Source organism: Erinaceus europaeus, chromosome 7 (assembly GCF_950295315.1).
Source record: "Erinaceus europaeus chromosome 7, mEriEur2.1, whole genome shotgun sequence".
Taxonomy (NCBI): domain Eukaryota; kingdom Metazoa; phylum Chordata; class Mammalia; order Eulipotyphla; family Erinaceidae; genus Erinaceus; species Erinaceus europaeus.
This window is the reverse complement of record NC_080168.1, coordinates 116315614-116387702: the sequence shown is the minus strand read 5'-3', so window position 1 is coordinate 116387702 and position 72089 is coordinate 116315614. Positions and strand designations below refer to the sequence as shown.

The 72089-nt window shown below is 42.6% G+C and overlaps 3 protein-coding genes across 3 annotated transcripts; all 3 read left to right on the top strand.

Moving 5' to 3' along the window:
• Nucleotides 1-10258: 10258 nt before the first annotated feature.
• C7H12orf54 (chromosome 7 C12orf54 homolog) lies at nt 10259-24027 on the top strand. Its single transcript, XM_060195472.1, has 10 exons — nt 10259-10363; nt 11157-11231; nt 11314-11396; nt 16007-16037; nt 16805-16843; nt 17524-17556; nt 18304-18328; nt 19000-19048; nt 21408-21574; nt 23830-24027. Exons 3-9 carry the CDS (start codon nt 11332-11334, stop codon nt 21535-21537), a joined length of 372 nt encoding a protein of 123 aa, XP_060051455.1. The 5' UTR covers nt 10259-10363; nt 11157-11231; nt 11314-11331; the 3' UTR covers nt 21538-21574; nt 23830-24027.
• Nucleotides 24028-45839: 21812 nt separating this feature from the next.
• On the top strand, nt 45840-46778 carry LOC103107471 (olfactory receptor 8S1-like). The gene has a single exon (XM_007516268.1). It carries the CDS (start codon nt 45840-45842, stop codon nt 46776-46778), a length of 939 nt encoding a protein of 312 aa, XP_007516330.1.
• Nucleotides 46779-55801: 9023 nt separating this feature from the next.
• On the top strand, nt 55802-56725 carry LOC103107437 (olfactory receptor 8S1-like). The gene has a single exon (XM_007516238.1). The coding sequence runs from the start codon at nt 55802-55804 to the stop codon at nt 56723-56725; it is 924 nt and encodes a 307-aa protein (XP_007516300.1).
• The last annotated feature ends 15364 nt before the right edge of the window (nt 56726-72089 follow it).

The following is a 72089-nucleotide window of genomic DNA, read 5'->3' as shown; positions in this document are numbered from 1 at the left end:
AATCTTTATTTCACCATCATTCCTAAAGGATATAGAATTTGGAATCATAATGGGGAGTTATTTTTTTATTCAGTATTTTAAAGATATATCATTGTCTTCTGTCTTCTTATTAAACTAATGCTTCTGTGAAGAAGTCCAGTTGCACTTCTTTGAAGTTAATTTGTTCCTTTTTTAAAAAAATTTTTATGAAGTTAATTTGTTTCTTACTATCATGCAGATTGTAGTAACCTTATGATGTGACACAGCTTGACTTTCTTTTTGCCATACTTGGAATTTATGGGACTCCTAACATTTGTAGTTGATGTTTTTTGTTTGTTTGTTTTTTTAGTTTGAAAAACTACCATCCTTTTTTTTTTTTTTTTTTGTGGTCCAGGAGGTGGCACAGTGATAGAGGTTTGGACTCTCAAGCATGGGGTCCTAAGTTCGATCCCCAGCAGCACATGTGTCTGAGTGATGTCTGGTTCTTTCTCTCTCCTCCTATCTTTCTCATTAATAAATAAATAAAATCTTTAAAAAAAAAAACCCTGCCATCCTTTTTTACTGGGAGGATTAATAGTTTGTAGTCAACAATAAATACAGTAGTTGGTACATGTGTAAAATTTTTCAGTTTTCTGTATAATATTCTAACTCACTTGCCTAAGTTCTCCTTCACTATCATGCTCCAGGACCTGAAGCCCCAACCCCAAAGCCCTTTACTTTGGTGCAATACACCAAACCCATTCCAAGTTCTGCTTTGTGTTTTCCCTTTATGTCTCAGCTTGTGTCCATGAGTGAGATCATCCCATATTCATCCTTCTCTTTCTGGCTTATCTCACTGAACATGATTTTTTCAAGCTCCATCCAAGATGAGGTGAATTCACCATTTTTAGTAGCTGAGAGTATTTCATTATAACACTGATATTCTAGTCCTTAATTGGTTTACTGTTACTCTTCTGTCTGCTTTTTTCTCCAGTCTCCATTTTTACCCTCTTTGTTCCCCATACCTTTTGAAGCAATGGGTGCAGTTGCTATATATCTCTATCAAAAGAATCATATGCAAATCATTTGAAAATTTTTGGCTTGTTTTACTTCCAGAATGTGGTACCTTCCTCCACCTTGGCATAGCGCATCAGTTAGGATGCATTTGAAGGAAAGCAAAAGAGTATCTGCGTAGTCATAGCTTAGTCCAGAAGATTGTTTATTTTTACTTAAGAAGTTGGGGGCTTGGGGCTATGGCATATGATTTGAGGATTGGTTTTGTGTTTCCCCAAGCCAGGTTATTGTTTTAATGTGACTATGATTTTTTGCCTTCTCTCTTGTCTTCCCATGATAGCTTCTGTAGCTTTTAGCGTCACATGTTCATACGTAACACACAAGTTAGAGAGAAAATAGTGCAAAGACTATTCCACCAGAGAAACAAAGACCAGACCGCTATCTGCCAATTTGCAAAGAAACAAAAACCTTGTAAGGAAGTATTACAGATTTCATCTTACTCTCTACATTTAAACTAGCAGCCAGTCCCTGGAACATAATGGCAGAGGATCTAGTGGGGGTTGTATTACTGGGAAATATTATGCAAACTATTGTATTTACTGTCGACTGTAAACCATTAATCCCCAATGATGAAATTTAAAAAAAAGAAAGAAATGCAAAAAAAAAATTTAGGCAGTAGCCTTTACCATGTGCACAGATGTGGATGTGAGCCTTTAGTTTCCACGTGGAAATACCATGCAAATGAGAAACTTCACAAATGGTGAAACAGTACTGTGCTGGCTCTCCTCCCCTCTCTGCCTCTCCTCTTCATCTGAACAAAATAAGGAGCCCACTAGCAACAGGGAACACTGGGAATGAGGTCCTAGCAAAACTTGGTAGGAAAAGAAAGAAAGAAGGAGAGAGAGAGAGAGAAAGAGAACTGGAAGGAAAGTGGAAAAGTATTAAGTTATTAATGAAGATAAAGTACTTACCTCATGGAAAATCCTGTAAACTCCACAGAAAGTCAAAACATATTTAGATTCATCACAAAGGCTTTTAGTCTTCTGAAAAAAAATTCATGTAGTATGGTATCGTTATACAATAACACTAGGTATTTGCCTAAAGCCTTGATGCTAGACATTTGAAGATAGCCAAGAAACAAGATTCAGCATCAAGCCACAAATAAAATATTTTTCATGTTGCTTGTTACACACACACATACACACACACACACACACACACACACACACACACACACACCATTTTTATTTCACTTATTCTGATTTCAGGCAAACAAAAAAGGTGCACAAGGACCAAGGTTCAAGCCCCAGTGCTCACCTACAGGGTGAAAGCTTCATGAACCATGAAGCAGTGCTATAGATGTCTTTCTCTCTCTCTCCCCCTCTCTCCCTCTCTTCTTCTCTTTCTTTCTCTCTTTCTCTCTACAAATCTACTGCTCCTGAATGCCATTTTTATTCCATTTTATTGGATAGGAAAGAGGAAAATTGAGAGAAGAGGGGAAAATGGAGAGGGAGAAAGATAGACACCTGCAGACCTGCTTCACTGCTTGTGAAGCATCCCTCCACAGGTGCGAAGTGGGAGCTCGAACCCAGATCCTTGAGCAAGTCCTTGCACTTCATACTATATGTGCCTAACTGGGTGTGCCATCTCCTGCCCCCTCCAATAAATCAAAATTAAAAAGCATTAAATATACAAACTACTTTTGCTCTTCCTACTTCATCTTTTAGTGTAACCAGAGATTAAAAGTGACTGGGTCTATTGGTGCCGGGTGGTGGCACACCTAGTTGAGCGCACATATTATAGTGCACAAGGACTCGGGTTCGAGCCCCTGGTCCCCACTTGCAGGAGGAAAGCTTCACAAGTGGTGAAGCAGGGCTGCAGGTGTCTCTCTGCCTCTCTTTCCCCTTCTCTCCTCTCTCAATTGCTGGCTGTCTCTATCCAATAAATAAAGATAATTTTAAAAAAGTGATTGAATAAGTTAAAAGTTAAAAGAAATACTTAAATTATATATTTGTAGTATTTCAATTATTGTTGGTACGCTTCTAATTCTGCTTCTAAAAACCCCTTCTGTTTCATTTGGTTCAATCCCCCCTGCTTAACACTATTCTGTTTACATAACTAAGCGCCAGCATGCCTGCAGGGCATTGGTTTAATCCCCACTGGTTCATGACGTCTTTTTGCTCCGCCCCCTCTTGTAGTACACCCTGATTTGCACCAGTCACTTTTCGCTCCACCCTCTCTGCGTCACTTCCTGTTTCCACCCTACTTGGCAAATATATATAGGATTGTGTTTTTAGCTTTTAGTTTAGCTTAGCTTAGCTTGGCTTAGATTGGGCTGCGTCCTGCATGAATAAAGACTGATCTGCTTACCACCCAGCCATGAGTCCCCCGGTCGTCTGTCTCCTGCCTGTGAAGCTAGTCCGGCAAATTATTGGTTTTTAATATATTCCAAATGTTACATTTCCAAAATACTGTTTGAGAGACTGGGCAGTGGCAGAACGTGTACATTGCCATGTGCAAGGAACCAGGTCTCTCCCTACTTCTCCTATCCCTCTCCATTTCTCTAGAATGAATAAATGAAATATTAAAAAATACTGTTTGAGACAGTGGCACACATGGGTAAGCACATAAACTACAGTGTGCAAGGACCCAGGTTTGAGCCCCTGGTCCCCACCTGCAGAGAGGAAGCTTCATAAGTGGTGAAGCAGGGCTGCAGGTGTCTCTCTGTCTCTCTCCCTCTCTATCTCCCCCTCCCCTCTCAATTCCTCTCTGTCTCTATCCAATAATAAATAAATAAAATTTCTAAAAAAATTAAAATTATATATTAAAAATTACTTTATAGAACAAAGGCTGGGGGCTGATATACGACACCAAACCCACTGGCATTAATAAAGTTTCTCCTTTTCTGAACTTTTGGTTCTCTGGTCTGTTTGCTGTATCAGTTTCAGGTTTAAGCATGTTTTCTAGAACTTAAGAGTATCTCATTTTTAGATAGTTGTTATTCTTGGGGGTGTGTGTGGCAACTATCAGAAATAGTTTATAGGTTGTTATCTTTGTGACTTAACTGCCACACAGTGACTTTAAATTTAAATCTTTCTTTAAAAATAAACTCAAGGTTATAACATTGGAGACATGAGAGTACACAGACCAATGGCCAGGACACAGTTACAACCTCATAGGACAACTCCAGAGAGACAAGACTTCAATATTGGAAGTTGAGTCTTCAAATTAGGGGTTTGTTTGTTTTGTTTGTTTTGTTTTATAGACAATGTCATGTAAGCTTGGCTTACAAAAGAATTTTAAATCTCAGCAAGAGGACAGAAGAATAAAAAAATTGGACAGAAACACAACCAGAGAGAATTATCCAGGCTTTGATTTCAAATGTCCCGTATTTGGGAACAGAAATTGAAGGAAAGACTTGAGCTGTAAAAACAAGCAAATGGGGCCGGGCAATGGTGCATCAGGTTAAGTGCACATAGTACGAAGCACAAGGACCCACTCAAGGATCCTGGTTCAAGCCCTGGCCTCTCCACCTGCAGAGGAGTTGCTTCACAAGTGGTGAAGCAGGTCTGCAAGTGTCTGTCTTTCTGTCTTTCCCATTCTCCCTCCATTTCTCTCTGTCCTATCCAACAACAACAATAGCAACAACAATAACAGCAACAACAATGGGAAAAAAGATGGCCACCAGGAGCACTGGATTCCTAGTGTCAGCACTGAGCCCCAGCGATAATCCTGGAGGCAAAACCCAAAAACAAAAACAAGCAAAACACAACCTGAAACTGAACTAGAACCATGTGCAGCCAGAGCATACTAGCACAGAAAACTGATGGTGCTTAAATGAAGTCTCAACCCTAAGTATCATTGTTTTATATGCATTATGTAAATTTATGGAAAAATATGCTAATGAGCGAGACAGTGTGCTACAGTTCCTAGCAACAGCTACGTCTTATTTAATCCTTACATCCTCTGATAGGGACAATGATCAGATTTATTTTCTAGGCAAGGAAATAAGAGGAAGAGGAGTAGCTTGCTCAAGAACACAAAGCAGGTGAGAATTAAAGCTATGATTTGAGCTCAACTGTGTTTGCAGAATCCATGCTCTTAACCTCAAATATTACATGTTTATGTCTCTTGCTCTCAACTCTACTGTTTCTGCTGCCTAGAAGAGTTTTCTTTTTTTTATTTTAATTTTTTTTTAAATGTATCTCCAGGGTTATCGTTGGGGCTTGGTGCCAGCACTAGGAATCCACTGCTCCTGGAGACCATTTTTCCATTTTATTGGATAGGACGGAGAGAAATTGAGAGAGGAGGGGGAGATAGAGAGCAGGAGAGAAAGATAGACACCTGCAGACCTGTTTAACCGACTGTAAAGTGACCTCCCCCTGCAGGTGGGGAGCTAGGGCCTCGAACCCAGGTCCTTGTGCAGGTCCTTATGCTTTGTACTATATGTGCTTAAACTGGTGCACCACTGCCCAGACCCTGATTTTTCCTTTTATTTTTAAATCTTATGTTTCTTTTGTTTTTTTGGTATGTATTATCAAAACCATACAAGTGATATATTTCCTTCTATGTACTCATTTAGTGAAAAAAACAATCTGTTATTTTTTTTGTCAAGCAGACCAAAATACACTAAAATGTCAATTAGGAGACGTCAATGAATTTTGGAAACACACTAGAATATTAAAAATGTGCATCTTAGAGCCAAAGAAGGCTTATTATCACTACTATGAGGACCAGTCTGCAAAGAATCTTTAATGTGATGAATATTTAGAATTGATCCTATTGTTAGATTTCTTCCCCTACCAGTTTTGACACTTTGTAGTTATTAAAAAAAATTTTTTGTAAACTTTATTTAATTTGATAAGAGAAAAATTGAGAGGGAAGGGGGATAGAGAAGGAGAGAGAGAGAAAGAGAGAGACCTGCAGCACTGCTTATGAAGCTTTCTCCTTGTGGGTGGGGACCAAGGGCTTGAACCCAGGTCCTTGCACATGATAACATGTGCACTTAATCAGGTGTGCAACTGTCTAGTCCCAATACTTTGTAGTACTTTTTTTACACAGTGACCTGTTAGGGTGTTTGTTGTTGGTACAGATGGTGTTTGTTTCATTTGATCCCTAGCAGGTCCAGCACATAGTAGACATTCCAAAGATTATGGAGTTAGATAAACTCTGACCCACTTGTGAGTGGTATAGGGTGAGAGGTAGTCATATGGTCTATATCCAGAGCTCAAAGAATGAGCCATAAATGGTCTCAAATTAATGCAAAAAAAAATAATCAGTTGTTGCAAGCTTCCCCTGTGAATGAGAGGGGCGGGGGCAGGCCAGCAGTGGCTTTAAACTCAGAACGGACCTGGATCACATATTAAAACACTTCCTGCTGGACTCAGAACTCCTGAATTTCTAATTCAGAGAGTACAAGGTGACGTGTGATTTCGAGCAATTTTCTAGGTGTCACCAGTGCTTCTGATCCGACAACCACAAGGAGAAGCACAGAAGTGGAGGAAGTCACATTCCAGAACCTCAGCCAGGGACAACTATTCCGCTGTACCTTTGGCTCATTGGACCTGCTCTCTAGTGGGATGAGTGAATCTCTCAGTACTCAGAATGCCCTGAGCCTCTCCAGTTCTCTTCACTACCTTCTCTTCCCTGCCTTTGGCTCTTCTTTCTGCTTGGGATTCCCTAAAGCTGAAAACTCTTCCTGGGGAGAAGCAAGTTGATTCCACTGAGTATTATTAGCCAGAGGGAGAGATGCCGGGGGGAGTGAGGTTCTGGCAGGTATCTTGGGGTCTTATTACTGCAAACCACACTGCTACCTCTATGGGCTCTAGCAGCTCCTGGCTGCTCTGACAGACTTGAAAGAAATGTAGTCGAGGGAAATCTGTGGAAGCAGCTAGCTCCCAGTGTCTGGACCTGTGAACTTGCTTAAGGAAAAGGACGTTAGTTTCTCTTATTCAGATCCTTCTAAAGAGGCTGGCCAGATGCCCACTTTGTCTTTGGCTTCCTCTCCACAAAAGCACCTGCACAAAAGTACCCGCAAGACAAGAGAGGATGCCCTTGAGGCCTGCTTAGTCAGCCCTTGAATAGCCATGCCCAATCACAGGAGCGGGAATTGCCCTCACCCTCACTCTCACTGCTTTTGTTCAGACACTCGATGGGAGAATAATCTGGGTTTAGAAAGAAATATATACCTGAAAGCAGAAGTACACTAGAGTTTGCAGTGAGTACCTCCCTAACACTTCCTCTCCACTATTCCAAGCTTTGGGTCCATGATTGCTCAACAATTTGTTTGGCTTCGTATGTTAACTCTCTTTTCAGTCACCAGGTTCCAGATGCCATCAGGATGCTGGCCAGGCTTCCCTGGACTGAAGACCCCACCAATGTGTCCTGGAGCTCAGCTTCCCCAGAGACACACCCTACTAGGGAAAGAGAGAGGCAGACTGGGAGTATGGATTGACCAGTCAACGCCCATGTTCAGCGGGGAAGCAATTACAGAAGCCAGACCTTCCACCTTCTGCACCCCACAATGACCCTGGGTCCATGCTCCCAGAGGGATAGAGAATGGGAAAGCTATCAGGGGAGGGGGTGGGATATGGAGATTGGGTGGTGGGAATTGTGTGGAGTTGTACCCCTCCTACCCTATGGTTTTGTTAATTAATCCTTTCTTAAATTAAAAAAAATTTAAAAAAGAAAATATTTCATGTTGAACAATATAGAAAAGTAAAGACCCAATATAGAAAGTCAAGACCCTGAACGGTAAGTACTTAAGACAGAACTCAAATAGTTAAAACTTACGTAGGCTTTTGAGAGAGTCTGCATATCAATTACACAGCCTATATATTGAAAAGATTCAGTTTGTGTCTTGAAAAACTTCGAGACATACAATCAATTTTCCCCCTCTTGTATTAATTAACTAGTGATTTATATGACTACATTTTACTAGGAGTGTACATAAACACCATTCCCACCACCAAAAGACTGTGACCCATCCCACCCACCCACTCCCACCCCCCCACCCCCCCCACCTCCCCCCACCCCCCCCACCCCCCGCGCTGGCCCAGGAAGCTGCATGTCCTACTCCTCACCACAGGGTTTTTACTTTGGTGCCCTACTTACAATTTGGTCAGGTCCTGCTTTTAGTTTCCCTTTCAGATCTTCTTCTTCAACTTCTGTTGATGAGTGGGATCATCCCATACTCATCTTTATCTTTCTGACTTAGCTCACTTAACGTAATTCCTTCTAGCTCTGTCCAAGATGGGTCAGAGAAAGTGGGTTCATTGTTTTTGATAGCTGCATAGTATTCCATTGTGTAAATATACCACAGCTTTCTCAGCCACTCATCTGTTGTTGGGCACCTGGGTTGCTTCCAGGTTTTAGCTATTATGAATTGTGCTGCTATGAACATAGGAGTACACACCTCTTTTTGGTTGGGTGTTATGGAGTCCTTGGGGTATAAGCCCAGGAGAGGAATCACTGGATCATATGGAAGGTCCATGTCTAGCCTTCTGAGAGTTTTCCAGACTGCTCTCCACAGAGGCTGTACCAATTGTACCCCTCCTACCCTATGGTTTTGTTAATTAATACTTTCTTAAATAAAAGAAAAAGAAAAAAAAACTTACGTAGATAGCATTTTATTATTGGAGTCTTTTGACAAAATTAACTCCCCTTTCCACAACGGTGCACTTATCCTTTGTGCTGACATTTTGTTCTAGCAGCTGCTGTACTGACTGGCCTTCACTTCTGATCAATGTCACTCACTGAGCAACTTGCCCAAACATCACTGCTTAGCTGCGTAGGACTGGAGCCATCCTCCCTCCATAGTACATGTGCCACGGGGTATTGAACCTAGAACCCAAGGCATGCAAATTTTGTGTTCCACCAGCTACAGTATCTCCCTGGCCACCTCTGGTTACTTTACTCCCTGTACCCACCCTAGTGATCAAAACACAGCAGGTTAAAACTATATCCATTGCAACCTAAATTAACTGATAAGAACACAACTTCCGGGAGTCGGATGGTAGCGCAGCAGGTTAAGCGCACGTGGTGCAAAATGCAAGGACTGCAGTAAGGATCCGGTTTCGAGCCCGGCTCCCCGCCTGCAGGGGCTTCACTTCACAGGCCATGAAGCAGGTGTTCAGGTGTCTATCTTTCTCTCCCCTTCTCTGTCTTCCCCTCCTCTCTCCATTTCTCTCTGTCCTATCTAACAAAGATGACATCAACAACAATAACTACAACAACAATTTAAAAAAACAAGGGTAACAAAAGGGAAAATAAATAAATATTTAAAAAAAATTTTTAAATCTGTTTTTATATTTAGACTCATGTCATGCCCATGCAGAGATGCCTGAGGCATGAGGTCCTGCTTGTCAAGTCATTCTACTGAACCCTTAAGCTCACATGGTGGTATGACAATTCTATCTCAAAAACACTGAATTCCCCCCCACCCCAACTAGCAACTTTGCTTCCAAATTTAAGATAGAAATCTGCAAACTTAAGACTGTCAGCAACAGGACCTTGAGATCCCATCTTAACATGTGCATTTACAAGTCTGCCTAGTTCACTTGGAGACTAGAACACTTAACTGTGCAACAGATAAGGATTTGATCTGCATATTGCCAGCACTGGGAAATGTGTGCATTCTTCACTGCCTGTTACTCTCCATGGAGAGGGAATACAGGACCATCCCTGGGTAAAACATGTAGTTATTTTACTCAGGCTTTAAACTGTTTTATGGAGCTTTTCAAATTCTTTCTATCTTTTGCTGTGCTCTGCCAAAGCATGTTCTGTTACACTGATAGTAAAATATAGTTGTCAGCTCTCTTTAGATTATTTTAATGATCTTTTCTCAGCTGCTATTTCTGCCTTTTTACACTTTTCAGAAATTGCACACACTCATCCTTTGTTTTCTTGACTTGCTTGGATACTTATGAAACTGCAATTTTCTAGTCTCCACATGATTCTCATAATTATTTTTCTCTGACTAATCAACTCTGCTGCCTCAGTGGTGGAAGTCTGGAACCAGGACTGGGAGAATTTACAGGTACTTTGGATATCTAAGGAAGTGAGCAGAAGACAGAGAGGCAGCAAGAATCTCTCCAAGCTGGAATTAAATTTTCACATCATCTTGTTATTTTACTGTTACCATTTGGATTCAGTGGATCCTGAGCTGAGGACAAGAGGGAGGCATTAGCGGCCTCAGATGTATGAGGGAGGCATTAGCGGCCTCAGATTTATGAGGGAGGCATTAGCGGTCTCAGATTTATGAGGTCACAGATGAGGTCACAGAAGCGTTGAAAAGGGCAAGGTTGGCAAAGGAGTGGGAGACTGCTGTGAGATGGGGCTCAGTGAGGAGAGGAAAGGGAACGGGGAAGTGTGATTTAGGGAGCCTCGTTGGGTAAGTCTCTGGGTAGAAATCAGGCTAGTTCTTGACCGGAATATGGAGGTGGGGAAAGACGATGGAGAGAAATGCAGAGACAGCTACTCAAAGGAGAACCTAACATTTCCATGGGCCTCTTCTTTGGCTCTTCAGCCTTACATGTTTCGACAGTGTCTCTCCTTCCCCACAGAACACCAGCCTGTTTTACCACCCTTATTCTACCACAATGAGTCTGACGGTGAGGGACAAGATGGGAAATGTACGGATCTTGAGTTCATTATCCACTACTCCTGTCCCTGCCCTTTGAGCCCATTTTTAGTTTTTGGCTAACACCTTAACCCCAATCTCTGCTTTATTTTTTTTCTTTTTCCTTTACTGACATTCTCTTTAGAATTTCTTTCTTTCATCCTTTCTTTCTCCTCCTCCTCCTCTTCCTTCTTGTTTGTTTTGTTGCGTCCAGGGTTATTGCTGGGGCTCAGAGCTGGCACTATGAATCTACTACTCCTGGAGGCCACTTTTTCTTCCACTTTATTGGCTAGGACAGAAATGGAGAGAGGAATGGGAAGATACAGAGGGGGCAAGAAAGAGAGACACCTGCAGACCTGCTTCACCGCCTGTGAAGTGTCCCCCCTGCAGGTGGGAGCCGGGGTCCCAAACCCGGACCCCCGTGCTTCGTACTATGTGCCCTTAACCAGGTGTGCTACTACCTGGTCCCCCTCTCTTTAGAATTTCTATTCCAAAAAGGACAGAAGCTTTACTGGAGCAAACGTCTTGTTTCACCCTTATCTTCTTTACATTCATACACATGCAGATACACACATACTGCCCCATTCAGGACATGGCTGCTTCCTGAACTGCTGACGCCGCCTGACCTGGCTCCCCCAAGGTAAGTGCAGCTCACTGGGTCCCTTCCCTTGCTCATTATTCACTTCTGCCTCCTGAATGCCTGCATCTATTTCTGTCGTCAGTTCCAGCCCAGGAGCACAATGGCCCAGCCTGCTTTCCAGGATCAAGATGAAGAGGCAGGAAGGATCTCCAGCCATCTGATGAGGTAAAGGAGGCTATTGACCGCCAAGACTCTTCTGCTTGGATATGTTCTGTGGGCGGACTCAGGTCACCTGCCCCCTTCCTCTTGTGGCACACCTGTCGTTGTCGGCTTGGGGAAGGTGGGGGCTGTCACGTGTCTATTCTCCCGTCTCCTCAGTAGAAGACAAGATAATGAATCTTTGTCATTTTATATCAGAAGATGGTCATCATTCTGAACTTCTTTTTCTATTAGTGTTTTAATGATGATTAACAAGACTGTAAGATAACAGGGGTTATGCCACACTGTTCCCACCATCAAAGCAGTGTGTCCCATCCTTTCCATTGGAAGCTTCTCTATTCTTTATCCCTCTCTTGGCATATGGACCAAAACCCTTTATGGGGTGCAGAAGGTGGAAGGTCTTGCTTCTCCATTGGACATGAATGTTGGACAGGTGGACCCATACCCCCAATTCTGTTTCTATCTTTCCCTAATGAGGTAGGACTCTGGGGAAGTGAGGTTCCAGGACACATTGGTGACACAGGTCATCTGCCCAGGGAGGTCAGGGTGACATCATGGTAATGTCTTCAACTGGTGACTGAAAGGCAGTATGATATAAAGCAAATTATTCAATAAACAGGAACCCAAAGGTAGGAATAGAGCACATGAAACTAGGGGTCTTTGTGTGGGAGGAAGCTGGAAGATCTTTTTTAGGTATGTCCCATGTAGGTGACCCATGATTTAGTAATTTTTGCCTGAGCCTGATAGCTAGCATGCAGGTGGACTAAAATAGTATCAGAGTTGAGAATAGGACTAGAAAGCTGGATATTAGGGCAGAGAATAGCTCCCAAATATGCGGAAAGTATAAATGCCACTAACTATTTACCCCATCGATGTAGCCTAGGGCCCAAGTCTATTCGTATTTAGCCTGTGTAACCTCTCTGTCCCTGTCAGTCTGAGCTCGCAGTCCATGGTCACAGCAGGGAACATTCTGCGCTTATTTCAGGATCCGTCTTCCTTGAGTGGCAGAGTAGGGTGCCCAAGCCTCCCTTTGGAGAGTGAAGCAGTCCCTACCATCGCTGCTCTACATTGAGGACAAGTCCTGGAGAGGCTCGCAGAAGGACTTATGATGATGTTCCTGATAGGATGTGACCAGTGATGGTGGAGAGAGGGCTCTATTAGTGGTCTAGGCCCATCATATCTATGTGGAGCCCAAGGATTCCTTGACTAGAACCCCAGATGATGGAGAGGCCTGGTAGTGACCAAGAAGGCCATCATTAAAATAAGCCAGTTTATCACCCTTATCCAGCTTTTGTAGTCATTAGTTGATCTGACGTGGTGAGACTCAAAGTGATTGAGGGCAGTGAAGTAGTGGTTAGGAGAGGAGGGTGTCTAGGCCTAAGGAGTAAATATTTGATCAGGTGCTTTATGGTGTCTTCTATAGGTCTCTCTACTTGCTAGCTGAACTTACAGAGTCTAAGTCTATAAGCCACTGAGCACTTTAACTTAGAGACAGAATTAGTAGAGCATACTATATTCATTGATCCTTTCCCAAAGATGTACTACATCCTCCATAGTATACATCAAGGCCTGGCAAGCAAAGCAATGCTTCCCCTGTATTAGGGCAGGAAGAAGAACAAGATTCTGCTGTTTGGATCAAATATGAACCCCAGGCTGTATTTTTTCATAAAGTCAGAACAAGGAAGATTTATTGTGAGCTAAGGAAGTTCGCTTAGCTGACAGACTGTATGTAGCACTTGCAGGCATGGGGTCCTGGGCTTATTCCCTGGCACAGCTCCAATCTCTCTCTCTCTCATGAAACAAATAATTTCTTTCTGTAGTACTAGGGCTTTGTGCATATGCAATTTCACAGTTTGAAGGGACTCAGGAAGAGAGTTAAAAGTATCCTTTAGATCTCTGGGCTGCTTCTCTTATTAAAGTGCCCAGACTAGTTAACTTAAGTCTGAAGCCTGAGAGCCAATGAATAACTGAGAAGCTTGAAAGCAGAAGAAAGAAGGTGGAAACCTGTCCAAGAATATGAATTTTCTTCCAGACAACTGCAGTGCTAAGAGGAAAAAATAGAGACTAGGGGCCAGACGGTGGCACACCTGGTTAAGCGCACACATTACAGTGCACAAGGACCCAGGTTCAAGACCCTGGTTCCCACCTGCAGAGGGAAAGTTTCGTGAGTGGTGATGTTGGGCTACCGTGTGTCTGTCTTGTCTCTTTCCCTCTCTACCTCTCCGCCCTTCTCAATTTCTTTCTGTCTCTATCAAGTAAATAAATAAATGAATTTAAAAAAAAAGCTTCAGGAGTGGTAAAGCAGGGCTGCAGGTGTCTCTCTTATCTCCTCCTTCTCTCTCAAGTTCTCTCTGTCTCTATCTAATAATAAATAAATAAAAATAAAAAAAATAGAGAAGAGATATTGGAGTCTCTTGTGGGCAAGCACCTTATAAGCTACACCAGAGACCTATCTTCTTGTGCTGAGGAGTATACATAAACAAGGCACTATGAGAACTCTACTGATGATCATATTACAAGTTTACAGTTATAAAAATTGTCACACAGCCCACCCTCCATGATGTTTGAAGTAAAGGTCACTTCTCTTGTTTCATAAGTGAAGAAACAGATTCCTATAAGCAGAGATTTGACGAGAGTCCTATAGCTAGCATAGAGGAGAAACTGGAATCCAAGAAATTCTCATTTCCAGATTCCAGTTTCCTCCTACTGCGATATCATTTGATAACTCGTCTATAAAGCAACGAAGACACATTCACTTATGCTTTTTAGTGAAATCATAACTAAGGTTGGAATCAAGCAGACATAGATTGGGATTTTAGCTTCTTCGTTATTATTTAGCACCGAGAGCTTCAGCTTCCTGCACAGGGAAGTAATCCACCTACACTTCTCTCACAGAAGTGTTTGAGGATGAGAGGTGTGGATCAAATCACCTGCCTCAGTGCCTGGTTCACGGAGGTTTAATCTTCTTCATGGTCATTTCCCTCTAACTGCTAAAATTCTACTGCGGACACCCGCATCTTTCCTCTCTCAATGAATAGACGCATATTTTATATGTGATATGTATGTGTAAGTCTCACTCTTCCTCATCCCTTGTTTAATGTTCTTTACCCAGTGTGCCAATTATTCACTACCTCTGTTTACAAAATAGGGTTAAAAGTTAGCTTAGGGAATAAAACTCCAGATGACCCAGTTCTGTTTTTTTTTTTTTTTTCTCACTCATTCCCTAATAGATTGATAGAATCCTTAGGGAGAAGTGAAGGAAGAAAAAAAACACAACAACTATGCTTTAAAGTAAGAGTATTTTCAGAATGAGAGGTTTAGCTTGGACTTGGAGTGCCACAAGAGCTAGGCTCAGGCTTCTTTCCTTCTTATTTTTATCTTTATTGGGTAGAGACAGCGAGCAATTAAGAGGGAAGGGGAAGGCAGAAAGGGAGAGAGAAAGAGAGACACCTGCAGACCTGCTTCACCACTCACAAAGCTTTCCCCCTACAGGTGGGAACTGAGAGCTTGAACCTGGGTCCTCAAGCATGATAACATGTGCATTCAACCAGGTGTGCCACCACCTCCAGTTTTGGGGACTGTCACTCCAGGTTCAGAATAGGCACACCAGGGAGATTCTTACTTCTCTCTTGGTTATCTTGATCCATAGTCAAATTTCTTCTTTGTAAAAAAAAAAATCTTTTTTTAGAGTGGTGTGTGTGTGTGTGTGTGTGTGTGTGTGTGAATAAATAAAAATGAGACCCCAGTCCTGACATATGAAGTGCCAGAGATCAAAACTGGGACCTCCTGCATGCAAGGTCCATACTCTGCCACCCAAGCATCCATTCTTATTTATTTATTTTTTTAAACCAGAGCACTGCTCAGCTCTGGCTTATGATGGTGTGGGGGACTGAACCTGGGACTTTGGAGTCTCAGGCATAACCATTATGCTATCTACCCCTGCCCAGCCCAAGCTTCCATTCTTAAATGGAGATGTTAGGTTTCATGTATTTGGATGCTCACTCCATCTCTCCTTCATACTGGAAAGTTTTCTGCTCATTTTCTTTCTCTGAACTTTCTGGAGGTCTCGACATGTTTATTTCTGGGTCTTTGATTATGTCTTATGAGTCATGTAGACTCTTAATTCTTTCACATCCTTTCCTTTTCTTTTATTGTCCCTCTGGATTTCAAATTATCGGTCTTCAAATTTGATAATTATTTTGCCTCTACTTGATCGAGTCTGCTCTGGAAGCTCTGTGCTGAAGTTTTCAGTGGCTTTTGGCAATCTCTCGTGCAACTGGGGGACCGGCCTGCTCTTACTCTCCCCACTGGGAGAAATCACAGGCTGAGGAGCTCTTGACACTGAGCAGGGATGCTCTTGGGGAGGGGTGGCTCAGGGGAACTGAGACTGTTTTTCTTGCTGTCTTCAATGAGTCTGTTCATAGATTGGTTTTCCTTCAAATGAAATTCTGTGGTTTCTCCAGTGGGCTCCCGCTCTCCCATGGAGTCATTGCATGAATGGTTGCCAGAACGGTTATTTCTGTGAGGAGCTGAAGGCTGAAGTCTTCTCTCCTGCCATCTTACTGAAGTCATCCAATAAGTGCCTCATCAGATTTATGTCAAATTTTTTTTTCTAGAGATTCCACTGAAGATGTGACAACACCAACGGTAGGGTCGACTTTTGAATTCACTGGTTCCTTTGGGGGATCCTGGTTTCTGGGACAAGCAGAGAACAAGCTCTGCCTATGAGACAGAACAGTTGTCTGACCAGGATGGCCCATTGGAGGACTTGAGAATTATAGTGTAGGCTGCTCCTGGTCAGTCTGAGAGACACTCAGAACAACTGCCATGCCGCTCACCACACTGGGTGACCCTAGAGGATATTGGTATTGATAAGTCAGGGGAACACATTAGTATTTTTTATGCCTGTCACCCATTAACTAGATTGAGAAAAAAAAAAATCAGCTGAAAATGATTCAGTAGGGTGCAAGACATGGGGCTGCCTGGAAAGTCAGGTGACTTAAAGTGTCTATCTCCATTATAAAAACATACCTTTTACTGCAGCCAGGAGATAACTTACCTGGTAGAGAGTCCACTGTCCATGTGTGAGGTCCTGGGTTTTATACATGAACCACATTGAAGCACCATAGACAGCAACAGCGGGGGAGGTGCTCCATGGACGGCAGAGCAATGTTGTGGTCTTTCCTCTCTCTGTCTCTGTCTCTGTATCTCTCTGTGTGTGTGTCCTTATAAAATAATGAAAACCATGGGCTAAGATGGCTGTTCACTCAGCAGTGGAATTACACTTATGCACAACCCTGGCTTCATTACCCTGTAGCACATAAAAAATACCTTGCATTCTATCAGTTTCGTGATGTTCAATTCAGACTCTGGAAAAGAAAGAGTAACCTTATCAAGATTTGTCTCTTTAACAGAAAACACAAGTAACGATCACTGAAACCCTTTGGGACCAGGTAAGTATGGAAAGGTTATCATTAAGGCCTGATGAGTGGTGGGAGAAAGGAGAGAAGTCTGAGCCAGTGAGGACATTTCATTCCTGTGGAGTAGTTTGCAGACTCGTGGTAAAGGATTGCCTCTTGTTCTCTCACTCCCCTAGCCCTAAATCCTCAAAAGCTTCTATTTGTGCTCCTTGTGCCCCAGGTGAGCCTCTACTTGTCTCAAAGTTGTCATGAGTCTTTGCTGGAGAACATATATCTTAGCATGCCAGGTTTTGTGCCTGCCTCAGACTGCACAATCCATGGCCTAATGAATTATACTACAGAGCTAACAACTTCTGTGACTTCCCAGATGCTTACAGGTGCTTACTTGGCCAGAACCTAGTGCCAAAGTGACTGCAACAAGCATGATAAGCACCTGAGGTGAATGAGGAGGGTCATGGCTTGTTGGCCTTTGGCAGCCATGTATCTGCTAAGACCCCCACCCCCACTAGGGATGCTAGTTAAAAGAAACCTTGAAATGCTGTCATTAAAAATGGAGATTGGTGGGACTTACTGCTAGGGGACAAAAGAAAAGGGTCATAGCCTCATGGCATTCATACCCTACAACCTGGATTTAGAAGTTAGACCACTCAATTCTATATTGAAGATGCCTCTGAAACGAAGCAATAGACTAACATTTTTTTGTCTTCTATTAGGTGCTAACAACTTTTAGGAATATGCAAAAGGAGGTGAGATTAAATGTTTCTTCCTTAAATTCTTTACTTATGCCACTTACTCTTATTTCTATTTTTCCTTACCTTATTGTGACACTGCCTCTTACTAAGATTGTAGTTTCCTTAAAAGTTCTAGCTGACCAACTGTGCTAAAGTGATATATATAAAAATATGTAGTTCCAAGATATATGTGTACTGAGCATATATATGAACTAGCACATAGCTTAAATTTCTTAGTAAGTGGTCCTTTCTTACCAAGCAACTAACCATCATAATTTATTTAATTTGCCCGGGACTGAGATGTTTACTAGGGTGTAAGGAAAATAAATGTTAAGGTCCTTCACCTTGTAGAACTACTGAAGTCTCAATGATGAGGGCTAAAGGAATCAGAAGGGATCAGAAGATGGAGAGTAAAAAAGTTAAGAGTCATAGAGAATACTTTACAGTAATTATGGCTGTAAATTATAAATTATAAAGAAAATGGCCCTCAAGAGGCCATAACTGCTTTTATTTGTCAGTCCACTATTGGGCGTTCATAGAGCAAGAGTTATGTTAAGTGGTTTGGCGCGAGAACTACAAACACAGTGAAAGTTCTGCTTTCAGTGAATTAAAGTCTCATCCATTCCCAAGAAGTCTCTGTTTCCCACACGGGTGCACCTCCATTTGGCCAAGTCTATAGCTGGGATATGGCAGCCTAGACATGACTAGCGATCCTCCCCCCTCACCCAAGTCTTTGACTCTTTCTGAACTCTCATTTTTCAGCTGCAAGAAGATGCTCGGACTCGAGGTAAAAGAGCAGTATTCTGAGGTTTGGATGAGCCGAGGGTGGTCGAAGGAGATAAAGAGAAATTCATTCCAAAGTCACATCTTGGGATCTTCCACTGGTTTAGAATCGGAGTCTGGGCTCTCTTTTCTTTTTACTCTTAAGCTCAGGGAGGCATTTCCTTGAGCTTCATGAGCACTACTAGCCTCACATCTATCCAGCCCAGTGATTTAAGAGCAGTAGGACTCCTCATTCCTTTGAGATCCTTGTTGAGAACCTAGAACACTCTCAGTGCTCAGTCAGACATGACTTTTTTAAGTAGAAAAAGACAAGCACAGAAGTGAGGAAATACCCAGCTCTTCTGTAAGCGCTTAGCAGAACTAGCTGGGATGGTGTTAGAGACAAGCTGTGACTAACCAGTGACTATCCCTGGTGGCAGTGCCCAGGGACTGAAGCTGGCTGACTCCTAAAGCCCAGAGCAGGTTATAGAGAGTTCTGGTGGCCATGATTCATTGTGCTTTGCTGGGAGCTGGTTGTCAGGTACCTATCTGACCACCCTGCAGGAGTTCGGTTTCCCTGTATGTTCTTACCTCTCTCTCTTTGGCTAAGCTCCAGATTAGGGGTATGACCAGGGCCCTCAGCATAGCATTTCCAGACCCTCTGCAATACAGTGACTCCTTTCTTGTCTACTTCAGGGATGAGCAACTGCTCCACAACACCCAAATTATCTGCATCTGGAAGTAGGTGAGTGGAATTTTTTTTGAGCGATTTAATAATGATTGAGAAGATTGTGGATAAGAGGAGTACAATTCCATACAATTCCCACCACCAGAGTTCCATATCCCATCCCCTCCATTGGAAGCTTTCATATTCTTTTTGTTTTTAATTTTTTATTTATAAAATTGAAACACCAACAAGACCATAGGATATGAGGGGCACAATTCTGCACAATTCCCACCACCAGAGCTCCGTATTCCATTCCCTCTCTTGATAACTTTCCTATTCTTTATCCCTCTGGGAGCATGGACCCAGGATCATTATGGGGTGCAGAAAGTGGAAGGTCTGGCTTCTGTAATTGCTTCTCTGGGCATGGACAGGTTGATCCATACTCCCAGCCTCTCTCTCTCTTTTCCCTAGTGTGTCGGGGCTCTGGGGAAGCAGGGCTTCAGAACACATTGGTAGGGTCTTCTGCCCAGGCAAATCGAGTTGGCATCATGGTGGCATATGGAACCTGGTGGCTGAAAAAAATAGTTAAGATAAAGCAAAACAAATTGTTGACTCATCATGAACCTAAAGGCTGGAATATTGCAGATGAAGATTTGGGGTCTCTGTTTTGGAAAAAGATAGTAGTTCTATTTTAGGTATATTCTAAAGGGTCCATGGCTTTACTAGTTTTGGCCTGAGCCTGACATCTAATATGCAGGTGGACCCAGGTTATTGTCTGGGGAGATGATGTCATGGCTGGAAAAGGGTCTAGAAAGCTGGATCAGGGAAGAGAGTATCTGTGATGGTGTTTTAAGAGAAGGAAGCTTTCCTATTCTTTATCCCTCTAGGATCATGGACCCAGGTCATTGTGGGTGCAGAAGGTGGAAGGTCTGGTTTCTGTAATTGCCTCTTTGCTGAACATGGGCGTTGGCAGATCAACCCATACTCCCATCTTGTCTCTCTCTTCCCCTAGTGGGGCAGGGCTCTGGAGAGGTGGGTTTCCAGGACACATTGGTGAGGTTGTCTGCCCAGGGAAGTCAGGTTGGTGTCATGGTAGCATCTGCAACTTGGTGACTGAAAAGCACTAAGATATAAAGCAGAACAAATTGTTTAATAACCAGAAACCTAAAGGTAAGGATATAGAAGATGAGATTCGAGGTCTTCACGTTGGAAGGAGCTAGGAAGTCTATTTTAGGTATATTCCAAGGGGCCCATGACTTTACTAATTTTTGCCTGGGCCAGAGAGCTAACATGCAGGTGGGCTAGGAGTATTGTCTGGAAAGCTGGTGTCAGAGTTGGGAATAGGACTAGAAAGCTTCTTTTATGCTAGTCTTCTTCTCATGATGATCAGCCCTGTGACTGGACTGATCACAGAAAACCATTTAGCAATGAGCACAGGGAAACTTTGAAAGAGACAAAGCTTATTGTTCCCAGGCACTGAAACCACTTGACTCACCCCAGGACACACAATAGGGTTCATAGGGAAGGGAGCGACAGAGGGAGAGTCTTAGTCTTCTGGGACTAGGGGTTCTTTTATTAGGGTCAAGAGCTGGAGCATGGTGATTTAGAGACCCCACCTGCAGGAGGTCGCTTCACAAGTGGTGAAGCAGGTCTGTAGGTGTCTATCTTTCTCTCCTTCTCTCTGTCTTCCCCTCCTCTCTCCATTTCTCTCTGTCCTTTCCAACAGTGACAGCTATGACAACAATAACAGTTGCAACAAGCACAACAATAAGGGCAACAAAATGGGAAAAAGAGCCTCCAGGAGCAGTGGCTTCGTAGTGCAGGCACCAAGCCCCAGCTAAAACCCTGGAGGCAAAAGAAAATCAGTTTGATGTATTTCAGGGATGACTCTGCCTACACTAAGAAATGTGTCCCTGTTTGAGCCAAATTTGATCCTCTCTGTGAGGACTGACCCAATGAGATGAAAAAATATATCTTAAATAGATGGGCCATTTTATTCTAAACTTATCAGTGCTGACATCGTGAAGGGAGTAATAGGTGATCTCACAGTCACATAAACTTCGAGCGTAATTATTATAAACCTTTACATGTCAGTACTTTTGATTGTTCAAAACCACAGCCTCTACTCTCTTACCTAGTCATCACACTCTTCTGAAGCAAACATGAGAAATGTTCTCCACCTTCCTGATGAAGACAAAGGCCCTGATAAATTGTGACACTTCTTCCCAGGGATCATCTGCCCCCCACCCCACCCCCTCCTGTGGATCACATGATAATCAGAGAATTGCACTTCCTAGGATTAGTAATCCCCCACCCATTCCTGGTGGTGTCTGATAACAAAATCCTTAACGAAAGGAGAGATCAGATAGGAAACCCCAGAGATGAGATATCTTTTCTTTTTATAAATATATTTCTCTTTGGGTGGGGGGCACAAAAGCCTCAAATCTTCAGAATCTGGAACAACTGTCAAGTCAAGGTTGCAAGCTGAGGAGCAGCCATCGGAGGGCCATGCCCATAATGCACGAAACCAGCTCTCAGACCCAGCATCTTGCTACCCAGCTCTTTGATTCACTCATCAAGGAAGATATCCTCTGCTTCTGCCAGGTGACACACTTAGATTACCCTTCCCCCAATCCACCTTCCAACCCTGCTGCAGTCAGGCACCCAGAATTCACGGGTCCCCACTCCTGACAGGGCCACATTAAGTAGGTGTGGTTTGATAGAAGGGAAAATGGAGAGGATGGAAGGGGAAAGCCAACCTAGGCTCTTTTTGAAAACATACTTAAGGAATGTGATGCCCATGAGTCCCCTCTGGAATGTACTCTGGAAACTGACATTACCTTTGGGTTTACATCAGAATGAAGACCCAAATATAGTAGGTTTGTAATGGGCTCCAGCATCAGGATTTTTACTAATAAAGTACTTTAGTGTGTTGCCCTCAAAAGCTCTGCTTAAGCGTCAGAGCCTTTTAAAACTCCTGTGCTTCTAGATTTCATCTGACTCCTAATCCCATGAGAATGGCTGAGAGATATTCCCTACATCATAGACTATAGTAGGTAGCTCAACTTCTGGATTTATTATTTCATTTTAAAGTCATCCCATACATCTCGTTTTCAGTATCTTTTAATCTCTCTTTAAAAGCTCTTACTTCTGTCTTAGTTTTCTCTAATTTGTCCTCGATCTTACTAATTCTGTTTTCAGCCTCATTTATTCTATTCTCTCTCCACTCTGCTGTTTTCTGTAGTTCAGTTATTTTGTTACCCTGTTCTGATATTGTTTTAGCTTTTTCAGCTAGTTGTGCTCTTAGTTCAGCTATTTCAGCTTTCAGCTCTCTAATTACTTTGAGATAATTAGTGTTTTCCTCCAGAGTCCCATTTGTTGTTTTCCCATTTCTGATGACTATACTTGGAAACTCTTTCCCCACTCCTGTGATTAATTCCTTAACTAGTGTTTGGATATTGACCTCATTGTTCTGTGCTTTAGCCTTTGGGGGGCTTTTAGCTGGACTTTTGTCCTAGTTCATTTCTCCAATATTTCTTCTTGGTTTAACCATTCTATATAGTATGTTATGAGGTCCCTCTTTCAGTACTTTTCAAATTACTGATCACTCTTGCCTGGATTGACTTGTGTCTAAGGTACTTAAAGAGTTCACAGTTGTGGAAATTAAGTTGTTTCAATATTATCTCAATCCCTGAGTTGAAGTACAGTGGCTGTTAAAGCCTCTTTTGTGCTTTTTCTTCCCTGTAGGCTATGATAGGCTGAGGGATTTTTACCTATAATTAGTTTTTTTTAGCTAATCACTTACTCCTGACCAAGAGATAAATCAGGGTGGGGGAAAGATAACACAGTGGTTATGCACAGAGATTCCCATGCCCTGAGGATCCAAAGCACCAGGCTCAATTCAGCTGCTCTTCCAGCAGCCAGAGCCAAGCTGAAAGTACTTGGCTCTGTGAGTTTCCAAACAAATCCCATTTATACTCTGTGGGTTCTGTGGCAGTTATTAACTATGTCTCCCCAATTCATCAAGAGAATAATGTGGAAAGGTTCTCACTATACAGCCCCACCTCTAGTCCACTGGGGTATAGATCTTCTCTTGTGTTTCTGGGTCAGTTCTCTGCCCCCTAATGTCAGCAGGGGGCCTCCCAGCTGCTGCTGCAGCCTCCAAGGGGCAGTAGTAATGGAGACTCACAGTTGTATTTGGTGAGTCTTAGGCGAGTCTTCTCCTCCCTTCAGCAGTCTTTTTGTTAGCAAAACAGACTGGAGGTGGCACCTTAACCGGTAAACTGCTGGACTTCTACCAGCTGCTGAGGAGTAGATATGGGCTTTAGCCTCAGGAATCTCCTTTTAGGCTCCCCTCTGTCCATGAGCCACATGTGTTTGCACTCACTGGTGATTTGGTGGGTTCCCAAAGTCGTTCTAGTCCTGCTTTGTTGCAGTCCCAGGTGGTCTCCTTTGATATTCCTAGTTAACCAGGGAGTGGTAGCTCAACTTCTGTTTGACCTTGTCTAGAGTTTAATGGTAATTCCCCCCTCTTCCTCCCTCTCTTTCTCTCTCTCACTCCCCCCACCCCACTCCTACCTTCTATTTGTCACCAAGGTTATTACTGGGGCTTGGTGTCTACATGAGGACTCTACTGCTCCCAGTGGCCATTTTTTCTCTTTATTCCTTTTTTTTTTCTTTAATAGAGTATGTGGGGGGGATAGAGACATCAGTAGAACTTCCCCATTGCAGCCAATGACTCTCCTCTCTATTTCATGCTGGTTGTCATGGGATGAAGCTGTGGGAGTAGAATCAGTGCCACAATGCTATTGTGCTTTCAGTGCTACCTGCCCAATAGACTACGTTTTATTCCCACCCAGGTGACTGCAACATCTTGGACATAACTTTGATTACCTGGAAGAGAGAAGACAGTACAGAGACATCACCACTGACCTGGAAGGAGGAATGATACTCATGAGCAGAGATGTCAGCATGCAACTGAGAACTGGGAAATAGAGCAAGACCCATACCACAGTAGTCAAGCAAAGGAAGCAGCAAATAAACAATAGTTAAGACAAGTTTTATGAAAAATGCATTTATTCTGTTGTTACTGTTATGGGTAACTTCTTGGTTGTTACCTTTGCCTCAAGACCTAAAGCATTAAATGTGTAACTCTATTTAGAAAAACTACATTTTCCAGAATTCCTAGCACCAGGGATGGTGTGTATATGTGTTGGGGGGGGGGAGGGGAGCAGCTCTTAGGAAAGCTGGTTTTAAGGGATTGGACTTAGTATTTTTAAACATGTGTGGTCTTAAAAATTTGCTTTTTAAGTATTGATTGATTTAAATGAGGGGGTGGAAATGAACCAGAGCATCATTCTGACTCCTGTGATACTGGTAATTAAACTTGGGACCTCCTGCATGTGAATCCATTGCTTCACCCACTGTGTCACCTCCTGGGCTACCGAAGACTGACTTTTGTATTTGTATGGAAGCAGAGATCAGATAACTGCTCAGCTCTTGCATGTATAGTCCTGGGCCTGGAACCTGGAGCCCTAGGCATACAAGTTCTGTGCTCTCCCTGTGAACTGTCTTCTGGCTAGACAGACACTTAGACTGTTGATTATAGGCAGGCAGGAAGGAGAAGCTATCACAAAGTCATAGAGATAGTTTGTTTGCTTCTATTTTTTTATTTCAAGTTCATGTGTATCAGATCATCTAGTAGCTGTTTTTATTCCACTAAAATAGTCACCTCCAGCTCCACCCCATTTTATCCTGAAAGACACAATATCATCTTTTTTATCCTGCATGTGTATAACACTTAACACACACATCACCAAGATTCTCTTTGATCAAGTAAGAGGCCCATAACCTCCACAAAATAGGGACCTAATCTGCTTTCCTGGGCCTGAAAATGTGTCCTGCTCTTATTTATATAACTGGTATTTATTGAATATCCAGTCTGGTTATAACTTTATGCTAGGGAGCTCGACTTCTATAAAGTGGATGACAGGGCTGGAGAGACATATGGTTCTGCAGAAGACTTTCATGCCTGAGGCCCTGAATCCCCAGTTTCAATCCTCATAACCACATAAGCCAGAGCTGAGCAGGCTCTCTGTCTCTTTCTCTCTGAACCTCATTGAGATAGACACATAAATATTTTATTTTTTAAAATATTTTTTGTTATTAATAGTTTATTACATAAATATTTTACAAATAAAGCAAGAGGGGCTGGGTAGTGGTGCACCTGGTTGAGCACACATGTTACAATGCATAAGGACCCAGGTTCAAACCCCCCGGCCCCCACCTGCAGTGAGAAAGCTTTGCAAGTGATGAAGCAGTGCTGCAGGTGTGTCTCTGTCTCTCTCCCTCCCTATCTCCTCCTTCCTTCTCAATTTCTGGTTGTCTCTATCCAATAAATAAAGATAATTTAAAAATAATCAAGCAGATGACAGACTGGACAGAACTGGGGGAGTTGTCCATTGGCTCCTGCATTCACCCAGGTGAAGGTTGTCCTTAGTGCCCAGGGCAAGAGAGCCAGTTGTCTAAGTGAAGAGTCAAGGACACTTGCAGGGCACATGGGGTGGTCAGCATTACTGATGTCTTGGAAGAGGGACCATGAACAGGGAGGAATGACGAGAAATTCTAGATGTTTGCCAAGGCAACAGGGCAGTGTGGTTTACTGGTGTAGAGACTGAGAGGTTATCAGGATTGGGTTCAGGAGAATGAGGGTTCCAACTAGACAGGAGCCTGGGTCCTGGGAAACTCCCATACACACACACACACACACACACACACACACACACACACACACACACACCCCAAATCTTAGAATTCATCAGATTGAAAGCACGGGTTTCAGGGTAAATATAAAGACTGGGGCTGTGCCAGCACAGAGGGACTTCCCAAGTCACTGGTGTGATGGGATGATTTAGTCAGGTGGATTTAACTTCCATTTTCCCTCTGATAAGAACAACTGTAGAATACAGTCATGGCTCTGTATAACTCTAAGAATTTATAGGAGAGGGTGTCAGAACTGATAACCTAAATTTGGCACTTAGGGGTTAGAAGTAGCTGACCAGATAGAGCACCTACCTACACACAGCCCAGGACCATCTCCCCTACCCTGATACCACATGGGAGGTACCAAGACGCTGGGGAAAGCTCCTATGCTGTGGTGTGTCTCCCTCTCTCTCTCTCAGTAAGGACTACAAAAGCTGGATAAGGGCAAGAGACCAGCATATGTTAATGATGGCCCTTTTGGTCACTCCCAGGTCACCCATAATCCAAGGCCCTAGTCAGGGAGTCCTGGGATTCTCACACAGACATGATAGGCCTAGACCTGTAACAGACCCCTCTCTCCACTGTCACTGGTCGTCTCTATCAGGAACAACATAGTGGACCCTCTTGTGGGCCTCCACAGGACCTTGCCCTCAATGTGGGGCAACAATGGTAAGGACTGTTTCATTCTCTGAAGGGTAGTTGAGTCGACATCTATGCACCCAAGGAGAGGTCATCTAAAACCATCAAACATCTACTGAGAGAGTGACAGCAATATGTTAACAGCAACACAGTAACAGTAGGGGATTGCAACACCTCTTGGATGTCAGACCAGAAACTATCAAATATTGGCAGAACTCTTCCCCATCTAAATTTTAAAGACATCTTCAATGAAATGAATCCAGTTACAAACATATATAAACAATAAACACAATGCAGAACTTGGACTGGGTCTGGTGTACTGCACTGAAGTAAAATGACTCCGGGGAGGGGGGGAGGGTTCAGGTCCTGGAACATGATGGCAGAGGAGGACCTAGAGGGGGGTTGAATTGTTATGTGGAAAACTGAGAAATGTGAACTGGGGTAGATGACATAATAGTTATGCGAAAAGACTTTTATTCCTGAGGCTCCAAAGTCCCAGGTTCACAATGAATTCACCTTTTTTAAAAAATTGTTAATCTTTATTAATTGGATATAGACACCCAGAAATCAAGAGGGAAGGGGGTGATAGAGAGGGAGAGAGACAGAGCGACATCTGCAGCACTGCTTCACCACTCACAAAGCTTTCCCCCTGCAGGTGGGAACCACGGGCTCGAACCCGGGTCCTTGTGTATTGTAATACTAGCGCTCAACCAGGTGCACCACCACTCGGCCCCTGAATTCACCTTCTTTACCCCATCTTGGATGGAGCTCAAAGATATCATGTTAAATAAGATAAGTCAGAAACAAAACGTTGAATATGGGATGATCTTACTCATAGACAGAAGTTGAAAAACAAGATCAGAAGGGAAAACTCTAAGCAGAACTTGGACTGGAGTTGGGGTATTGCACCAAAGTAAAAACCTCTGTGGTGGGGGGGATGGGAAAGTTCAGGTCCTGGAACAGGATGGAAAAGGACCTAGGGGGGTTGTATTATGTGGAAAACTGGAAAATGTTATGCGTGTACAAACTATTGCATTTTACTAATGACTTAAAACCATTAATCCCCCAATAAAGAAATTTTTTAAAACACAGGCTAGGGAGACAAAAAAGTACATATAGTCATCGAAATAATAGTCAACCCATATCTTATCTGTGACCTTGGGAGAACTACTGCAGTTTCCAATGGAGGGAATGGGGACACAGAACTCTGGTGGTGGGAGTAGTGTGTAATTATGCTCCTGTTAGCTCATAATTTATAAATCAGTATGAAGTCATTAATAAAAAATTTTAATAGTGAGAAAATAAAAGTCTATCCCAAGTAATAAAATTGTACATGTTTGAGACCAGGGCTTCAAAGAGAAAGGGAGAAAGAAAGAATGAAAGAAAGAAAGAAAGAAAGAGGAAGGGAGAAAGAAAGAAAGAAAGAAAGAAAGAAAGAAAGAAAGAAAGAAAGAAAGAAAAAAGAGAAAAAGAGAAAATTTCCCCAACCCTTTTCCTCTTGTCCTTTTGTTAATGAACACCAAATTACATAATTTGATAATAAAACAGTTTCTGACAGTAAACAGATATGATCTCATTGTAGATATGATTTGCATTAGGAATGTTATATTTTAAATATTGATTTATATAAATTTAGGATTAATTTAATTTCAATGATGTATTTATGGTATGAGGTGGTGCTGGGGATTGAACCTGGAGACTCTGATAAAAGCCATAGCTTCACTATTAACAGTAGTTTCATGCTACTAAGTAAATATTCTGGACATTGATTAAAAACAATCATACTTACAGGGACTTAGAGATTATAAAGGCTTCTGCACTAAATATATAAATATACATGGCCTTGGGTCAGACTGATGGGGTAACAGTTAATTGTATTTATATATTCTCTTCAAGTTTCAGAACTACTCTCCGCCCTAATCCGGCTTTCTAGTTCTATTCTCAACTCTGACCACACCTTCCCAGACAATATTTTCAGTCGACCCCCATGTTAGCTGTCAAGCTCAAGTAAAATAACTCAAGTCCTGGACCTTTAGGGACAAAACTAAAACAGACTTCCTAGCTTCTCACCACCCTAAAATCCCTATTCTCACCTGCTCTATTCCTACTTTCTGGCTCCTGATTAAAAACTAGTTTGTCCTGCTTTGTATCTTACCTACCTTTCAGCCTCCAAGCTGCAGTACTATGATTCCATCCTGAACTCCCTGGGTAGACCAGCTCACCAATGTGTACTGAGACCTCAACTCTCCAGAGCCCTACCCAACTAGGGAAAGTTGGAAACAGGCTGTGGTTATGGATCCACCTACCAATACCCATGTCCAGTGGAGATGCAGTTACAGAAGCCAGACCTTCCACCTTCTGAACCCCAAGAAAAAAAATTGGTCCATACTCCCAGAGGGGAATAAATGTTAGGGGAAGGTGATGAAAGGGCTCTGAAACCCAATTCCATCAGGACCCGAAGGGAAAAGAGGAAATAAGGAAGGACATTTGGAAATAGTAACAAGTGTGGGTGTGGCCTAAAATGGAAGAGAAGGCCGGACCATAAAAAAATGGACAAAAATATAGATATAGATACTGATATAAATATAGATAGAAAGATCATTATATAAATAATAGTTAACCTATATCTGTTACTTTGGGAGAACCACTGCAGTTTCTAATGGAGGGAATATGGACAAAGAACTCTGGTGGTGGGAATGGTATGGTGGGAATTGTACCCCTGTTATTTTGTAAATCACTAACAAATTTTTTTTTGGTAAAAAAGAGTGATCTGGGAGGTAACACAGTGGATAAAGCATTAGACTCTCAATTATGAGGTCCTGAGTTCAATCCCAAGCTGCACATATACCAGAGTGATATCTGGTTCTTTCTTTCTCTCCTTCTACTTTTCTAATAAATAGATAAAATCTTTTAAAAAGAAAGAGAGAGTTGAGGAAATAGTGCAGCAGTTGTACACTAGACCGTCATGCCTAAGGTCTGGAGGTACCAGATTCAGCCTTCAGCACCACTATAAGCTAGAGCTGAGCAGTGGTCTGGTCTCTCTCTCATTAAAATAAAATAAATTAATCTTAAAAAATAATAAGCAATTTTCCATTTGGGAGGAAAATAATGAATTTCATCTAAATATACCTGACATAGGCACCAAATGAATAAATAAAACAAGCTGAAGATGCTGAACAAAGTGAGTTTGTGTTGAGGCCAAACTCTTTAAATATAACACCAGCTTGGATATAACAAACAGCATTCAAGGCCTTAACAACTGGGGGGGGGGAGTTTAAACCTGTCAGACAAAGAAGGGACTAGAGAGACTGAGAAGGAACAAGGGACTGACTCATCTATGAATGACCATTTTGGCCCATACCAGACCACGTCATAACCTGGGGCCCGGGGACTCCCCCTAGGTACCATGGACCTAGACCTCTAATGGATCCCTCTCTTTGCCATCACTCATCACTTCCATCAGGAATGTCCTCACTAGTCCTTTTGTGGGACTCTCTAGGACCTTACCCTCACTAAAACCTAACAATAGTCAGGACTGCCCCATCCTTTGAAGGGAAGCTGGGTCACCCTACTCTGCCACAGGAGGACTGGTCCTGTAATGTGCACAGCCTGCAGTGTTCCCAGCTGTGACCAGGGACTGGGAGCTTAGACTGACAAGAAACCAGAGGTTCTTGTGCTAAATATAAATATACATTGACCCCCAGGTCAGGTTGATGTAGTAAACAGTTCATTGTATTTATATATATTTTTTTCAAGTTTGGGAGACACTCTTTTTGTCCTAACCCAGCTTTCTAGTTCTATTCTCCACTCTTAACACCATCCTCCCACCTTGCTGTTAGCTATCAAGCTCAAACAAAGATTACTAAAGTCATGGGTTCCTAGGAACAAGCCTAAAATAGACATTCCAGCATCTATCTACCCCAGGGTCAATATTCCCATTGGCTCTAATCCTACTCTTTGGTCCCTGTTTATTAAACATTTTGTCCTGTGTTGGGTAGTTGCCATCTCCCCCTGGCTTCTTCTTATCCATATGGCTATATAGGGATTTACTGATCCAAAGGTTTGGTCTATTTACATAAATCACTTTTACATAAAGCACTCCAGGGCATTGGTGGTTCAGTGATAGGATTCTCGCCTGTTCCACCCCCTCCTTGTCACACTCTGATTTTCACCAGTCACTTTTCTCTCCACCCTCTCTATATCACATCCTGTTTCCACCCTACTTGGAGAGTATAAAAACAGCTGCTCTTCTGATTAAAGACACTTGGAAATTGCTTTCCGGCTCCGAGAGTTCCAGAGTGTATCTCCTGTGGAAGTTGGTGCAGCACGAGTTCCTGATCCCTCTCCCACACAGCAGCCTAGATCAGCTCCAGTTGAGTTCTCTCCAACCCAGAGAGCACTAGCTCGGGAAGAAGTACCCTCAGGCTATCCCGGCATCTGGCGCCTGAACAGGGACCCATAAGCAGCAGATTTACAAGAAGACATCTTAGATAAGTACACACCTTTTGGGTATCTGCAATATTGTGTTAAGGCACTGTGATTTTTTTTCTTTTTTATTGTTTTCCGGAGATCTTTCCACCATGGAAAATCTTTTCCAAATCCTGCATTCTTTTTCCAGTATACAATTTTTATATATCTGGGACATTTTTCTCGGGGCTTCACCTTATATCCTGTTGATCATCATAGCAGCTTTTAAGGGATATATAGGGCAACCTCTCAAAAGGCTTAAGAAACTAGAGGCTGAGGTCCAAGAGATAAAGGAAGTAATCATAGAACTTAACCAGCACCTTAAAAACAAGAAGAAGCAAAGGCCTGTCGTGATCTTGACCCACCCTAATTCCTCTGCATCTTGCCCTGAGGCCCCTATTTTGGCATCTTGCCCTGAGGCCCCTATTTTGGCAGACACGTGTCCGAATTCTCCTTTGGACTCCACAGCCACTTCTTCGGCCACCCCCATTTTGGCAGAAACGTGTCCGGAACCTCCTGCTGCCTCCACGGCTGCTTCTTCACCCCACCCTGTTTTGATAGACACATGTCCGAATTCTCCTGTAGCCTCCAAAACCGCTTCTTCGGCCACTTGTCCAGAAGCTTCCACTTCAGTGACTCCTCCTACCACTACACACTTATCAGAGGAAGTCCACACATTTCCGGTCAATGTTGCCCCCAATAGACAAAAACCTCAGGCCTGGTATCCATATTCCGCCACAGACCTGAAGGAACTACGCCAGGCTATCAAAGATGACGGTGTTCATGCCCCATGGACCAGGTCCATTTTACAAGGCCTGCTTCAGAACCTTAATACCCCTCAAGATTGGAGAGATGTGACTCGTGCTACGCTCCCAGGCCCCCTCTTCCTGCAATGGGAGGCATTCTTTCGCGACGAATGTTTACAACAATCGCGGAAAAATATTCAAAATCAGCCAGAGGGTAATTTTGATGCATTGTTTGGAACAGGCCAATTAGAAACAGGGATTCAACAGGCGGAAGCCAAGTTTCCAGCGGGGTATTTTGATCAAGTACGCCTGTGTGCATTAAAAGCATGGGAGCGATTAACACCACCCATGGGAGCAGCCTCAGCCCCCATTCTCTCCCTGCAACAAGAACCTGATGAATCCCTTGCTAAATTCATTGCCAGGGTCCAGTCGAGTTTGGAAAGGAAGATTTATAATCCTGAGGCTCGTTTTCTCCTTCTGCGATCCATAGTCTGGGATGGAATGCTTCCGCATTTTCGACAGGCCTGTATCACTCTTAAAAATGAACACCCAGATACTTGGATTCTAGCTACACAGGATCTCAGATCAAGCTCTTTTCAAGGACCTATGTTACAGGCCTATGCAGCTACCTTACATAAGCAAAAAGGAGCTTGCTTTCAGTGCGGTCGCCAAGGGCATTGGCGTAACCAATGTCCAGAAAATAGACCGCGACCCCGCCTCCAGTCAGGGCGACCCCACCTCCAGTCAGGGCGACCCCACCTCCAATCAGGGCAACCCCGCCTCCAGACAGGGAATCAGAGACCACGAATGCCTTGTCCCAGATGCCAGAAAGGATTTCACTGGAGGAGAGATTGTTGGTCAAGGTTCCATAGGAACGGCACGCCTCTGCCAAATGTAAACAGGGATTTAAACTAAGTATGGGGCTTCCCTTAGCCCCGCCCCCAAGAGGGAAGGAAGCAGGTCGCCCGCTTGGTGCTGTGCCCTTCTTCCACAAACAGAAGCCCAGCTTGGGACCCAATCCGTCGCTATACCCACCACGCCAAGTAACAATAACAGAGGGTGAGCAGAAGGAGGAACCCGTGGTATGTGGGAACTTCCAGCATAGAAATAACCGGCTGGAGCAAGAGAACAGTTCGAATTCAGAGCCTGAGATTTTATGGACCACTCCTGTTTTAGAAAGGGGTCACCCAACTATGACAGTAAAGATTGGTAATATTCCTTTTAAGTGTTTGATTGACACGGGAGCAGATAAGACAATATTAAGACAAGCAGAGGTTCCCCAGAGTTGGGAACTCCTCCCAGGACCACGCTTACATGGTGTTGGAGGATTGACTCAGGCATTCCGCACACGAGATTCCCTTGTGTGGGAAGATCCAGAAGGGACTACCGGACGCTTTCAGCCTTTAATAGCTGATATAAGCACCAATTTATTGGGAAGAGACTTGCTGGAATCTTTAGATGTAGTGATATCCTCAGACACCTCTGCAGGACACCACACTCACTCCTGTGAGACTGCTAGACCCAACCAGCACCCCCAATACTAACTGCCACTGTTCGTAACAGAACTCCCCGCTTAGATTGGCTTTCTAATGAGCCTGTCTGGGTGGAACAGTGGCCTTTGCCTAGGGAGAAGCTAGAAATTTTAAAAAAACTCGTCCAAGAGCAGTTATCGTTGGGACACATTCGTCATTCTCGGAGCCCATGGAATACTCCAGTCTTTGTAATTAAAAAGCGCTCAGGAAAATGGCGCCTCCTCCAAGATCTTCGTGCAGTTAATAAAACCATGCAGGTTTGGGGCTCCCCCCAAAGGGGTTTGCCTCTTGCTTCCGCAATTCCCACAGGAATTCCAATCATAGCTATTGATATACAGGATTGTTTTTTCTCTATTCCCTTACACCCACAAGATTGTAAACGTTTTGCTTTCTCTGTTCCTTCTATTAATAATGCCAGCCCTGCCGATAGATTTGAATGGGTGGTACTGCCCCAGGGCATGGCTAATAGTCCTACTATTTGTCAAGAGGTTGTTAAATCTGCCCTTTTCCCATATATTCATAAGGGCCTTAAGGTTTTCCATTATATGGATGACGTGTTAATATGGGGAGAATTAGATACAGATCTCTCTGCCCTACGTGATTTTCTAATCCCTGCCTTAAAGAGAAGTGGACTTAATGTAGCTCCTGAGAAGATACAGCTAATCCCTCCAATATCTTTCTTAGGCTCAGAGATTTCCCTAACGCAGATTCGTCCTTTAAAACCTTGTGTTACTTTTCCTTCTAATCTCACTCTTGCTTCTTTACAAAGTTTTCTTGGAAATTTGAATTGGCTTAGGCAGTATCTTTATCTGCCTACGAGCTGCCTGCAACCACTGTTCGATCTGTTAAAAGGAAACAAACAGCCCTCCTCAAAGCGTATGTTAACCCCCGAAGCATCCTTGGCTCTGGAAAAAGTTAACCAGGCTCTCCAGGACATGCACCTCGTTCGATTCTCCCCCTCCTCTCCAGTAAATCTTCTAATCTTTAACTCCACCCCCACGGTAGTGGGGGCATTGTGGCAGAAACATGGCGTTCTCGAATGGCTTCATACGCCAGTAGGCGGAGCTCCAAGACTCCTTACCGAGATTGATGCCTTAGCATTTATGGTTCGCCAAGGAAGAAACAGATCGGTTCAGGTCTTAGGAAGGGAACCAGATTCAATCATTCTTCCCTTTTCTCTCACTGATACAGAATGGCTCATACGCCACCATTCTCGTTTTGCCATAAGTTTAATGGGTTTTCCAGGACAATTAGATAATCATTTTCCCTCTAATAATTTGATAGCTTCTTTACCTCTGTTGCCTCTACTAGTACCTAAACTTTTCTCTCGAGATCCCATCCCCTCTGCTCCTACAGTGTTCACTGATGGTGGAAAAAAGGGAGCTGCTGCCCTTATATATTATCCAGACCAGCAATACCCCAAACCTCTCTTTACTGAACTTCCTGATAATTCCCCTCAGTACAAAGAACTTTATGCTGTTTTCCTTGCATTAAAAGCTGTACCAGAATCCTTCAACCTTTTTTCTGACAGTGTGTATACTGTTAACTTACTTCCATGGCTTGCTCGATCTTATGTAAGAATTGATGACAACCCACTTTCTCCTCTTTTAATTCAAATTGCCTCTATGCTCTGTTCTCGAACCCATCCACTGTATGTTCAGCACCTACGTTCCCACAGCCCTCTTCCTGGTCCCCTGTCCGAAGGGAATGCTGCAGCTGACCGCCTTGCCTCCACAGGAATTCTCCTAGCCTCTGTCTCTAATCCTGCTGACTTTCATTCCCTAACCCATGTTAATCTTAAAGGTCTTCGAGCTCGATTTCCTGATATTCCTCTGCCACAGTTAAAACATATTCTTGCTACATGTTCCTCCTGTGCAGGTCTAATCAAAACACCTGCTATTCAGACTCTAGGGGTTAATCCTCGAGGTTTAAAAGCCAACGCTCTTTGGCAAATTGATGTTACCCACATACCTAACTTTGGCAAACAAAAATATGTGTTCGTCTCAATTGATACCTTCTCTAAGTTTATGTGGGCTACAGCTCAAACTGGAGAAAACTCAAAAAAGCTTATAAGCCATATGCTCTCCTGTTTTGCTGTAATGGGCTTACCTCTTCAACTTAAAACGGATAATGGACCTGCTTTTACCAGCAAACAATTTAAAGATTTTTGTTCCCTCTGGAACATTACTCATACTACAGGCATTCCGTATAATCCACAGGGACAAGGCATTGTTGAGAGGGCCCATCAAACTCTTAAGGCTCAATTAAATAAAGAAAAAGGGGAAATGTACCCCCCTAATATCCAGCTGGCAAAAGCCTTAACTACATTAAATCTCTTTAATATTTACAAAAACTCCGACCAACCTCCTATAATTCTTCATTGGCAAACACCACCCACCCTCCCAGCTATTAAAGTCAAATGGAAAGACCCACTTGATAAAATTTGGAAAGGACCTGACCCCCTGTTGACTATGGGGAGGGGTTTCGCATGTATTTTTCCACAAAATTACTCCAAGCCTGTTTGGGTTCCTGCCCGCCATGTCCGGCAATACCCACATGATGGTGCTGATATCCCTGAAGAACAAGAAACACTGCAAGAAGACTGGCTGCAAGAGGACTGGCTACAGGATGCACCCCAGGATCCATAATACAGCATGGCAGAATCAAAAAAAAAAAATCTGATTCACAGAACTCTCCCCCCCCACCCCCGAATGAATGTCTTATGCTATGACTGGCCAGTTGTGTTTTGTGAGTGAGTGAGTGAAAAAAAAAAAATTGAGTGAGTTGAGTGACCAAAATTTTTGTATGACCCATTGTGCTCAGAGTACTCTGAAAGTTAACTGACTTTATATCAAACGGCTGGACGCAGCCATGGTTTCTGGAGACGTCCAGAAACAGTCCAAAAATTGTTCATTCCCCCTTTTGATTTCTTTTTTAAGTCTTGATATCAATATGAAATGTTTAGTCTTAAACTGTGTGAGTAAAGATGGTTCAACTATGACAGTAGTTCTAAATTCACATTTGAAATGATATATCTTATTTACAAGTTTTTCTCCTCCTGTGTGTTATAAACTATATGTTTAATATGCGTGTTTCAAGTTTGGTAAACATTAACTTGACAGTTAAATCGTAACTTCGAAGTTACATTTTTACGAGAAGAGGTAAAATCAATTCATTTAAGTAACTGAGTGTTTAAGGTAAAACTCTAAATATTCAATGTGACAATTCATCATCTCCTAAGTTAAAATACAAATTCTCTATACAGGACATTTTTGGAGGGCCCCCAAAAATGTCCTGTAAGCTATCTTGTGGAAATTAATCCACAACAAATTTGGCATCAATCTGATATTGTAAATGTACCAAAAAAAAAAAAAATTTGTCACTAAAATGTGTTAACTCTAGTAACCTGAGTTTGCTTAAAAACCCAATGTAAAAATAGTCAAGAATCAATATATGTAAATTAAACTCGGTATGAAAACTTTGCTATATAAAGACTGCTACATGAGGTCACGTAAGATGACCTTTACACAAAATTATAAAGATACCTAAACCAGTTATAATCATTGAGTTATCAATTGTAGTAAACTTCTAATTTGTTACAAAGTTTTTTCATAAGTAATTGACTACAGCTATGACAAGCCTTCGCATAAAGAAGCATCTGCTCATATAGAATCCACAGAAATCCATCTTGGACCCCTGACCTCTGACATCACCCACAATTACAGCCATCCCCAGAAACCCATGATGTGACCTGACACGATCTGGAGAACCTGATTCACAGACTCCGAAGGACAAGACTTTCCTACTGCCTTTCTCTCAACCATCGGTGTCTGCTCTTCCTGCTTCTGTTTCGCCCATCATGTTTTGGCGGTTCCAGGTCACTCTCTACAGAGAAGAAAAGTTCCGGTGGCCGTCCTCCTCCATCAAGATAGACGTGTGGCATTTATTTCCTGGCCGTTGACATTGGACTGATGCTTCTATAGAACTTGCTGGACACTCCTTTTATACTCCTGGACTTCTTGAAGAATGACTGTAGCAGGCTGACTCGGGATTTTGCAATGCCAGATCACCCCTCTAGCCCCTCGGCTTATCAGGCCCCCACTCCTCCACCCATCAGGCTCACTCTGTCTCTTGCTACTCTTACTTATCTCTCCGTCTTGTGCTAGTTCTTTTTAAAGACACTTACACACTATCATTCTGCTTTCTTCCCAACAGGTTTCCGTTCACCCCTACACTGCTATTCCCCTGACAGAGATGAAGCCTTTTACAGACATTGACCCAGTTATATATGGCCATTAAGTAAGAGGAAGATGTTGGGGAATTGTGAGGATATGGTTGAGCTTGAAAGGGCTTGAGCCTGAGGGGTGTGTCAATCCTGTTAGTCTCTCTCTCCACGGAGAGGTTGAGCAAGGAGGGACAGTAGAACCCCAAAAAAGGTGTGCCTCTTATCAGTCTCCCTGCCTCACAAAGTGCCCCACACTCCTGATACCATGGCAAAAAGTTAAAAAGAAAGGGGGAGATGTTGGGTAGTTGCCATCTCCCCCTGGCTTCTTCTTATCCATATGGCTATATAGGGATTTACTGATCCAAAGGTTTGGTCTATTTACATAAATCACTTTTACATAAAGCACTCCAGGGCATTGGTGGTTCAGTGATAGGATTCTCGCCTGTTCCACCCCCTCCTTGTCACACTCTGATTTTCACCAGTCACTTTTCTCTCCACCCTCTCTATATCACATCCTGTTTCCACCCTACTTGGAGAGTATAAAAACAGCTGCTCTTCTGATTAAAGACACTTGGAAATTGCTTTCCGGCTCCGAGAGTTCCAGAGTGTATCTCCTGTGGAAGTTGGTGCAGCACGAGTTCCTGATCCCTCTCCCACACAGCAGCCTAGATCAGCTCCAGTTGAGTTCTCTCCAACCCAGAGAGCACTAGCTCGGGAAGAAGTACCCTCAGGCTATCCCGGCAGTCCTGCTTTGTATCTTACTACCTTTTAGGCACCAAGCTGTGGATACTATTATGATCCCATCCTGAACTCCCTAGGCAGATGACCTAGAACTTTACCTCTACAGAGCCCTACCCCACTAGGGAAAGACAAAAACATGCTAGGGGGTTGGATCAACCTGCCAACACCCATGTCCATTGTAGAAGCAATTACAGAAGCCAGACCTTCTACCTTCTGCATTCCATTAAAAAAATAAATAAATAAAAATAAAAATTGGGTCCATATTTCCAGAGGGGCAAATATTAGGAAAATATGACTAGAAGGCTATGAACTCCATCAAGACCCAGAGAGAAGAGGGAGAAAATGAAGAAAAAGAAGAAGAAGAAAAAAAGACACTTATAAATAGTAGATGTGACTTAGATAGGAAGAGAAAGTAGTACCATAGAAAAAAATGGGGGATGTGAGGGTGATCTGGCTGTGACATCTGTCACCCATTGATCACCAGGGTTGATTGGGCTGATCTGGCTGCCTGGGAGGTTGTTCCCTTCTTCCCTCACTGCTCCATGTGTCTCCCTCCCGAAGCTGCCAGCTCAGTCAAAGAGCATGGCCTTCCCCGAATAGAGATGGACCAGTCTTCAGTTGAGGGTATACAAGTAGCTGCATTCCCCTGCTAAAACCTCCAAACAAGCTTTCAAGGTCTATTTGTAGGAGAACATAGTCAAGCTTCCAAGACTGCAGACACATCCAAATGAGGCTCTGCATGTGACAGTCTGCCTTTTTTTTTAAAAAAAAAAGGGGGGGAAATATACATAAATATAGATAGTTATAGAAAGAGTAGGATAGACAGCATAATGGGTATGCAAAGAGATTCTCATGCCTGAGGGTCCAAAGTCCCAGGTTCAGTGTCCCACCATAAACCAGAGCTGAGGAGTGCTCTGGTAAAAAATAAAAGTTATAGAAACAACAGTCAACTCTTATCTATGATGAGAGAACCAATGTGCTGGGGCTCACGTGGAGTGACTCCAGCCAGGAAGGTAAGCTCACCAGTTCCCCCTCACTAGCTCAAGGGCTCAATGATATAGACAAGAGACACCTGGGAGAATTCTGATATGAACACTCGATTTATTCAGGGGTGGGCTTGGGTATATTTAGAAAATTAAACAAAGAACATTTTTCAAATATGTCAGAAATTACAGGTTTCTTAAAGGTCAGCTTGCTCCTATGGTAGGGGGCTGGTATGACAAGAATTGATGCAGACACATAAAGGTCAAGATAATTAGTCTCCTGATGTAGGCATTTAATTACTCAAAGGAATTTGAGAGAAGAATAGGGGTTAAACCAGTTAAGGTGAGAGAGAGAAGATAAACAAGGATTGATGTAAATTAAGGACATTAAAGGACACTGTTAGGAGTGTGTGATAAGGTATGTTCTCCTTTGTGATCAGAAGGTGAGGTGAACTTTGAGTAAATGAACCTTAAATCAGGCTGCCATGTGGCCTGCTGCTAGCAGGGAGAAACTGAGATTTCTATGAGGCTTGAGAGTCTAACAAGGCGAAACTGAGTCTTGGCTCATCTCTATATGAAGAGAGGCTAACAAGTGGAGAGTCTTTCCAGACCTCCATCCAAGGATGGGAGGAGTTTTCCCTAAGCTCTACCAAGCTTTCACATAGCCCCACACTAATGCAGTTTCCAAAGGAGGGAATGGGGACACAGAAGTCTGGTGGTGGGAAAGGTGTGGAATTATACCCCTGTTATCTTTCTGGGAATACTGTGAGAACCAGATTGAGCATGGTGAGCTTTTTCCCATTGAAAAATTGGAAACTGAGGAAAAGAATCTCCCTGTCAGACTTTCTCTTTCTGAGGTTGAGCTTGGGAGAAGAATGGACCTCAGTTTTCTGCCTCCCTGTTAGCTTACTCCCTGTCTCCAGAGACCCTGCATTTTTCTGCCTCCAGGGGCTCAGCATTCCTTAAAACATTAAGCCAGCTCCCCGGCCTCACCCTGTATCCCTTGATACAATGGCCGCTTTCTTATTATCTGCACATCAATGTTCTGCTGTGTCTAGCAAATGACTTAAGGTCTCCTCCCTATTTCCCCACCCATTCTGCTCATTTGATATATTAACCCTACCAGTTAAACCCCTCACAACAGTTGCTAAGGAAGTTCCTACATTTCCCAGCCCCTTTTAACCTTTCTCCACCCCTTTCCTAACCATGTATAGTATTGTCAAGCCACTTCTGTTTCTGACTTGCCACTTAATGTTTTCCAGTCTTTAAGATCTTGGGTGCAGGGATGAATAAAGAATCTGAACCACCTTGCCACCAGCAGCTTGGTTCCTGGGTCATCTCTCTTGTGTTGCTGAAGAGTATGTGCCCAAGAAGAGGCATCCCCACACTAGCCCAGCATTATCTTATAATTTTGTAAATCAGTATTAAATCTATAATTAAAAAAAGAAAAAAATGAAATAAAAATCTCTAATTCGAGTCTTATAAATACAAAAAAAAATGTCTTGGGACACAAACTCAATGGAGTAGTTCCTATAGTTTTAAAAAGACTACAAAATGTCCTTTGGGACTAAATGAACTGGTGATGATTATGCTTAGTGAAGTAAGGAAGTGGGATGACTTCATTCCTATATGGAATATAAAGAATTGAAGCATATGAGCTTGAAAGTATATGCTTGAAATATATATAGTCAACCCATATCTATGAATTTATGAGATCTATGGTGGTTATCATTGGGGGGGCACAGAGCTTTGGTGGTGGAAGTAGAGTGGAATTATATTCCTATTATCTTATAATCTTGTAAATTACTAGTAAATCACCAATAACGATATAAAAAAATGAGTTTGTGTATTCAGTCAGAGATCATACTTGCATAAACCTCTCTAGAGATACACTGTTTTATGTCAGGTAACTCTCACATAAGTACATTTATGGATGTTTAAATTTTAGATACATGAAGTGATAAATGTTTAATCATAAAAATAGTGAAAACAGTAACTTAGGGGCTGGGTGGTGGTGCACCTGGTGAGTACACATGTTATAATGCACAAAGACCAGGGTTCAAATCCCTGGTCCCCACCTGTAGGAGGAAAGCTTTGCGAGTGGTGAAGCAGTGCTTCAGGTGTCTCTGATTCTCTCCCTCTCTATCACCCACTTCCCTCTTGATTTTTGGCTGTTTCTTTCTAATAAAGATAATAAAAAAGAAAGAAGGAAATTTGACTAGCTATTTGAAGCAAATAGCAGTGCTAACTGTTTTCCCTTTACTTATTTGATCATCACACCACATTTACAAAGGAAATTCAACTAGAAATGACTGCCTGAGAAGTCCCAGTGAGAAGACACAGCCTACTAAGTTGCTGGAAATAGAATAGTTCCTGCTTGGGGAGTCAGTCAAACATCCCTTTGGCCCCTCTTTCTATGTTCAACTCCCACTAGATTCAAGAGTTTAAAAGTAATGATAATAGGTCATTACATCACCCAGATGTTACTAAAGTCACATCTGAGAGACCTCAACTAGCCCTTATAAAACTCAATGTTGAAAAAAGTTCTTGGCAAATAAGCCTGGCTTTATGTTGTCATTATATAATATAACAGCCATTGCCCTCACCACCCCTTGGGGTGCCAAGGGCAAGGAAATCAACCCAATCAGCTAACTAAATGTAGCTTCTATAAAGATTGGTTAGTCAAGACAATACTAAGTGTGGCTGAGACACGGAACTCTGAAGACTGAGGTTATTCAGAAAGGGAGGTCTCCTATTGTTACATAAATTTGTTGGTAAATAATTTTTTAAAAAACCATGTTGCCATCATAGAAGATAGACTTTTGCCAGATCTTCCTTCTCAGTGATGAATCTAAATAAAAGTCCTAAAGTCAAAAGTTGGAGGCCAGATTTCTTTACCGGACAGATGTGCAGGTAATCTGACTGGGTGGGAGTGGGGGTGGGGGCACTGGGGAGGATTTTGAGGCTGAGTTTATTATTTAAAGAGTTGATTTTAAAAGGCTGCTTGCATAAGTTCTACTTGATCAAGCTTCAGCTTTATTGTTAATTACCAGGACCAGAAAAATGAGTGATTCCAAATATCCTTGAATTGAATTTCTCTTTTCTTTCTTTCTTTTCTTTTCTTTCTTTCTTTCTTTCTTTCTTTCTTTCTTTCTTTCTTTTTTTTTTGCCACCAGGATTATGGATGGGGCTCAGTGCCTACACAATGAATCCACCACTCCCAGCAGCCATTTTTTTCTCTCCCTTCTTTTCTTCTTTCCTTCCTTCCTTCCTTCCTTCCTTTCTTTATTCCTTAGTTGATATAAAAGAGATAAATTTTAGGGGGGATAGAGAGGAAGAGACATCTGCAGTACTTGCTCCACCTCTCATGGCAGGTGGGGAGCAGGGCTCAAACCAGGGTAACGTGTATTTAACCAGATTCTGACCACCCCACACCCTGAACTGTGTTTCTTTTGTTAAGTATTTAATTGACAAGTAACAGTGGGGGGCGGAGCATTATGCCAGAATAGTCTACTTTTAATGAGAACCTTGTATCTCATTGTCAATTGTAAAATAGGAATTTTGATTTATTTAAATTGTCCAATGGGTGAACCAAGGGCAGGTTTTAGGCCAAAGCAGGAGACGGTAAGCAAGCATTCAGTGTTCAAGTAAACAGAAAATGGCTGTGATCCAGCCTTGGGGGATTTTGAGAAACAGGCCTTGAGCATCTCAGCCCACAGGCAAATTCAGTTAACAAAACTGAGTTGAGTACAACAGAAAGCTAAACTAAATATCTGTACAACAGAGGATAGAAAGGATTGAATGTGGTACTCTTAATCTCAGCACCTCTGTAATTGTAAGAACCTCCTTCCCATGGGGTAGGATTTAGTCAGCAGCAGTGAATGGTCCTAACAGAAGCTAGGAGCGCTGAGTCACACTCTCACTGCCCTACAGAAGATTCCCAGACTTGTTTCCTGTCCGGCCAGGAAGTAGTGCTGAGCAGTGTTCCCTACCCTATCCTGTCCTGCCCTGCCCTGCCCTACCCTACCCTACCCTACCCTACCCTACCCTACCCTACCCTATCCTAGCTACTGCTACAGGATACCCATTCAAGTATTCCCTGGTATGGAGACTTGCTGTGGCTTACTTCCCTAGAAATTCAAGCCTAGTAATGATCTTCAAGACACGCTCAGGGGTCATCTCCCCCTTGTCATCTCTGTGGTCTTGCAGCCAAGTCTGTTAGCAGCTATTACTTCTATCTTTTCTGAGTGAAGGCACCCACAGTAATTACAAAATGAAGACAAAGCTTCACTCCAAAAGAATTCTAAACACGCAGTGTTCTTTTCATCTGAGGTCATGAGAAAAGGACATCAACTACTGGTAGCAACTTCACTGTGAGTTCCGTGTACCTTTCTTGATAAAAGCATACAAACGAAGAGGGACAGGTGGTGGTGCACCTGGCTAAGTACACACATTACCATAAGCAGAAACCTGGGTTCAAGACCCCACTCCCCACCTACAGGGGGGAAGCATTATGAGTGGTGAAGTAAGTGCTGCAGGTATCTCTCTGTTTCTTTCCCTCATTATCTCCCTCTCCCCTCTCAATTTCTCTCTGTCCCATCAAAAACAAACAAACAAAAAGCTGTCAGGAGTGGTGGGTTTGTTGTGTAGGCACCAAGCTCCAAAGATAAGCGTGATGACAAATAAATAAATTAATTAATTAATTAAAATAAAGTAGTAACAACTTTGGCCTCACATGTTACGAGACAGGAATAATAATAATGCTAGTGATAATGATATGGATATTTAGGAGTAGGTGCTTCTGAAGTACTTTATATATAGTTTCTTGCTGTACTGTCATGAACTGTGGTTTATGTTTGGGTTTTTGCCACCAGGGGTTATCACCAGGGCTCAGTGCCTACACCATGGCTCCACTGTTCCCAGAAGCCATTTCTTCCTTTCCTCTTTTTTACACTTTTGATAGGCCCAAGAGAAATTAAGAGGAGGTGGAGAGGGAGAGGGAGAGGGAGAGGGAGAGGGAGAGGGAGAGGGAGAGGGAGAGGGAGAGGGAGAGGGGGAGGGGAGGGAGAGGGAGAGGGAGAGGGAGAAAGGGAAGTAGAGGGAGAGGGAGAGAGCTGCAGACCTGCTTTGCTGCTCCCGAAACTTCCCTCTAGCAGGTGGGGAGCAGGGCTTGAACCTGGGTCCTTGCTCATGGTAACATGTGTGCTCAACCAGGTAAGCCACTGCCCAGCCCCTCTAATTGTGTTTTATACACAAGAAAATTGAAACACAGAGCTGTACATTTTCTGTACAAACTTATAGAACTAATCTGTGAGAGAACAGATATTTGAGCTTAGTTAATACAGAAATCGCCACCTGTTTATACACTGATCTGACTTACCCACCCACCTACTCCTTTGTGCCGACTTTTCAGAATTACCCTCACTTACTAAATATGACTTGCTATTTTCCTAATTTTGAAGATATTCATGTATTTCCCTGCAGACTAAAATTTGGAAACAGTACTAAAATTACTATATCACTTTATTGGGGGAAATGTTGGTCTATAAGACTGTTATTGTCACAGGGTAGAGTTTCACATCCTTCCAAGATATGTGGGCTTTACAAAACCTGGAAGCAACCCAGGTGTCCAACAACAGATGAGTGGCTGAGCAAGTTGTGGTCTATATACCCAGTGGAATACTACTCAGCTATTAAAAATGGTGATGCCTTTAGTATCCCCCCTAAAATATAAAGAAAGATTTGTACTTCCCACAGTGGAGGGGCCATCTGACATAGCATAATTAATAAATGAAAGTTATGGTACCCGCCTAGATACAATGGGCCTTTTAATCTACCCACCACTATGCTCCCACTTCCTTATGCAGGAATAGCACACGAGAACCTAGGTCACACAGTGAGCATAAAAGAAAGGTGGACTCCAGCTAGAGAGCTTAACTTTATGGAGAGGCTGGCCAGGTCAACACCACCTTGGTGCCTTCTCAGTAAGGAACAAAACAAAACTCCCTGATCAAACAATGGAACAGATTTTATGAAAAATGGGCTGCTCAATTTGTTTAAGGCCCCTAGAAACATAACAAGCTTGAACTTTCTATGAACCATTGGCTTCTGATGCATAGGGGCAGAAGGATGACATAAACATACATACATAATAGGTAGAATTTAATCAACAGGACCTCTGCCTAGCACACAGGTCCAGGAATAACAAAAGACATAGAAACTGTGATGTGATCTCTAGGGAGAGAAATAGCCCCGGGATGTGAATGTTCCATATAGCAGGGAATGTTCCCTACCTGTGCTTTTCTTACTTGGTGATCTTTGTTTTAATAATCAAAGCCTTAGTGATTTTTGTTTTAAATCTATACCTTGGTGATTTTTTTAATGATCTAAGCCTTATGAGACTATAAAATAAAGTTCTGTCTGAGCATGGCAGAGGTGCCTCTCTCCTGCTCTTGAAGCAGTTGACATGTCTCTCATCTCACTCTCGCCAACACCTCTCATCTTTCAGGGACCCTAATAACCTGCTGGGGCTGGCCCCCGGCATGTACAAACTATTGTACTTACTGTCGATTGAAAAACATTAATCCCCAATAAATAAAAAAAATATATATGTGGGCTTTAAGTAACTAACACGAAGCCCAGATAATAACAGAAAGTAAAGTGTTCCCTGACTTAATAGTGATATGAAAAGAGAACTAACACGGTGAGAAATGTTCTTGGGTGCTAAGTGTCTTTCTGCTGTTTTATATTATTTCTAGAGAACAGCCTTTGTAAATGGCCTTGAGGAACCACAGCACCATCCAGGAGTTCACGCTCCTTGGACTGTCTGCCAGCCCCCGAATCCGGCCTCTGCTCTTTGTGCTCTTCCTGGGGATCTACCTCCTGACCCTGCTGGCGAACCTGACGATGCTGCTGGTGATCAGGACTGACTCCCACCTCCACACGCCCATGTACTTCTTCCTCAGTCACCTCTCATTGGTCGATATCTGCTTCTCTTCCGTCACTGTGCCCAAGATGCTAGAGAACCTACTGTCTCAAAGGAAAACGATATCTGTGGAGGCCTGCCTGACTCAAGTCTTCTTTGTTTTTGTCACAGCAGGGACCGAAGCCTGTCTGCTCTCCGTGATGGCTTATGACCGCTATGCCGCCATCTGCCACCCTCTGCTCTATGGTCAGATCATGAGTAAACAGTTGTATATGCTGCTTGTTTGGGGGTCCTGGGGACTGGGCTTTCTGGATGCACTCATCAACATCTTACTAGCTATGAGCATGGTCTTCTGTGAGGCCCAAATCATCCCCCACTACAGTTGTGAAATGCCCTCGCTCCTCGCCCTGTCCTGCTCAGACATTTCCAGAAACCTCATTGCTTTGCTCTGTTCCACTCTCTTGCATGGTTTGGGGACCTTTCTTTTGGTCTTCTTATCCTATGCCCGCATTCTTGCCACCATCCTAAATATCGGCTCTACGTCAGGCAGAAGCAAGGCCTTCTCCACCTGCTCCTCCCACCTCACGGCGGTGACACTTTATTACGGCTCAGGTCTGCTCCGCCACCTTATGCCAAATTCGGGTTCCGCCATGGAACTGATCTTCTCTGTACAATATACTGTAGTCACGCCCATGCTAAATCCCCTCATCTATAGCCTGAAAAATAAGGAGGTGAAGGCAGCTCTGAAAAGAACTTTAGAAAAATATTTTCAATATATCAAGTACTAAAATTAAAACAGGGGATGGTGCATAAATAGAATATAGCTGCATTTAAAAAGGCTATTATGTGGCTGCTTATAATGTCACATACTGCCACTGCATTAGATGTGGCACATTGGTGGTGCATCTGGTCAAGTGCACATAGTACTATGCACAAGGACCTGTGCAAGGTCCCAGGTTTGAGGACGCTTCATAAGCAGTGAAGCAGGTCTGCAGGTGTCTATCTTTCTCTCTACCTCTTTTTTCTTGTTTTGTTTTGTTTTGTTTTTGCCTCCAGGGTTATTGCCAGGGCTTAGTGCCTACACAACAGAATCCACTGCTCCTGGAGGCTATTTTCCCCCATTTTGTTGCCCTTGTTGTTGTTGTTGATATTATTGTTGCCATTGCTGTTGTTATTGGATAGGGCAGAGAGAAATGGAGAGAGGAGGGGAAGACAGAGAGGGGGAGAGAAAGACAGACACCTGCAGACCTGCTTCACTGCTTGTGAAGTGACTCCCCTGCAGCTGGGGATCTGGGGGCTTGAACCAGGAATCTTACACTGGTCTTTGTGCTTTGCGCCATGTGCACTTAACCTGCTGCGCTACGGCCTGGCCCCCATATGTCAACACTTTATCCACTGCACAGCCTCCAGAGCTGTAGCAATCCTGCACTTCTGCTACTAAGCACTTCCATTGCAGAAAGAGGAAATGCTCCAAGGATGAAAATTTTCATCTGGTGATCCAGGAGGTGACGCAGTGGATAAAGTGTTGGACTCTAAAGCATGATGTCCCAAGTTCAATCCCTGGCACCACTTGTGCCAGAGTGATGTCTGGTTCTTTCTCTCCTCCTATTCTTCTGATTAATAACTAGATAAAAAAAAAATTTAAAGAAAATTTTCATCTGATAAAATAAAGAGAGAGGGAGTCGGGCTGTAGTGCAGCGGGCTAAGTGCAGGTGGCGCAAAGCACAAGGACTGGCATAAGGATCCCGGTTCGAACCCCGACTCCCCACCTGCAGGGGAGTCGCTTCACAGGCGGTGAAGCAGGTCTGCAGGTGTCTATCTTTCTCTCCCCCTCTCTGTCTTCCCCTCCCTCTCTCCATTTCTCTCTGTCCTATCCAACAATGACAACAACAATAACTACAATAATAAAACAATAAGGGCAACAAAAGGGAATAAATAAAATAAATAGAGAATTTTATCTCCTCTACTTCTAGTGTATTTGAGACTTTCTATAAGAAAAAAATGTTGTGTGTCTCTGTGGAGCTTTTTAGAACTGGTTTTCTTTGATCTGGCATAAGATAGATGTGTTAGTTATTAGCAAAACACAGCAAAACACAGTCACTGAGTAAGTTAAATGTGAGGTGGGTTTTTTTCTTTTTTCTTCTTAAAATTTTCTTTTTCTGGGGCCAGGCAGTGACACACCTGGTTAAGTGTACATGTTACAACGCACAAAGACTTGGGTTTGAGCCCCTGGTCCTCACCTGCTAGAGAAAGCTTCATGAGCAGTGAAGCAGGGCTGCAGGTGTCACTCTGTCTCTCTCCCTTTCTATCTCCCCTTCCCCTCTCAATTCCTCTATCTGCCTCTATGCAATAGTAAATAAAGTATTTTTAAAAGGTTTTAAAAGTTTTTAAAAAGACACAAAAATTTTTTCTCTTTCCTTCCTCAATCTTTCCAATTAATTTTGTTTCTCTTTATTCTTCCTATTGTGTCTTCATCATTCATGTTATACATATCCTTTCATTTAGTCATTTTTCCTTCCAGTTTCTCTGCTCTACTGTCTTGACCCTGTGTGAAATCTTTTTTAAAAAATTTATTAGTGATTTAACAATTATTAACAAGATTGTAAGATAAGAAGGGTATAATTCCACATATTACCACCACCAGAGTCTCATTCTCTCCATTGGAAACTTCCTTATTCTTAATCCCTCTGGAATATGGACCAAAATTCTTTTTTTTTTTTCTGCCTCCAGGGTTATTGCTGGGGCTTGGTGCCTGCACTATGAATCCACTGCTCCTGGGGGCCATTTTTTCCCCTTTTGTTGCCCTTGTTGTTTTATCATTGTTGCGGTTACTATTATTGTTGTTATTGATGTCGTTGTTGTTGGATAGGACAGAGAGAATGGAGAGAGGAGGGGGAGAGAAAGATAGACACCTGCAGACCTACTTCACCGCTTGTGAAGAGACTCCCCTGCAGGTGGGGAGCCGGGGGCTCAAACTGGGATCCTTCCGCTGGTCTTTTCGCTTTGCGCCTTGTGCCATGTGCACTGGACCAAATTCTTTATGGGCTGCAGAAGGTGGAAGGTCTGGCTTCTGTAATGGTTAGAAGAATACTACTTTAAGAAATACTTTGGGGAATCAGGCGGTAGCGCAGCGGGTTAAAGCGCAGTTGGCGCAAAGCACAAGGACCGGTGTAAGGATCCAGGTTTGAGCCCCTGGCTCCCCACCTGCAGGGGAGTCGCTTCGCAGGCGGTGAAGCAGGTCTGCAGGTGTCTTTCTCTCCCCCTCTCTGTCTTCCCCTCCTCTCTCCATTTCTCTCTGTCCTATCCAACAATGATGACCTCACTAACAGCAATAATATCTACAACAATAAAACAACAAGGGCAACAAAAAAGAGTAAATAAATATTTTAAAAAAAAAGAAAGAAAGAAATACTTTGAGGGGATGGATGGTGGCACACCTGGTTGAGCATACATGTTACCATGTGCGAAGTTCAAGCCCTTAGTCCCCAGTTGCAAGAGGAAAGCTTTGCAAGTGGTAAAGCAATGCTACAGGTGTCTCTCTTTCTCTAACCCTCTCTATCTCCCCCTACACTCTCTATTTCTGGCTGTCTCTATCCAATAAATAAATATAATAAAAATTAAAAGAAGTACTTTGACAACATAACAGGCAGTGAAGATAAATAAAAGCAAAATTTGAACTCAAGCAAATGCCCAATGAAAGACAACTGGGTAAAGATACTACAGTACAGATATAGAATAGATACAGTCAGAGTAGAGACTAGAATTAGAAAGTTCGACTAACTAGGGCGGAGAGTAGCTCTCAAACTTGGGGAGAATATATAGACATAATTAACTGTTTACCCTATCAATCTCCCCTCAGGCCCATGTATATTCCTACTTAGCGGTCCCCTCCTATAGGGAGAAAGCTTCATAAGAGGTGAAGCAGTGATGCAGGTGTAAAAAAATCAACTTGCAGATGGTGTCAGGAAACAAGTACAGAAAAACTGAAGAATACAATAAAAGAAACTGATCTTGGCTTGACAAATAGCTTGCATGTACAGTGTGCTTTGCCAAGTGCACATCCCAGATTCAAGCTCATTGCAGGAAGCTTCAGTGTTGTGGTCTCTGTTACACACACACACATCCTCTCTCTCTCTCCTCTCTTCCCTCCCCCACCTATGTCTCTCTCTCTCAGACTCCCTATCTCTCTATATATCAACCTCAATCTATATCTATCTGAAAAAGTCATCCAGAAGTAGTCAGGCTCCAGAGATGATGACGATGAAGAGGAGGAGGAGGAAGATGAAGATGAAAGGCATTGATCTAGCTGATATTTAGAGAGGACTACCCCAACACCACAGAGAGAACACTCTCAAAAAGTTTACATGCATGGAGAAAGTTTAACAGATATGAAAGTTGACACCCTGCAAAGCACATCCTCTAACTAGATACACAACTTATATAAACTAAACATCAACAACAGAAAGGTCTCTAGCAAGATCCCCCAAATACGTTCAAATGGAATCAATCTTATAAGTAAGAAGTGAGTCATAAACACGTTATTAGGAGCTGGGTGGTGGCACACCTGGTGAATGCACACATTATAACGCACAAGGACCCAGGTTCAAGCCACGGTCCACGAGTGGTGAAAAAGTTCTCTCTCTCTCTCTCTCTCTCTCTCTCTCTCTCTCTCTTCTTCTGCTTCTTCTTCTTCTCCCATCTTCCTCTCAATTTCTCTCTGTCTCTATCCAAAATTAATTAAGAAAATAGTTAAAATATTAAATAAATGTATTACTAGGAAACTCAGTGTGTTTCTTTTTTTAAAAAATAATTTATTTCTTTATTGGGGAATTAATGCTTTACATTCAACAGTAAATACAATAGTTTGTACATGCATAACATTCCCCAGATTCCCATTTAACAATACAACCCCCACTATGTCATTCATCATCTTTCATGGACCTGTATTCTCCCCACCCACCCACTCACCCACCCCAGAGTCTTTTACTTTGGTGCGATACGCCAATTCCATTTCAGGTTCTACCAGTGTGTTTCATAGTATAGAGAGCCATGGTCTGGGAGGTGGCACCGTGGTTAAAGTATTGGACTCTCAAGCATGAGGTTCCAAGTTCAATCCCTGGCAGTACATGTGCCAGTGTATTAGAGAGCCAAAATAAGGGTACAAAAATATGAGTAAGAAGCTGAAAATGTAAAATGCTTATAGAGAAATATATGGCACTTATATGTACTACAGAACTAGAATGGTTTTCTAAGTTCTTGTGCTAAAAAGTAAGTGAGATCACCAAGATAGTCGGAGAGATATCCTTTGCTTTAATCCCAGGAGCAGCTAGCTACAACTAGGAAGGGGGAAAAAAACAGGCACTGAGAGTCCACGGATTTGGGTAAAACTAATGTGCTCCTAGTACCTCAAAAACAATAGAGTGGGCAAGAGACAGGGCCATACTACTCTAGAGGGAAGAAGGGAGGAAAGAAATACCTGGAGGCCACAGACTGGATGTGTGACACAGAGAACAGGACTGCCAGCCCAGCCAGGGGCCCTGGGGCAGGAAAATAAAACGTGGAGACTCATGTTCTTGAGTCACTGTGCAGACCAAATGGAGAGCCTAGGCTGCACCACACAGGCTGGGACCACGCCGGAGACAAGACTCTCAGTCCGTGGAGCTGAAATTGACCCGGAAAAATGCACTGAAGGCAGACAGACTCCCTACTTCAGATCTGAGATCCAAAAAAGGGAAGGATAGTAATGCTGCACTTTTTACTTGGCTATTCCTTACCAAGACAAAGCTGCCCCCTGAAAAGGAGTATTACCATGAGTATGGATGCCACAAAGTTTTACTTATGACATGACGCAAATGCTTGGGGCTTCACAGACTTCTCCCTAAGTTATCCATGGCAAAAATCTATTTCAGTGGCTACACACATTTGATCATCAACAGATCTGTGTTCAGAAATGCAGTTCATAAGGGCCGGGTGGTGGCACACTTGGTTGAGCGCATGTATTATAATGCGCAAGGACCCAGGTTCGAGCCCCTGGTCCCCACCTGAAGGGGGGAAAGCTTTGTGAGTGGTGAAGCAGTGCTGCACGTGTCTCTCTGTCTATCTCCCTCTCTATCATCCCCTTCCCTATTGATTTCTGGATGTCCCTATCCAATAAATAAATTTTTTTTAATTAAAAAAAAAAGAGACGCAGTTCATGTGACACAGGTAAGTAACAAGGAAAAGTGAAATCACATCTAAGGCGTCCATCCACTAAGCATCAAGCAGAGGGAACTCTCCCAGGTCTTCCCCTGTTTAAAGAGCAATTATCACCCATGCAGGAGCATTCACCAAAGAGACGGATGTATTTATAATTGTGCATATATAAATATATATATACACATATACAGTATTCCCATAAAATCTAATAGACACACATGTCAAAGACTTCCCTGGGGCTTAGACAGTTAACTATGACAATGAGTTGAAATCTGGCTTCAGACAATGACTTCAGGGAATAGGCTCATTGGGCATAAGTTACTAGGACTTCCGGGCTCCACTGGTCAGACACGCCATTCAAAAGAGAGAGAGTACTCTCCATGACTAGCACTGAAAATTACTCCCATTCACATAGTCGTCGTATGGCATCTACCTGTATGTAGAGTGAGAGATAGAAGAAGGGGGTGTTTAAGGGCCACTTACTGGGGTCAAACAAGGAGAATTCTGACTCCCACTGCTGCAGTGCTGAAAAAGGGACTTGTTCCAAGATGAAGATTTCTTCCCAGAATGTAAAGAACTTGTTCTCTATTTTCATGTTTATTTGTGACTTTTTGCAAGAAAATAACTACTACTGCCTTCAGACAAGTTCATCAGTGGTAGGAGAGAGAAGCAGATGTGTTCTCCACTAACAAAAGTCCAACATTCGGTAGGTTAACTAGGATTTCTCTGATTTTTTTTTCTCTCTTCCTAGTCTTTCCAGGTCTGGTTCCCTCCTGTTCCTATTGTCTACTCCTGGGGCTTCATGGTACAGCTGCCCTTTCACTAAGAGCCTTGATTCCCTTCTGCCATTCACTGCATCCTTGACCCAGTGCCTTTCCTCTGTGTGGAATCTCGTGTTTAGATGCCCATGTTTCTTTCTTTCCAAAATTACCGTGAGCTTTGGGAACAGAGATTTCACACTGGGAACAATGTCAGCCTGGCTCGGGATGCTGGAAGATTCAGAAAAGCTTATAAAGTAAATAATGAAAAGAAGTAACCAAAGCTATTCACATTTAAATAATGAGTGCTGAGTCTCTATATGTCAAGCACTTCCCTATGGAATACTTTTCAGTTTGCAAGTGCATCTGTGCTCACATAGGTTTAGAACACAGGATCATAGGCAACCATGACAGAAGAGCAATGTGCACGTTTAAACAAAAAATAAATAAATGAATGAATTAATTAATTAATTAATTAATAGCCTCTAAGCTCAGACATCTGTTTTGAGAACAGGTAACTCAGTGCTTTGGCTGTGCTTTGATTTTCTCCTGTACAGTCCCCAAAATAAGACCTTGATAAACTGTCTTTATGACGTCTACCACATGCTCCACACAGGTCCATGGTGAAGAAAAAGGGAAGAACATTAACAGCCACTCCAGATTGGGAGATCTGATATCTGTTACATTAAACTGCTCTTCACACATTTATTTATTTATTTATTTATGCCTTCAGGTTTATTGCTGAGGCTCGGTGCCTGCACTACAAATCCACTACTCCTGCGTCATTTTTTTCAAATTTTTTTTAATAGAACAGAGAGAAATGGAGAGAGGAGGGGAAGACAGAGAGGGGAAGAGAAAGATAGACACCTGCAGACCTGCTTCACCACCTGTGAAGCAACCCTTCTGCAGGTGGGGAGCTGGGGGCTCGAACCGGGATCCTTGCTTGGGTCCTGGCACTTCGTACTATGTGCTCTTAACCTGGTGTGCCACAACTGGTCCCCTCCCCCGACATACTTGTATTTATTTGCCACCAGGCTTGTTGCTGGGGCTTCATGCCTGCACGACAACCCCACCACCCCTTCAGCCATTTTTTTTCCTTTTATTTGATAGAACAGTGAGAAAATGAGAGGAAAGTGAGAGGTGGAGAGGGAGAGAGACAGAGCACTGCTTCATTGTCTATGAAGCATCTCCCCTTCAGCTAGGGACCCAAGGCTTGAACCTGGATCCTTGTGCACGGTGCAGGCATGCATTCTTTCACCATCTCCCTCAGGTGCCTCTTCTCTGGGAACATAAGGATGAACACAAGTGCCTACGCTGACTACTAGAAGCCTCCATTCTGGCCTATCTACATACACATTGCTTCCATCTGTGAGCAGAGGTGTGCTCAGTCCTCCTTGGTCTCCACAACTGTTTGTTTGTTTGTTTGTTTGTTTTCTGTTGTTGTTTTGTTTTGATTTTGCCTCCAGGGTTATTGCTGGGGCTCGGTGCCTGCACCATGAATCCACTGCTCCTGGAGGGTTTTTTTTTTTTCCTTTTGTTTCCCTTGTTGTTTTATCCTTGTTGTGGTTATTATTGTTGTTGTTGTTGTTGTTGTTGGATAAGGCAGAGAGAGATGGGGAGAAAGGGGGAGAGAAAGACAGACACCTGCAAAATCTACTTCACCACCTGTGAAGCGACTCCCCTCAGGTGGGGAGCTGGGGGCTCGAACTGGGATCCTTAGGCTTCACGCCACCTGCACTTAACCCACTAACTACCACCCGACTCCCTCCAAACCTGTTTTCAACTATCAGTTCATTCATCTAAGCACTCAATGAACACCAGCTGGGTCACTACAGAAGATATAAAGCACTTGTTAGTTTTTCACTTTGCAAGATAAATGAGAAACAAGCTAGTATGTGCAAGAAGGAGTCAGCGTTGAGCCACAGATCCTTGTGCTGTTCCTCACAGAGCTGTTTCCGTTTCCGTTATGGGCGCTCTGCTTTAATAGAGTGTAAGTGTAGTAACTGAATCAATGTAATTTTAGTAACTGAACTTCAGCCAATGTCAGGGTAAAATGAGGAGGAGTAGGACATATATTAGATGAATACACTGTGCTTGGTTAATACTAGATACGAATGAAAGATGTTGAACTGAAAAGCTGTTTTGAATATGAAAAGTAAAGAATGAAAGAGAAGTATAATGGAGGGAAAAAAGCATAGAGGACAAAATTTTAGAATCATGCTGGTTGGGGTCCGGCAGTAGCGCACGGGGTCAAGCGCACATTGTAAGAAGCACAAAGACCGGTGCAAGGAGCCGGTTCGAGCCCTCAGCTCCCGGTCTGCAAGGGGTTCGCTTCATAAGTGGTGAAGCAGGTCGTCAGGTGTCTTTCTCTCTCCCTACTTCCTTTCCTCTCTCAATTTCCCTCTGTCTTATCCAGTAAAAAATGGGGAAAATATGGCCTCCAAGAGTAGTAGATTCATAGTGCAAGCACCGAGCCCCAGCAATAACCCTGGAGGCAAAAAAAAATTATGCTGCCATGCTTCAGAGATTATGATTATGAACAGAAGCAGAGACTGCAAGGAAGAAGGTGAAATAACATTTCCAGCAATATTTATTTATTTATTTATTTGCCTCCAGAGTCGGTGCCTGCACTACATTATCTACTGCTCCTGGAGGCCATTTGCCCTATTTTTGTTGCCCTTGTTGTTATTGCTGTCGTTGTTGTTGGATAGGACAAAGAGAAATCAAGAGAGGAGGGAAGACAGAGAGGGGGAAAGACACCTGCAGACCTGCTTCACCGCTACTCATCTGTTGTTGGATATCTGGGCTGCTTCCAGGTTTGGGCCACGTCTTTGAAAGGAACAAAGATCTATTGACCAATGGCCTCTAGAAATCACAGCGTGATCACTGAGTTTACCCTGCTGGGACTGTCATCTGATCCCAATATCCAGCCTCTGCTCTTTGTCTTGTTCCTGATGATTTACCTCCAGACACTGCTGGGCAACCTGGTGCTGCTGCTGGTGATCTGCTCCGATGGCCGTCTGCACACACCCATGTACTTCTTCCTGAGTCACCTCTCTTTCCTGGATCTCTGTTTCTCTTCTGCCACAGTGCCCAAGATGCTACAGAATCTCCTGTCTCAGAGGAAAACCATCTCCGTCAAGGGCTGCCTGGCTCAGGTCTTCTTTGTGTTTGAAACTGGGGGCACCGAAGCCTCCCTTCTGTCAGCGATGGCCTATGACCGCTATGTCGCCATCTGTCACCCTCTGCTCTATGGCCAGAAGATGACCAGCACTCATTGTCAAGGGCTGGCATGGGGCTCCTGGGGGCTGGGGATTCTCGATGCACTTGTTAATATCCTACTAGCCTTGAGATTGGACTTCTGTAAGGATCAGTCTATCCCACACTACAGCTGTGAGCTGCCCTCTCTCTTCCTTCTGTCCTGCTCTGAGGTCACCATCAACTTGACAGTTCTGCTGTGTTCTGGCCTCCTGCACGGGTTTGTGACCTGTGTTCTCATAGTGTTTTCCTACACTCTCATCATCTCTGCCATCCTGGGTATCAGCTCCTCTTCGGGCAGAAGCAAGGCCTTCTCCACCTGCTCCTCCCACCTCACTGCGGTACTCCTCTTTTACGGCTCAGCTTTCCTTCGCTACTTCCTGCCAGCCTCTGGGTCCCCACTGGAGATGATCACCTCTGTACAGTACAGTGTGATCACTCCCCTAGTGAATCCCCTCATCTACAGCTTGAAGAACGATGAGGTGAAAGCAGCCGTCAGAAGGACCTTCAGAAAGTATCTCTGATATTTCGGGTAGCCATGTGCAGACAGAGTGATGGAGAATTCATGGCCACAGCAAGGTATCTGACGAGCTGAGAATAGAAGAGCTCTCTGATTGCTTCATGCACTCAAGGCAGAACTGCTTCTTACTAACTGCAGAGCTCGGGTCAGTGAGACATCTCTCCTGAAGGACGCACATTCACATTCATGAGACCTGGGTCCAAGCACCTGGCTCACCACATGGGAGCACTATGACACAGAATGAAGATTTGATGTTGTTGTGTATCTTTGTGTCTCCCTCTCTCTGTCTCATGTCTCAATTTATCAAAAAAGTCAGCCTGGAGCAGTGAAGCCCATAACCACAGCAACAAAGACTGTGAAAATCAACAACTGGAATTCACAGAGCTAGGTATTTGATCAAGAGGCCCATATGAAGAATAAGATGTAAGGTTGGGCAGTAGCACAGAGGGTTTAGCGCACATGGCACAAAGCACAAGGACCAGCGTAAGAATAAGATGTCTCCTTTGAGTTCTGATTGTTATTTTGCTCTGTGGCTGGTTTAGTGCTGGTTTAGGTATTACGACATCAAGAGTAACTGACTTCTTCCTGACTACGTCAATAAAACTGCTATGACCATCCATGTACAGGATTAAGTTTCCACTAGCTTTGGTATATGGTAAATGTTGGTAATTAAACAAAAATGTATCCAACCATTTTCACAAAGGGCATAACATTTTCAGTAACATACTTGCAATTCAGCTACTGCATGCCAGCCACAATGTAACTTACACTTAGTATTGCATATTTTTAAATGCTTGCCATTCTGATAAGTATGTAATATAATTTGAAACTAATCCCCTAAAAATGTGTGTGTGTGTGTGTGTGTGTGTGTGTGTGTGTGTGTGTGTGTGTGTGTGTGTGTGTGTGTGTGTGTGAAAAATGGTGAAATCAGAAATAGCTTAATTTGATTGTAGTTATGTCTTTTTCTGATTTGGGTAACTGCACTATGATCTATAAGGCAGTGTCGTGTAGACAAGTTAGATGAAGGTACGTAGAAACTACTATTTTTGCCAAGTCTATGTTAGTCTAAATTTTTCTGAACAAAAGCTTTTAAAATGTACAAAATAGTAAAAATATGCCTACAGGTTAATTGATAGCCAACTGGATAAAGGAAGCTATGGTATAAGTATTCAACATAGTGCTTCTCAGTGATTAGAACACTAGCTTTAGGGACAAAAGTATGGGGCTCTGTGCACTATGCTAAGTGAAACAGTAAAGAAAATGACTGATGGTTTCACTCACATGGCGGATATACATAGATATCACATAAAACTGTAGCAACAGCAGTGCCATTTAGAACTGTAAAAAAAAAATGATGTGAAATCTGGGGTAAGTAAAGAGAAGAGAGGTACATGGAGAGGAGTGTGCTTGGTGTGACATCACCGGAGTTTTGATGAGAGCTGTCTTGAGTCCTACATACATAGGTGCAGTAACACTACGTGACTGAAACACTGCACTATTGCCGACCTGTGGTGAATCAGAAGTTTAAAAATGTAACATAAAATAATAAATATGTGTTAAGAACATAAATCTTGTTACAAAACAACATTTTCTCAATAAAATACACAAATAAAAAAGAACCATTGTTTTGTGGTCAAGAAAATGAAGAGCACAACATTGGACCTGCAGGCATGAGCTCCAAGTCCAGTCACTACAGCTGAAGTGATGCTCAGCTCTCTTTCTGTTTCATTAAGAAAAAGAGTAGGGGGCCCAGGGGGGTGGCTCACCTGGTTGAGCACACATGTTACAATGTGCAAGGACCCAGGTTCAAGCCCCCAGTCCCCACCCGCAGGGGGAAAGCTTTACGAATGGTGAACCAGGGTTGCCTGTGTCTCACTGTCTCTCTCCCTCTCTCCCTCTTCCTCCCCTCTTGATTTCTGGTTGTCTCTATCCAATAAATAAATAAAGATGATAAAATGTTTAAAGAAAAAGAGTAGGAATTTTAGGTCACTATGATTTATCAGTGGAAGTTCATTAAATTCAACAGAAAGGTTATGCACGTTTTGAGGGAATTTTAAGAGAAATCTTTGGGTTTTATTTTATTGTGAACCTGAACTCTTAAAAAGTTGTCTTCACATTACAATATACTTTGCATAGAGTAAAAGGTTGAAAAAGGATAAGTAGTGTAAAATCCCAATAAAAGAATACTTGGTGAATTGTAGGCAAATTCAGAACAAGAAAAACTGTCATTAATAGATTTCATAACTGTACTGAGGCCAGTGTATCAAGAACACAACAAAAATAATAAAGCAAAAATTGAGAGTTGAAGTCAGCAAAGTCATGACATATTTTTTTATGCTTTGCTTGTTTGTTTTTTTTTGTTTTGTTTTGTTTTGTTTTTGCCTCCAGGGTTACTGCTGGGGCTCAGTGCCAGCACTAGGAATCCACTGCTCCTGGAAGCCATCTTTTTTTTTTTTTTTCACTTTATTGGATAGGACAGACAGAGAAATTGAGAGAGGAGGGGAGACAGAGAGGAAGAAAGAAAGAAAGCGACCTGCAGACCTGCTTTACTGCTTGTGAAGGGTCCCCTGCTGCAAGTGGGGAGGGGGAGAGGGCTCAAAGCCAGACACTTAAGTGGGTCCTTGTGCTTAGTACTGTGTGCGTTTAACTGGGTGCACCACCGCCCACCCCCTTTATCTATGTTTTGCTATGCAAAACTGCATAGTGAATTTTCTGACAACTCAGGGAGAGACAAATTCACAGTTGGTTAGAATTGTAATGACACCCCCCACCCCGCCGCCACCCCGAAAATAAGTCAAAACTATGAATAGAAAGCCAGCTTGCAAACTGCTATAAGGAAGTGACAGAATGGAACTGAAGAGCACCAGCACCACACAAGCAATTTCTCGCCAGCTGATTGGAGCTGGAGGGCTGGCATCTCAGCATGGTGTCTCTGGATACAGTCCAAAGTGAAACATGGCCTGGTGGCACTGGTTGCACTGGTTTAGTTGAGGTCAGCAGAAGCAGTGTCACAGGGTAGAGGATCAAGAGAAGCATGAAGAAATATAAGCAAAGGGAGTACAGTGGTAGCTCAGTGGGTTAAGTGTAGGTGGCGCGAAGCGCAAGGACAAGCATAGTATCCTGGTTCAAGCCCCTGTCTCCCCAACTGTAGGGGAGTCACTTCACAGGCGGTGAAGCAGGTCTGCAGGTGTCTTTCTTTCTCTCCCCCCTCTCTGTCTTCCCCTCCTCTTTCCATTTCTCTCTGTCATATCCAACAACGACAACAACAACAATAATAATTACAACAGCAATAAAAAAAGGGCAAAAAAGGGAAAATAAATTAATTAATTTAAAAAAAATACAAGCAAAGGTCCCAGGACTGGGAGAAATACTGATTTTTTAAAGTTAGTTTTTTATGTATTTATTTATTCCCTTTTGTTGCCCTTGTTGTTTTATTGTTGTAGTTACTGATTTCGTCACTGTTGGATACGACAGAGAGAAATGGAGAGAAGAGGGAAAGACAGAGAAGGGAAGAGAAAGACAGACACCTGCAGACCTGCTTCACCACCGGTGAAGCAACTCCCCTGCAGGTGGAGAGCCGGGGGCTCGAACTGGGATCCTAAACGCTGGTCCTTGCGCTTTGTGCCATGTGCACTTAACCCGCTGCACTACCACCTGACTCACAAGAAATACTGATTTTTAAAGAGATTGAGGAAGTTACTTTGCTGTTTTGGAGTTTAAGAAGGCAACAGATAGTAATAATAATAGCTATTATTATCATTATTATTATTATTTTATAACTAGGTTATTTGGGAGCTTTGTTTACTTTGGAAATCCCATGGTTATAAGGATTTACTGTACCATACATGACCTCCCATGATTTTGTCACAATGCTATTTACAAATAACTATATCTTAGACACTGACAGGACTGGTTGCTTCTGATCTACCTGGTCTAAGATTATAGGTGATTTGATATTTCAAAAAAAAGTTATTATTCAAAATGCTTTAACAATTTAAGCCCAGTGTCCGAATTCAAACACTTTGCAACTTGAAACATCAAGTGTTTAGACTAGAAGAATAGACACTTGGACCTGAAATCTATGCATTTAAAGAGTTTGAGAAATTCAATCTATTTCCCTGTGTCATACTGAATAAATAGTGATTTATAAGACAGTAAGTTAGTAGGAGTATAGATAACACCATTCCCACCACTAAAGACCTATGTCCCTCCTACAGTGGAGCTGAAAATCTACCCTTCACACCCCCAGTCCAAATTCTGCTCTGTGTTTCCCTTTCTGTTCTCTCTCAACTTCTATTAATGAGTGGGATCATCCCACACTTATATTTCTCTTTCTGTTTTATCTCACTTATCCCTTCAAGCTCCATCCAAGATGGGGTGGAGACAGTAGATTCAGCTCCAATAATCTGGTGAAAACTTTCTTAACACATGGAACTTCCTACTTCCGTTTCAAGTGGTGAATTCCCTAACACAGTTACAGAATCTCGATATAGACCAAGACCTAATGGATAGGGTATATGTGTACATGTATCAGAGTTAGGGGAAAATGTATTTCAAAGTAAAAGTGCCTGAAGTTTATAGACTTAGACTTAGACTCCATAAGTTCAGCTAGCAAGTAGAAAGACCTATAGAAGACACCATAAAGCACCTCATCAAATATTTACTCGTTAGGCTTAGACACCCTCCTCTCCTAACCACTACTTCACTGCCCTCAATCACTTTAAGTCTCACCACGTCAGATCAACTAAGGACTACAAAAGCTGGATAGGGACAAGATGCTGGCATGCTTTAATGATGACCTTTTTTGTTACTACCAGGGCACCCCATCATCTGGGGATCTAGTCAGGGAATCCTTGGGTTCCCACATAAATAGGGGCCTAGACCTCTAACAGATCCTTCTCTCCACTGTCACTGGTCATCTCCATCAGGATCATCCTTATAAGCCTTCTTATGGACCTCTCCAAAACTTTACCCTCACTATAGAGCAGCACTGATAGGGGCTGCCCCACTCTCGGAACAGAGCCTGGGTCACCCTACCCTGCCACTTGAGGAAGACTGGCCCTGAAATGAGTGCAGCCGGGGGCCAGAAGGTGGTGCACCTGGTTGAATGCACATAATACAATGCACAAGGATCTGGGTTCGAGCCCCTGGCTCTCCATCTTCAGGGGGGATCATGTCACATGCAGTGAAGCAGGTCTGCAGGTGTCTACCTTTCTCTCCCCATCTCTATATTCCCCTCCCTTCTCAATTTCTCTGTCCTATCCAATAAAATTGAAAAAAAAATGGCTGCCAGGAGCAGTGGATTTGTAATGACAACACTAAGCCCCAGCAATAGCCCTCAAGGTGAGAAAAAAAAAAAGGAAGGAAGAAAGAAAGGAAGGAAGGAAGGAAGGAAGGAAGGAAGGAAGGAAGGAAGGGAGGAAGAGAGGAAGAAAAAAATTATTGCAGCCTAGGATATTCCTAGATGTGACCACGGACTGTGAACTCAGACTAACGGGGACAGAGGTTACACAGGCTCCTGTGTTAAATATAAATAGATATTACAGATATGGGACCCCAAGTGCAGCCTGGAATGTTTCTAGACGTGACCACAGAATGTGAGCTCAGACCTACAGGGATACAAAGGTCACACAGACTCTTGTGCTGACTATGGGCCCCAGATCAAACCGGTGGGGTTAACAGTTAACAATATTTATATACTCTCCCAATATTTGGGAGCTACTCTCTTCCCTGATGCAGCTTTCTAGTCCTTTTTCCAACTATGACACCATCTCCCCAGACAATAACTTGGGTCCACCTGCATATTAGATGCCAGGCAAAAGCAAAAACTAGTAAAGTCATGAGCCCCTTGAAGTCTACATAACATAGACTTCCTAGCTTCTTCCCACATGGAGACCCCTAGTTTCATCTGCTCTAGTCTTACCTTTGGATTCCTGTCTATTGAAAAATTTGTGCCACTACATTACTTACTGCCTTTCAGCCACCAGGTTGCAGACGCTACCATGACGCCACCCTAACTTTCCTGGGCAGACAACCTCACCAATATGTTAACCTCACCTCTCCAGAGCCCTACCCAACTAGGGAAAAACAGAAACAGGCTAGGTTATGAATCGACATGCCAATGTCCATATCCAATGAAGAAGCAATTGCAGAAGCCAGACCTTCCACTTTCCGCACCCTATAAAGAGTTTTGGTCCATACTGTCAGATGAAAGAGTAGGGAAGCTTCCGATGGAGGGAATGTGACATGGAACTCTGGTGGTGGGAACTGTGTTGAATTTTACTCCTGTTATCTTACTATCTTGTTAATCACTATTATATCTCTAGTGAATTTTTTAAATTGTACTGCTACAATATAGATATATAGATATTTTATGGATGGGTGTGTTTGGTTCCTTAAGATATATTCTCAGGTGAAAAACTACTGAGTCATAGGGTAGGTACATTTCTAGCCTTCTAGGACTTCTCCAGATTGCTCTCCACAAGGGTTGAAAAATTGACATTCCCACCAGCAGTGCAGGATGGTTCCTTTGCCCCTCAGCCTCTTCAGCATTTGTTGCTGCTGTTGTTTTTGATGTGTGATAGTCTCACAGGGGTGACATGGTATCTCATTATTGTCTTTATTTACATTTCTCTGACAATGACTTGGAGCTTTTTGGATCTCTTCTTTGGTGAATATTCTGTTCATATCCTCTCCCCATTTTTGGTTGGGGGCATTTGTCTTCTGTTGCTGAGTTGGGTGAGCTTGTTATATATTTTGGCTATTAGTCTTTTGTCTGACGTATGGCATGTAAAGATCTCCGTTCTGCAGAGTCTCTTTGGGTGGTGGTTTCTTCCTCCCTTTCTTTCTTTCTTTCTTTCTTTCTTTCTTTCTTTCTTTCTCTCTTTTATGTTATTAATAGTTTGTTACACGATTCACCCACCACCCTTGTTTGGGTAATGGTTACTCTGGCTGTGCAGAAGCTTTTCAATTTGATGTAGTCCCATTGGTTTAGTCTCAGTTCTCCTTGCAATTGGGTTTGTATCCCTGAAGATGTCTATGAACTTTAGAAGGAAAAGAGTTCTGCCAATATTTTCCTCTAAGTATTAGATAGTTTTTGTTCTGGAGCTGATTTTTTTTTTTTTACCAGAACACTATTCAGTTCTGGCTTATGGTGGTGCGGGGGATTGAACCTGGGACGTTGGAGTCTCAGGCATGAGAGTTTGTTTGCATAACCATTATGCTATCTACCCTCCACGATAGTTTTTGTTCTAATATCCAAGTCTTTGATCCACTTGGAGTTTACTTTTGTGTGTGGTGAAATGAAGTCATTCAGTTTCATTCTTTGGAATGTTTCAGCCCAATTTTTCCCAGCACCATTTGTTGAAGAGATGCTTCTTTCTCCACTTAGTAATGTGGACCCCCTTGTCAAAACTTAGATGACCATGCATGTGGATCATTTTGCTCTTAACCACCCATTCAGTGTTTATCATTGCTGTGAAACCCTCCAACCACCAGAGGTCACCAGTACATATCTACATGACCTAGTTTTCACCACCTGAAGGTGTCCCTCCATTCTTCTGACCCATACTGCAGTCTTCTCTTTTCCTGGCTCTGTATTATTCCAATTCTGTCTTTTCTTCTCCTTGTCTTTGCTAACTTTTTTTTTCACATTCTTCCTCAGTCTGCCCATCTTTTCATAGACTTTCTTCTCACATATTCTTTATCTGTCTCCTCTCCATGAAGCATTTTCCTCATCCAATTGCCTTCTAAACAATTTCTGAGTCCTGAGTTACAACATCGGTGCTATTTTCCTATATGACTCTTTTAGCCCAAATGGCTCTGCAGAGGTTCATGTATTTTTTTCTAACTAGCTCATGGCTAATTGGCCCCATGTCCTCTAACTGGCCCTTGTTTTTGATGTTGTAAACAGCCTAGTAAATTTTGGTTCAGCACATCTGCCAAGAAGCAGTTGTAATCATTTCTGTTTTCCCTGGTCACCCAGGCTTTCACTTCCTTTGGCAAAGGTTCAGTGACACTTAATGATAGTAATGTTTTAATTCTTCATGTGTATTTGATACATTTAGTTATTTGACTGATGGGATAAATTTTCATTTAATCAGTCCTAACTATTGTTAGGACCATACTACATAATTTTCACACCTACTTGTATGTTTACAAGACTCACTACACCTAGCATCAAAGTTGAGTACCATTACACCAAAAGTCCCCCTTTATATTCACCCATCACTTCTTCCTGTTCCCCTGAAAGTCACCATGGTTTTCACACAAGTCGAAAAATTAGTTTTGTCATTATTTTCGTTATTACTATTATAAATATTATTGGAAGTTCATTTTAGTTATTTATATTCCACGTATGAGTAAAATTATTCAATGATTGAGTATATATATCCACTGAGTATATATCCCAGAGCCTCTTTGTCCCATCATCTTTTGATAGGCATTTAGGTTGATTCCTTGTTCTTTGCCATTTTGAAAAGCTGTAAACATAGGAAGATCTAGTTCCCACTGCATAGAGTAATTTTCAGTGCTGTGATCTCTTTCACTCTCTCTCTCTCCCTCTTTCCTCTCTCCTTTCCCCATTCTGCCCCTCCACCCGTCCCTCTTTAACTCTATGTAAAAAAAAAAAAAAAAAAAAGTCATCCTGGAGTGATGAAGCAATGTCAATGACAACAAAATACATATAAGAGATTAAATGTAATTTATGATCCAACGACTCATCCCCAAAGATGAGGGAACCTCTCAGGAGAAGGTGAACCTGAAAACTTGTGATTGCGATAGTCTGGACAGTGCCCTGTGCATCACTGTTGTGTAGAATGAAATTTCACAGATATAGTCACACAAAATTGGACAATTGCAATTATGTTTCTGACTTTTTCACAGATTTAATTATCTGAATGTTCATTGCAGATGTGTTAAAGATACCGTTCCTTGTGAATATGTGAAAGTAAGCTATAAGGTGAATTAGTTCTCAATAATAACTTCCTTAATAATATCCCAGTAAGGTACCCTTCCCATAAGTGACAAAAAAAAAAAAAGCATTCCCATCTTGCCTACTCTCAAAACCCACAGGATTTCAATAAAGTTTCAACCCTAAAGTCCCACTACATATCTGTATCTGGCTGGGTGAGAATCCCCTGGGACTTCCATAAACTTCACTCTTCAATTTAATGAATTCAACTTTAATTTCAGATTATGGCCTCAGGGAATACATCTTTCCTGATCTGGTAAGTTCCATGAGCTACACCACCTAGCTGACATCCTTTCTGAGAGGCTATATCTGAGAAATATTTGCTCAGTGATATTCTTCATACTGTCAAGAAACTCACAGAGGTATCTGAACAAAGAGATGTGTCTGTGATCGTGTCTGGTGGACATAAGAGAAATTTCTTTGTCTCCTTTCAGAATTAGAATGTTGGGGGAGGTATAACTCAGGGGTAAAACATTGACTGCACAACTTGAGTGCTACCCATTTTATTTAGTAAGTGGGAGAGACACAACCAATGTAGACTACAAACAGTAAGTGTTCTTAAGCTTCACTTGAGCAGAATAGTTTTTCTTCAATCTTAGAGACTTGTAAATAGCAGAACACGTTCTTAAACTGGACCATAGAAGTATTAGTTGCCCTGTGATTAGTGATCACCTGAACAAAAATGCCTTAAAACTAGAGTTAAAAGATGAGTTTTGTACCAGAAAAAAAAAAAAAAGCCATTTCGGATATCTATAATTTCTCCAAAGGGTACCCTTATCCTGTCTGGTGACTTACAATGTTTATTGTTTTATTTCCTAATCAGTCCTTCTATGTCTAGCTATCTCAGACAATGGTTTTTATCTCAAGCTTTCTTGGCATGTCTTCCCGATGTTACAGGCTAATTTCCAAACACTAAAACCACCATGGATGTTTCTCTCCTTAGGTGCTTGGCCACAGCTGTTCTTAACCATTTACTAAGCAACTCTTTTTTTATGCTCGTTGATACTGAGAGAGCATACCAGCCGTGAAAGCTACATTTATGTGAGGAGCTAAGAGGTTCCCACTACAGAGAGAAATGAGGAGGGTCCATCAGAGTAGATAGACCGGTGGTCCTCCTGCTTCTCCAAGTCTTTAAATACATGTGCTGAAAAATTACTTTGCTGCTAGCTACCCATCAGCTCTGACCATCTACACCACTGATGGACAGAGGAGGAAGAGGAGAAGCACAATATCCAGAGAAGAGCAGAAGAGAAGACGGAGGTGAGTGAGATCGGCCGTCCATGCACACAAACCCCAAGTGTGTGACCATTCTCTCCACTGCAGGAGCCCTCGGCATACCTGAGGCCTTTTGATGCTCCTGAGTTGTTTATGACCCCAGTAGTACTAACCCAGATTATCTCCGCCTTCCAGAAGCAGACTCACCTCTCATCCTATCTGTATTAGTCTACCAGTATGGTTACTGATGTGATTAACTTGGGTGGAACCCGTCTTACAGAGAGAGCGCAAGAGCCATTAGCACAGAGTAGAGATTTTTTTTTTGATTCTTTATTGTGAGATTAATGTTTTACATTCGACAGTAAATACAACAGTTTGTTCATGCATAACATTTCCCAGTTTCCCATATAACAACACAACCCCCACTAGGTCCTCTGTCATCCTTTTAGGACCTGTACTCTCCCCTCCAACCACCCCAGAGTCTTTTACTTTGGTGCAATATGCCGATTCCAGTTCAGGTTCTACTACACAGAGTAGAGATTTTAAAATACTAAACTCTATAACAAATTCTTCATATTCCTCTAGATAGGATGGGATTTGCTTTAATTTTCTTTTCTTTTTTTGTTCTTAATACCTTTCATTTTATTTTATTTTATTTTATTTTGCCTCCAGGGTTATTGCTGGGGCTGGGTGCCTGCACTACGAAACCACTGTTCCTGGAGGCCATTTTTCCACCACTTTGTTGCCCTTGTTGTCATCATTATTATTGTTATCATTGCTGTTGTTGTTGCTGGATAGGACAGAGAGAAATTGAGAGAGGAGGGAGACTGAGAGGGGGGAGAGAAAGATAAACACCTACAGACCTGCTTCACCGCCTGTGAAGCGACCCTCCTGCAAGTGGGGAGCCGGGGGCTTGAACCGGGATCCTCCTGCAGGTCCTTGCGCTTTGCGCCATGTGCACTTAACCCGCTGCGCTACCTCCCAACCCCCTATTCCTTTCATTTTATTAGGGAAATCATGATTTACAGGACAGTTGTCACAGTCATCGTCTCTTATCTTCCTGTAGTGGGTGTCCTTACACCATTGTCACACCAGCTCAAGTCCTCACCATTGTGCACTGTTATTTTGACCGGAGTTCCATCTTATGGAACTGCTGCAGGGACTGAGCCTGGAGTCTCTGAGCCTTGGTCATGAAAGTCTACTATACAAACTGCTATATTATCACCCAGCCCAAGGTGGAACTTTCTCGGCTGAATGTTAGAAATAAAAAGTAGGATTCTAACTAGGCCTACTCTAAGACTAAATATGAAAAACTAAACCAAATATCCAGCCTAAATCAATTTGGAACCATCTACTGGCCCTTTAAAATGAGCCCTTTATTCCCACATAAAATTTCTTTTCTCGGGGGTCGGGCGGTGGTGCAGTGGGTTAAGCGCATGTGGCGCAAAGCGCAGGGACTGGTGTAAGGATCCCGGTTCGAGCCCCCGGCTCCCCACCTTCAGGGGAGTCGCTTCACAGGCGGTAAAGCAGGTCTGCAGGTGTCTATCTTTCTCTCCCCTTCTCTGTCTTCCCCTCCTCTCTCCATTTCTCTCTGTCCTATCTAACAACGAATTGCGTCAACAAGGGCAATAATAATAACCACAACGAAGCTACAACAAGGGCAACAAAAGGGGGGAAAAATGGCCTCCAGGAGCGGTGGATTCATGGTGCAGGCACCGAGCCCAGGAATAACCCTGGAGGAGGAAAAATAAAAAAAAATAAAATAAAAAATTAAAAAAAAAATGTCTTTTCTCTGCATCTTCTCAGTCATCCTCAACTTATGCTTGTTTCTAAAGGTAGAACTGAGGGGTCACCTGGTTGAGTGCACATGTTACAGTGTGCAGGGACCCAGGTTCAAGCCTGTGGTCCTCACGTGCAGAGTGAAAGTTTAACAAACAGTGAAGCAATGCTGCAAGTGTCTGTCTCTTTCTCTCCCTCTATATCTCTCCCTCTACATTTCCCCTTCCATCTTAATTTCTCTGTCTCCATCCAAAATAAATAAATGAACAGGTGTCAGGCAGAATCTGATTAAACTTAGACATTATAGTGCACAAGGTCAAAGGTTCAAGCCCCAGGTCATCACTTGCAGGGGGAAAGCTTCACAAATGGTGAAGCAAGACTGCAGATGTCTCTTTATCTCTTTCCCTATCTTCCCCTCCCCTCTCAATTTCTTTCTGTTGTCTATCCAACTATTAATAAACAAATATTTTAATAAATAAGTAAAGCATTCTAAAGGTAGAATAGAAACCTAGAATATTCCTCAAAGAAAACATGCATAATATATCCTATTTGATTAAGTACTTCATTCATTTTACATTCAGTAAATAATGATAGTATATCATAATAATATACTCCACATTCAGCTGTAGGCACAGAGTTTAAGATAATATAGATGACTAAATGTCAAATCTACTCTTCATAAATAGACGGGAGAAAAGGGGATACTATTATACATTCTACTCAAAAACAGATTAAATAGATATCCAAGTGAAGACCCAAAATTGTTTAGAGTAAAGGGCAGGGTGCCTGGTCGTGGCACACCCAGTAGGGTACCAAGTTATCATGTGTGATGACCCAGGTTCCAGCCCCCATCTCCACTGAGAGGCAAGGGAGAAGCATCACGTGTTGTGGAGCAGTGCTGCAGATGTCTCTACTTCTCTCTCTCTGTGTCTCTCTGTCTCTCTCTCTCACACACAGACACACAGACACACACACACACACACCACCTCTGTATATCTCTGTCTCACTTTCTATTCAAAAGAGTAGGGAAATGACCATAAGGAATGGTGAAATAATGTAGACACTAAGCCACAGCGACCACCTTGGTGGTAAATAATAATAATAAGGAGGAGGAGAAAGAAGAAAGAAAGAAAGAAAGAAAGAAGAAAGGAAGGAAGAAAAGGCTTAAAAAATAAACCCAGAGTGGAAAGAGTTGACTTGCTTAAGAAAAGGGAAGTCATTTGGTCAGAGCATAAATCACAGCTTGTACCTTCCTGGTCCTGTGATGAATATTTCACCCATATTATCTCAGTGCCAGCAAGTTTCTGCAACATCTTCAGTTCAGTTTTCTCACTGTAAACTTTGAGATAAAGCACACACACCGTCGTTTTGTTGTGGTCTTCAAATAGAGAAAACAGATAAATATTTTATAATAGCTAGAGGCCAAAGAAATACTACAACACCAGTGTCTATGTGAACAGAGAAGAAAATAGAAATTGCAGCAAAGACTGAGGAATAACTAGGACTTGGGTCATGCCCTGTAGAGGCACAGTGCAACAGAGTACTATCTGATGTCGAGGCAGGGGACGGGAGTAATGAGGTTGCCAGGGGAAGTCTGATCAGAAAAACAGTGTCTTAATTCTGTATCCTGGACAAATTCAGGACCCCCTAATAAAATGCTCATCACCAAGACCCCAGTAAGACCAAGCAAAACAGGACTTCTGCATGTCAAGAAGTTAGTATCTTGGATGGGGCAGGCTGTACTGCACCAAAGTAAAAGACTCTGGGGAGGGAGGACTTGGGGAAAAGTGAAAAAGGACACACGATGTCCATGTGCCCATATGTCAATGACCATATTGTAAACCACTAAGCCCCTAAAATAATGAAAGTGAAAGAGAAGCTAGTCCTTGAATGTCAAATAGAGGAGTTCATTTTTAATCAGGAGGGGCGGTGAAAACAGCAGAATGAATTCTGGCTATAGGCTCAGAATGGCATGAACTCTGACACTCAGATTGAGGAAATTGAGCAATTTTCTCAATCTGAGGAGATTAACTATTAAAATGCAGATTTAAAAACCTCCTTTCTCATCCCCACTATACACATACCATTCTCTCTCTCTCTCCCTCTTCCTCTTCCTCTTCCTCTCTCTCTCTCTCTCTCTCTCTCTCTCTCTCTCATGCATGCACGCATGCACACATATCAAACCTATGCCTTGAATCAAATAACTGGGTATATCAGAGATACATGAATAGTAAAAATATAATAAAGTCAACTTCATCATTTCTTTTTTTTTTTTTTTTTTTTTTTATTTTTTATTTTTTTTTTTGCGTTTCTACTCCTTTTTTTTTTTTTTTTTTTTTTACATGCATAACATTCCCCAGATTCCCATTTAGCAATACAACCCCCACTATTTCATTCATCATTTTTCATGGACCTGTATTCTCCCCACCCACCCACCCACCCCAGAGTCTTTTACTTTGGTGTAATATTCCAATTCCATTTCAGGTTCGACTTGTGTTTTCTTTTCTAATCTTGTTTTTCAACTTCGGCCTGAGAGTGAGATCATCCCATATTCATCCTTCTGTTTCTGACTTATTTCACTCAACATGATTTTTTCAAGGTCCATCCAAGATCGGCTGAAAACGGTGAAGTCACCATTTTTTACAGCTGAGTAGTATTCCATTGTGTATATATACCACAACTTGCTCAGCCACTCATCTGTTGTTGGACACCTGGGTTGTTTCCAGGTTTTGGCTATTACAAATTGTGCTGCCAAGAACATATGTGTACACAGATCTTTTTGGATGGATGTGTTGGATTCCTTAGGATATATCCCCAGGAGGGGAATTGCAGGGTCATAGGGTAGGTCCATTTCTAGCCTTCTGAGAGTTCTCCAGACTGTTCTCCACAGAGGTTGGACCAATTGACATTCCCACCAGCAGTGCAGGAGGGTTCCTTTGACCCCACACCCTCTCCAGCATTTGCTGCTGTTACCTTCTCTGATGTGTGACATTCTCACAGGAGTGAAGTGATATCTCATTGTTGTCTTGATTTGCATTTCTCTGACAATCAGAGACTTGGAGCATTTTTTCATGTGTTTCTCGGCCTTTTGGATCTCTTCTGTGGTGAATATTCTGTCCAATTCCTCCCCCCATTTTTGGATGGGGTTATTTGTTGTCTTGTTGTTGAGTCTGGTAAGCTCTTTATATATGTTGGTTATTAAACTCTTATCTGATGTATGGCATGTAAAGATCTTCTCCCATTCTGTGAGGGGTCTCTTGATTTGGGTAGTGGTTTCTTTTGCTGTGAAGAAGCTTTTTAATTTGATGTAGTCCCATAGGTTTATACTTGCCTTAGTCTTCCTTGTAATTGGATTCGTTTCATTGAAAATGTCTTTAAAATTTATGCGGAAAAAAGTTCTTCC

Excerpts from the sequence above, each read along its gene's own strand:
- C7H12orf54 (XM_060195472.1), top strand. The coding sequence starts at position 11,332 with ATGGCCCAGCCTGCTTTCCAGGATCAAGATGAAGAGGCAGGAAGGATC. Across the intron at positions 17,557-18,303 it reads TTAGGAATATGCAAAAGGAG|CTGCAAGAAGATGCTCGGAC; the intron begins GTGAGATTAAAT and ends CTCATTTTTCAG. Across the intron at positions 19,049-21,407 it reads TTATCTGCATCTGGAAGTAG|CCTCAAATCTTCAGAATCTG; the intron begins GTGAGTGGAATT and ends GGGGCACAAAAG.
- LOC103107471 (XM_007516268.1), top strand. The coding sequence starts at position 45,840 with ATGGCCTTGAGGAACCACAGCACCATCCAGGAGTTCACGCTCCTTGGA.
- LOC103107437 (XM_007516238.1), top strand. The coding sequence starts at position 55,802 with ATGGCCTCTAGAAATCACAGCGTGATCACTGAGTTTACCCTGCTGGGA.